At 38.3% G+C, this 63,088-nt stretch overlaps 1 protein-coding gene and 1 long non-coding RNA gene across 2 annotated transcripts; both read right to left on the reverse strand.

Moving 5' to 3' along the window:
* Window positions 1–7,193: 7,193 nt before the first annotated feature.
* On the reverse strand, window positions 7,194–17,413 carry LOC126707472 (uncharacterized). Its single transcript, XM_050407129.1, has 5 exons — window positions 16,889–17,413; window positions 15,837–16,652; window positions 9,411–9,628; window positions 9,253–9,312; window positions 7,194–7,921 (listed from the first exon to the last, which is right to left on the reverse strand). Exons 1-5 carry the CDS (start codon window positions 17,036–17,038, stop codon window positions 7,903–7,905), a joined length of 1,263 nt encoding a protein of 420 aa, XP_050263086.1. The 5' UTR covers window positions 17,039–17,413; the 3' UTR covers window positions 7,194–7,902.
* An 11,480-nt stretch (window positions 17,414–28,893) lies between these two features.
* LOC126707474 (uncharacterized) lies at window positions 28,894–29,872 on the reverse strand. The gene is made up of 2 exons (XR_007648966.1): window positions 29,675–29,872; window positions 28,894–29,104 (listed from the first exon to the last, which is right to left on the reverse strand). It is a non-coding gene; the product is annotated as an uncharacterized LOC126707474 (long non-coding RNA).
* Between the last annotated feature and the right edge of the window lie 33,216 nt (window positions 29,873–63,088).

Consider the following 63,088-nt stretch of genomic DNA (forward strand, 5'->3'; position numbering starts at 1 on the left):
TGAATGAGTTGTTATGTGCATTATTGTCACCTATATCCATTTTCAACCACCCCATCAACCAAAATATAGAAAAAAGAAGAGGAAGATGTGTCTTTAATTGTCCTTGAGAATTTGGCAGAGCAAATCCCAAAACACCCTTCTTAATTTACCAAATCAACCTGTAAATAAATTAAAAAGTGAGTTACTAATAATACGGTTTTGGTTGCTAGAAAAAAGAATCCTCAACAATTAACGAATAATAAATATTTCAAATTTCCATTCATTTTCCAAGGTTCTCAGTCACCTAAAAACAGCATAAATCCAAATTTCCAAAAAATAAAAAGAGAGTATTTTAATGCAATAAAAAAAAGGTAAAGAAGATATTAAAAATTGGAAACAGATTTAGTGAAGTTTTGAATGAAAAAAAAAAAGGAAAAGAAAATAGTTGAAAAATATGTGAAGGGAGTTTTTCATTTCAGTCCTATAAATTATCTATAAATGTACCATTCTGTTGAATCCTAGTGCTGACTTTTCGTTTAAATTTTTTTTCTATAACAACATAAACTTTTATTAAATTAAAGGAATTTTTTTTAATTGACATAGGATTTTCACTTTTAAAAAATCCATTCTTATTTATATATGTTTAACCAACAAATATTTTTTGAAAGTACATTTTTATGGATAAAAAACAAACTAAGTATTAAAACCCATCAAGAACAAATTTGAACCATTTTCACCCTATATAGAATCATAGATAGGAAAATTACCAATCCATTAAAGCTACAAAATTTGAAAACACAAATTCAAACTATACCTTGTCTGCTTGTCTTACTGTTTGTTTTCAAACTTGGGTTGCTTCAAAAGGTTCCTTTACACCTACAAACTCACAAAAGAAAAGAAAATGAAAATGAAAACCAAATAATTTATGGAGATCGAACATGCAACAAAACTACGAATTTAAATTGAATTCAATTGATGATAAATGAAATGAATAATCAAATCCAACAGAGTAAAATAGACAAAACAAACCTGAGAACCTCACAACTTTGTACTTTTTGAGAAACAAAGGAGCAGAGAAAATAGAAAAACTAATACTTGAATCTCACATGTGTTACCCAATTTTAGTTTTGATTGGTGAAAAATATTGGGAGTTATTGATTGCTTGAATTTTGAAATTTCAAAGAATTTTTTTGAAAGAGAGGTAACTACCATATACTTGTTTATTGGTAAGAAGTCAAGAGACAAATGAGGATTAGAAATCGACAATGTTTTTTTTGTGTGTATTGGAAGTTCTAATCTGTAGTAAAAGGGAATCCTTTTTTTTTTTTTTTTTGGGTAATTGAGAAAGTGGAAAATGTGGTTAGCAATTGTTGTGATAATTATATAAGTTTTCTGCTAATCAAAAAATAATTGTATAAGTTTATCTCTTAAAAAGTTTGAATTTAGTTTACAATTTTTTGAAAGAGGGAAAAAAATTGAATTTAATAATTGGATAAGTGGAAAAGGCAAATTAAAATTATTTTTTTAGGAGTAAAACAATAAAACATGATAAATTTAATCGGCTGTAAAAAGGGGGGAAAATTTTGGTTGGTAATTGAAAAGTGCAAAACATTGTTGACACTTGACATAATAAAATTATTTTTTAAGAGTAAAACATGGGATAATTCATATCCATTTTTCTATTTTAAAAATAAATAAATAAATGAATGTATAGTTGCTTTGAAGAAGTGGGTTAATGAAAGAGTGTTCCTATTTTGTAGGCAATATTTTAGTGCAAGTTAGACATGTATTTTTACCAGACTATCCTTTAATTTTGTCTCTACTTAAACTTAGAGGTGTAAGGGTATTTTGGAACAAAAAAAAAAATCAAGTCCAAACAGGGGAAGCCCAATAAATGAACGTATAGTTGCTTTGAAGAAGTGGGTTAGTGGAATAGTGTTCTTATTTTGTAGGCAATATTTTAGTGCAAGTTAGACATGTATTTTTACCAAACTATTCTTTAATTTTGTCTCTAGTTAAACTTAGGAGTGTAGGGGTATTTTGGGACAAAAAAAAATCCGGTCCAAACAAGGGAAATCCCTTAAATAGTAGTATAGATAAATGTTTATTCATAATAAAGCCGACTAGATGCAAAGACAGAGTGATAAAATTTACACTTGCATGGAAATTTAGGAAGTTGGAAATTGAAAGTGAGCGGTTCTATTTTTTTTAAGGCAGTTCTGTTCTGCTTTGTATTGTCGCCCTGGTCTTTGCGCTTCTAGCAATTCCTTTGTCATAATAAGCCTCCAAAAGGTGGTTTTAAACTTCTATTCATATTTATTGTAGAATTTAATACTCTTCTTTTTGCTAGGTGAATTTTATACTCCCTCCGTCCCACTTTGTTTGTCCTCTATTCCATTTTGGGATGTCCCAAAATATTGTCCTGTTTCTAATAATAAAAGTCATTAATTTACTAATATTCCTATTATTCCCCTATTAATTTACTAATTCAATTTTTTGATAAATTTATTTAAGGGTATTTTTGGAAACTTATACATCTTTAAAAGATAGACAAAACAATAAATGATGTTCCCTTAAAAAGTTTGACTTTTCAAACAGGACAAACAAAGTAGGACGGAGGGAGTACTATTCTAGGGGAAAATTATTAAATACTCTGGGAGAACCATAAATGTGTATTTCCCCCTGACATGAATTGTGGGTCCTATCATAAATTTAATTAGTAGGACCTATAATTATGTGGGAAAAGGGAGTACGTATTTATGGTACTCTACGAGTACTAAATAATTACCCCTATTCTACACTACTATATTAGGAAACTTATTAATTACTTATGTGGTGTACTGGTACATTACCATAAATTTAATTAGTTAAACTTATTTTTCATTTGTGATGAGAGTAATGCGAGAGTAACACATCACCTTTTTTTTTTCTTTTTCTTTTCCTTTTTAAAACAACATGTCACTGTATTTCAAGAGTGTTGAATAATTGACTCAACAATTTTTATAACTTTTGACATAATTTATTACGATTGGTGCAATAAAAAATTGTGTCAATAATACACTGAAGTGAAAGTAATGTTATTGTAAGCATTGTCAATATTTATAAATAAAGAGAAATATTAATAAATACCCTAAGAGTATTGGTTTAAGAACCATTTTTAGAAATATTTTATTGGAAATTGATAAATCAATTAATTTTTCTAACAACCTTTTATATATTCCATAAAAGTGGTGTTAAAGTTTTCCTAATTTGGTTTATTAACAATTGTCCTAAGAGCACAGTGTGGTGGGCCTTTTGTGATTTTGGGCTGGACTGCCTCCTGCTATAGTGGGCCCAAGTGTTCTAGATAAAAGAGTTGGGACCAATCCAGTTGCAACTCACCCTGGTCCGACTTGCGCACAAATTATGCCCCATTTGCCGAAACTTTTAGTCACATGCCCATGGTAGGAGAAGTTGCTACAAAAAAGTTTTGGCAGATAAATGCAATAAAACAATGATAAAAGAAATACGTTTCTTATTAGGCAAAATAAGTAAGAGATTAAAGCAGGGAAAAAGAACACATTATAGGTGAAGTTACAAAAACAAGAAAAGAAACAATAGCAATAAGTGGTAAAATCAAAGAAAGGAAAGGATCAGTCTACTGTGTTTAATTGTATTACGGGGCTAAGGCCAAGGAGGGAACAATTTCCTCAACGCAAATAACCTCACAAGATAATCTTGCCGTAGAAATTATCCACTTTGAGGGAATGGGCCTGAATGGCTTGTGTCCAAACGAGTTCTTTATCCTCAATAGAGGGTAGGCTTTTAGAGGGAGAGAAGGGATTAGACTATTGGTGCATGTCTGCCATTCTACACTCTCTGTTTCTTTTCTCTTTTCTCTCTGTTTCGTTACTTTGATTCTTTCCCAATCTTTTCTTTTTTCCTTAAGGCTTGCTCGTGTGGTGATGTGATGGTAGTGCTGTGATTCTCTTCTAGAGATTGCCATTGTTGTTATTATGATATTGTGCATGGCGAGGGCCTTTTATATATTGCCCGCCGTGACTGATTTTTTACCATTTTAGCCTTTAACTAATTTTATTTGGATTAGGGTGTTCCTCCCGATCACCCACTGGTTTGTCAGCTGTCCAACCACCACCACTTACTTGTACTAGCTGTGCCACTCCCCATTATCAGACAAAGAAAGCTATTTTGTTTGCTTGCTCACCGTGGCGTTCTCTCTTACTATCCCTTATGGCATGCACATAGTGGTTCCAACTCATCCTTCATTCTTTTGGGTGGGATGTCATCCCAATAGGATGTTACCTCCAAAAGAATATGAGCGAGAACCCCAGAATAGGCTTTCCCTACTCCTAACCGCCAAACCATGCCCTCTCTTACCTCTGACCCATGACCCACCACTCCTGTATTAGCTGGGTAAAGGTTGGTAGTGCCTGGGCCTTGCGCGTGCTCCACTTCCTATGTATGCCAAAAAGCTTGTCTATTGCTCCTATGTTTGCCATGGTTTGGAGGCTCATCTGTGCATTCTTCCGCTCATCCTTGACCTCTTATGGTGTGACCTGTTTTCTAATTTTCATTCTTTATTGGCTTGCTCCTTCAAGGGCTGGGCCTTGCTTGATTGTGGGTTTTCCCCCCTTTAGCCCATTCTTTGTTCCTTCCATAGTCTTGTTGTCATTCCTACCATACCACTCTGCCATTCCTGCCGTGGTGTTATTTAATCCACGCTTGCTGGGCCTTTTTGGGCCTGCTGCCTATTCTTCTCTCAATGACTCAATATGGTCATTGAATTTATACTCATGTTATTTTGGGCTTTTCTTGATCCATTACATTACTCGTGGGCTCTTTTGTCCCATTTCTTTCTTCTTGAGCATCCTTTGCCCATTTGCTTTCTCCTGGGCACCCTCGGCCCATTTTCTAATTCTACATACCCATGAGTTTTTACTAACTCTTTTGAGCTCCCCTAATCCAATTAGCTTATCCTTCATCCTTGGGGCTCATGAGCTTTCCATCAACCCCTTGCATTCTTACTTCATTACTTTGGGCCAGCTACGGCCCATTCTTACTTTTCTACATTGCATAATGCTCATGGGTTTACTACTTCTCTCTCTGGGCTCCTATAGGCCCATTTGCTTTCCTCAAGGCCCATTTATTTACTTTATGGGCCCATAATCTATTGTTCCTGCCATTCGGGTTTAATGGTTTTTCTAACGATTCACTAACTCTTCTCTGCCCATATTGTTGGGCTTCTTCCTACTATTGGGCCTCAAAAATGAGCATCAACACACAGCTAATGTGACTTATTTTTTAATAGAAAGATCATCTTAATTAAAACACAACAAAATGGATTTTTTTTTTTTTTTTTACTGCACAACAAAATGGATATTAATAGCTGTTGGCATGTGATTATGACGATAAGTATGTAACATAATCAAACTTGAAGATTGTCATTTGGTTAGAGGAAGCAAATAAGACCTTGCTCACTTTTATGGCAAACTATCACTGCTTGGCATCATCTTCTCAAGCTTTAGGTAAATAACAGTGTTGCCAACATGCCTGCGTAGTCAAAAAAAAAAAAAAAAAAAAATTCAACAAAGCTATCCAATTCATGTTAGCAGGTAACATGCAGCATTCATTATAAATAGTAAGAGAAAAATTCATTAATAAATATTTCTTCTCATGTTACTAAACCAAAAGTCTTTCGCATATTAGAAAAAGTTTTTTTTCCCCCTAAACATAATAATAAAAAATACATTGAACCCTGAATCTACACTGTTATTTACTTCTGGGAGTATTTATATTTTAAAGCAATGCTTCCTTGAAATGAATACATTTGCATTCTGAGGCCCTTTTTCTTTTCTTTCATTTCTAATCTTGTCAGACATGTTCTAATGCCTAGGCCCAATTTGCTGGATTTTCAAGAGATTTGTGTTGGATATATTTCAACAATTTACTTTTGTGATTAAACAAAAAGGAACAACATTCAGATCTAAATATAAGCAATAACACAAATAGATGTGATAGGCAAAAGCAATAAATAGATACTGTATATATAAGAAGAAATTTGCAAATAATTAAAAACTCATAGACCAAATGCATGAAGGATGAATGATACAAATCAAGTCTTGTGTTTGACACAATCTCTTTAAAGTAGATTTCGCCCCTCACATAATTTGTGATTCTTTGAGACTCACGAACGTCTACCTCCCAGGATAAAATGATCTACAGCAAGGAGAAGAAGCACATAAGGTCCGTGTTCTACGAACTAATCTATGTCTCTTTCTCTCTCTTTGACTCAAATGCTAATGCACAAAATGTTTTCTCTTTGGGAGAGTTTCTCAAAAATTGTTTTTAATGAATGATGGGCTATGAATATATACGTTACTGAACAGACACACTGTTTCAGAAATAACTACTGTATACAGATTTACTGACTCAAAAAATAAAATAATAAAAAATTAGTATTATTTGGACAAGAGGACTCAGTCCACACTTGCCTAAAGCCCAACCCATGGGCATATAAACTCATATTCTTTATCATTTCCTATGTGGAACTTAAGGATCCTCACCACTATAATATCATGTTCAAGTGAACACATTAGGAGTCAATTTCTTATTCACTCCATACTATTTTTCCAACAATTTCTTGGTACTATTTGTTTGTTCATGTATCCCAACTTCATTCTCTAGTGGATTATTGACCGCTTGGAGGGCGGCAGAGAGGTTTTACACCGAGGACTTCGGTTTCTACTTTGATAACACATCGCTATGTTGTCTTTGTGTTTGCATCTCTCTTCCCTTAATCTTTGCCATTTAATTTCTGCTGTGGTTGTGATTTTATTTGATTTAGATTGTTTTATCAATTCTGTTTTAGCTTATGTTCATGTTCCGCACATACATTGTTTGATAAGAAGCTTGAATTGGTATTTTGTAATTTGGGGGTCTAAATGTTCATAGGTGTTTTACACACTATTTGAACATTCTGAATAAAAAGTGCCCCCAGATGTGGAAGAAAACTCTACCTGGGAATAAATAAGGTGAATAAATATTCATCCATAAACAAAACAATATTGCTTCAAAATGTAAAAAATAAAAACTCCTGACAAACATAATTGAACCACTACATAAAGATAACTTCAAATTCATCTCAATGTAGCCCACATCATTTGGTATCCATGATGATTTTAAATAAACTCAGAAGTTCAATTCCTTCATCAGAGACTATATAATTACACAGAACATTTAAGCACATCCACTTCCACCTCCACCATTTTTTTGTTCAATTGGTCAATACAACAATGTGTTCAAATCTAATTTGGGAAACCTAATATAATGCCCCACTAAGAAATAGGAAAATAAAAACATACTTTGAGGGTACTATAAATAGAATTAAAAGCATGAATTTGGAATCATGGAAACACAAATGCCCAACAACACATCAAAAACTTCAAGACTACTATGACGATTCGATTCATCAGACATACAGCTTAAACCTGCTTAGGTGATACATTTATAAAATCAAGGATGCCCCTAAATGTGGAACAAAACTCAACATGGGGGAAAATAAGGTGGACAAATTAATACTCATCTATAAACAATTAGATATGGCTTCAGAAATTGTTTAAATGTAGAAATAGTAACCCTGCAAACATAAACTAACCACAAAATAAAGATAGCTTTTAATTCATGTTGCTAAGGTGGACAAATTAATATTCATCTACACAAGTATTTGCATCCTTGACAGTGTAACGGGGAGCTCTACCATACCCTGTCAGTGAAATCAAAGTCTACTTCAACATTTGTTTCTAGTTCCATAATCATGTTTCTTATACTCCTGTTGCAAGCCAATAATCAACCAGCTTATACTCCTCATCCTCCATCTCCTACTCCTACTCCTCCTCTTCTCCTTCTTCCTTTCCTTCTCAGCCTCTACCCTTTCTCTGTTGAGCTTCAGAGTACAAAAGAAAAACAATCATTTTGGTATAAGCTAAAAAAGTAGTCAAGAAAAAAAGCAGTATCAAGCTAATTCCTTGATTCCCATAATTTAGTAACTCCAAAGACGTAAGCTTTAGCAACATGTATTGACAATAGTTTCATAAATATTCCTTAATTTAAAAATAACAACATACGCTTCCTTTTCAAGACATGCATTCCCTCTTAAGCAATATTCATTATTCAGTTTTCTCCCTGTCACCTCAAATGATATTTCTGTCAACTAAATAGTTTCCAAAAACTCCTTAAGCATAAACAGCCCCTGATTTAGGACTAATTACTATTACTTCAAATTCAAGAAGATTAACTGTCCAACTTTCTGCCATTATTCATGCTATGAACAAAAAAGCTATTAAAGCAAAGAGTTCAAGGTAATATTTAAAATTGAGAATTCTATCTTTAATTGTTACATTATGCTACTACTCTTAAAGTTTTGTCGAATTAGGGCCGCTCACCCACATTTTACCAGTGAAATTTCCTATAAATGTCACCTAGATTCTCATCAATTATTGTTCTTTTTTCTGCTTACAACAAGTGGGGAAGGGGCATTTGAACCCAAGTTCTCCCATGGGAATGACCTGATAGTGTCATTGAACCACAAGGCTCTGGTCTCATTAATTATTCCATAAAGAATACATGCAATTACACACACAATATTATTATATTCTATCTTGCCACCTCCTTATGCAAGACAAAAGCCACATATAGCATCGCTTTGATATCAATGACATTCGAATTACCATTACAGAAAATTATGATGCAAAGCTTTTATGAGTGTAAATTCCCTGATTTAATAAGAATAGGTTTATCTCTACAACAATTTTTTCATTAGTACATTTTACTTGTAGCTATAACTAGAATGCTTATAAACCCATTACCTAAGCAACTAAATTTATATTTAATCGATCCAAGATCTCTAATTAAATTGCTGTTTCAATAAGCATCCTTAATATTATTATACCTTATGAGGACTCAAACCTTCACGATTTTCAATCTTTTGTGTCTACCATTTCACCACCAAGATATCTTGAAAGTAAATCCTATCCCATGAAGCACAAATTGAAATTTTTTCCTAAGTTTCCATGAAAATCATTAATAAAGGTCCCAAACAAACACCCTTTTACGACTTTAAAGCTTCAAAATTAGAACTATTAAGTAACGGCTGCAACTCCCGGCTAAAAAGGTAAAGTCCATTAAAGCAGTAGTTGAAGGCATCAGCAGCAAGCTGGGTTTTGGATCTTAGATAATATATACATATAGCCACCTAATAAATAACCTAAGAATCACCTTTCTTTCGTGATTGGTCTTTTCAACTCTTTTTCTGACACGTCTTGAAAATAAATGCTCCTGACGAAAACAAAAATTTCAGAAGTTAATGACAAAAGTGAGAATAAAAAATGTCGAATTGAGCAGTTTAAGTACTCTATGAATTTACAAATACTTACTTGTAGGCATAATTATCACCAAATGGTCCCTTCAAAAACAACAACTCAGAAATGCTACAGCGAAAAGGAATTTCGGCATTTGCATCTACTGCAAAAGCCCTGATAATGGCATCAACCATGCAAGAATAAACACCAGGAAATCTTTCTGTAATAATTGGTTCAAGTTCTGAATGCAGGGGTAGGGATTCCAGTTTGGGTTTCTCTGACTGTACTCTAATCTGTTTTTTTTTTTAAAAAAAAAAAAACCACATACAACGACAACAAATTCAAAAGAGGAACAAAAGTTTAATAATAACCTAGCTGATTCTACATATTTGGTAGAATGAGTTTGTATACTATCAGAGAATAGATGATAATAAGTGTAAAAAAAGCTTTATGCTGCTGCAGAAGAAAACCAAGAAGAAAGGAAGCAAGTCAAATATCTAACTTCTTGCAATACGACAATAGCTTTAGTTGTATAAATAAAAGCTACAAGTCATTTAGTGTTAGTATTAGTCAGTTAGTTATGTTATTAGCCACATGTCTATTTGTTAGTGTCTATTTTTGCAGTGAGTTAGAGAAGGAATCCACATAGTTTGGAGCTGAATTAGGGACTTAGAGGTAGTTAACCTAATTTATTTGTATAAATACTTTCCATGTACATGTTATTCATTATTGCAATACAAGATACTTTTTCATCAAACTTGAAGCTAATCCAAGAGTGTTCTTCAATGACATCAAGCTTCCCAAACCATCAACATTGATGAAAATCATCCATTTTTTCTGCATCATGGAAAAAATCCAAGTGCAATTTTAGTTTCACAACCTTTAGTTAGTGAAATCTATCCTGCTTGGGCAAAATCAATGCAAAGAGCATTGAGTGCTAAGAATAAGCTAAGGTTTATTGATGGTACTCTCACTTTGACTCCAACAACAGCGAAATCACCTTTGTTGGTTCAGGCATGGACTAGGTGTAACAACATGGTTGTTTCCTGGAATCTAAACTCAGTTTCTCCAAAGATCCTTGCAAGTGTGGTTTAGAGGGACACAGCTTTGGAGGTTTGGGTGGATGTGAAGGAAAGATTTTCTCAAGGGAATGGACCAAGAATTTTTCAATTGCAGAAATATTTGGCTGGAATTAATCAAGGGGAGCTCTCAATCACAGATCATTTCATTTAATTGAAGTTCTTGTGGGATGAGATTGATAACTATAGAGCCTTTACATGTTGCACATGTGGAAGATGTACTTGTGGAATCAATCAAAAATTGATTCAGCATCAACTCCAAGACTATGTTATACAATTCTTAATGGGGTTGAATGATACCTATAATCAAATTTGAAGCTAGATCCTACTAATGGAACCTCGTCCCTCCATTAATAAAGCCTACTTCTTGCTAATGGACCTCTTCCCTCCATTTATAAAGCTTACTCCTTGCTAATGGAACCTCCTCCCTCCATTAATAATGTTCTTAGTTACTATATGGGCCTTTGCTCCCACTATAGTATAGCGTATTGAGATCTATGGGTACAAAACTGAATGCTGACTCTGAATTTAATCACTAACCCTCTGCCAAGAAGAACACATATCCCTTTTTTCTTCTCTAATGCCATTGTGTAATATGATTCTTGAAAAAGGAAAATACATCATCATCTGGAAAGAAATGGGTTAATAATAGGCTATATGAATCTGCTTTTGATTGATTTGGTCTTTATTAGTTTAACAACTGTTTATTTGACATTGATTTGTGGGACTCAAAACTATAGATAAAGCCTCTCCAAGTCTCCACATACATGATTCCTTATAGTCCTTGCATAACATTATAGGAATACATAAAAAATAAAATAGTAGCCTCCAAGCCCAAGGTCAAATGAAGTTAATGTGCCAAGAAATGTTGGAAAAGTCGGTGACTGGTTCAATGTAAAATGCAAGGGAATGCACATATAATATTCATGAAACTGAATTTTTGTACACTTCATATTTAGGTTAGGACCATTACATTTATTGGGTTAAGTAGCTCATTCTTATTGGATTTTAAAGCCAGATATTACTAATGGAACCTCTTCCCTCCATTAATAAAGCTTTCTCCTTACTAATGAAACCTCTTCTATCCTGGTTTATACCTACTGCAAAAACCAGACAATTCTACCTCTATTCCATCATTGTCCAGCTTTCTTTCCAATCACAAGTTTTTCAATTCTATGAATTGTACTCTTGTTAATTTTGTTTCCAATTTGTCAAAACTATGGCATTTTAGACTAGGACATCCCGCAATCAAAAAAAGTGTGGTACATTTTTCATCTCAAACTTGTAACGACATTTGTTGCAATGTCTGTCCTTTAGCCAAACAAAAGAGATCACCTTTTCTTTTCAATAATAATGTTTGTTCTAATGCTTTTGACTTTATTCATATTAATATTTGGGGTCCTTATTACATTTCTATGAATTGTACTCTTGTTAATTTTGTTTCCAATTTGTCAAAACTATGGCATTTTAGACTAGGACATCCCTCAATCAAAAAAAGTGTGGTACATTTTTCATCTCAAACTTGTAATGACATTTGTTGCAATGTTTGTCCTTTAGCCAAACAAAAGAGATCACCTTTTCTTTTCAATAATAATGTTTGTTCTAATGCTTTTGACTTTATTCATGTTAATATTTGGGGTCCTTATTACATTTCTACTCATGAGGGCTTAAAATATTTTTTGTCCATAGTTGATGATGCAACTAGGTCCACTTGGGTCTTCTTCTTGATGAAATCTAAATCAGAAACTATGCCTTTTCTCATCTTTTTCTTTACCATGATACATACTCAATTTGGAGTCAAAATCAAAGCTATCAAGTCTGATAATGGACCAGGATTTTGTATGATTAATTTTTATAACACTCATGGTATCATACACCAAAAGACCTATGTTTATACTCCACAACAGAATTCTGTAGTGGAAAGAAAACAACAGCATATACTTTCAATCACTAGACATCTTAGACTCCAATCTAACATCCCTCTCAAATATTGAGGTGACTGCACACTCACTACAATTCATCTTATTAATAGGTTACCATCTCTTTTACAAGACAAAACTCATTTTGAACTCCTTTTTCTTAAGCCTCCTTGTAGCCATTTAAGAACCTTTGGTTGTTTGTGCTATGCTTCAACTCTCCAAGTTCACACACCAAAATTTGATCCTAGGGCAAGGGTTTGTGTTTTCTTAGGCTATCCTCATAATGTCAAGGGCTACAAACTACTAGACTTACATTCTAGACAGATTTTTATGTCTAGAGATGTGGTTTTCCAAGAACTCAAGTTTCCCTTCTTGTCCACTACTTGTGCTCCTCAACCTATCTTAGTTACTACTTCACCTTCACCTTCACCTTCCACTATGTTAAAGTTGAAGAAGACAAGCAACGACATGATAACATGTCATTTAGACAAAAGATAAAAGACCTTCAGAAGAACAACTATGTTTTATGATAATAAAGAAGCATGAAACAGGGTCGTTTCATTAAATGAAGACAGAACAAATTTAGCACAAAACGGCGGCGTCCTATTAAAAGAAGATTGGGTTTGTTATTGAGAACGACGACGTTTCTAGCTAATGCATTAAGTCTTCTTGCACATGATAAATGTAAATAAGTCATTGTGTTGTGACATTTGTCATTTGGCAAAGCAAAAACATTTAGGGTATGTTTGGTAACTGTTTTTTCTCCTTATTTTCTGTTTCCAAAAACAATTTTCTATTTTGAGACTAAAAAACTTGTTTGACAACTCAAAATGGACAAAAAACAAAAACTATTCTCAAAACTCAGTTTGTGAAGGAAACTGAAAACATGCAAAAGACTGTTTTCAATTTTTAATTTTCAAAAGTCAATGAAAACACACATTTAATTTAATGAATATGTCTCATTTAATGAGTTAGTATTATAATTCAAATCTTAGTAACAACATATTTTAGTATTTTCTTTTTTTTTTTCAAAAAACTATCTTTTTAATTTCAACTAACCAAACATGTTTTTATTTTAAAAATATAAGAAAATTGTTTTTTCATTATATTCCCAAAAACAAGTTTTTGAAAATAGAAAACAAAAACAGTTACCAATCATAACCTTACCTTTTCAATCTAGTACTCATATTTCTATTGCTCCTTTTGATCTTTTGCATAGTGATCTATGGGGTCCCTTTTGTGTTCCTACTCTTGAAGGTTACAAAATTTTTTTACTATAGTTGATGATTTTTCAAGATGTACTTGGGTTTATTTGTTCAAAGCTAAATCTGAAACTCAATCACTATTTGAGCAATTTTCACATGGTCAATATTCAATTCAATTCCAAAATCAAGTGTATAAGAACCGACAATGGAATTGAATTCGTTATGCAAGATTTTTTTAAATCAAAAGGGATTTTACATCAATTACCTTGTGTGGAAACACCTCAATAAAACTCTATTGCTGAAAGCATCAGCATATACTTAATGTAGCAAGAATTTGAGGTTTCAGTCTTCCCCTTCCTTTACATTTCTAGGGGAATTTGTGTTTTGCTTCTACACTAACACATCAAAGGCACAAATTTGCACACCGAGCCCAAAAATGTATTTTTCCAAGTTACCTTTCTGGTATCAAAGTTTTAGATTTGAGTACAAATATCATGTTTGTGAGTAGAAACATCATTTTTGATGAACACGTATTTCCTTTTGCAACTGTTCCTTCTACAGTTGATCTGAATTTTGATCCTTTTGTCTTTCCCACTTCTATACCTAATACCTATTCCCTACATATGGAGTCTTTACTTTCTACAAATTCAGCTAATCCACCATCAAAGGTCTTGCCTTCTAATCCTTCACTTGGCTCTAATCCTCCAATTCCTAATGTCCCTGAAGTTTTTCCCTCTGTTGAACCTCCATGTCCACCTGCTCCTCAATCTTTACCTCCTACCAGAACATCTTCTAGAATTAGACATCATCCTTACCTTAAGGACTATTCTTGTCTCTCAATTTTCACTTCATTCAACCCTTAATCTGGTAAACCCTGTGACATCTCCGATTCTCTTTCTTACACTAAACTCAATCCAGCCTATCACTCTTTCCTTACAGCTACTTCTTCCCATAGTCCTGAACCCACCTTTCACCAAGATGTGAAACATCTTGAGTGGAGAGCTTCTATGGACAAAGAAATTGTAGCCTTAGAGCAAAATCACACATGGACTTTGACTACTTTACCTCATGGTCATGTTCCTATTGGTGTAAATGAGTTGATGGGATTAAGTGCAATTCAAATGGCATCATTGAGATATACAAAGCCGGGCTAGTTGCTAAAGGTTATAGTATACTCAGAGGGAAGACCTTGACTATTCAAAAACTCTCCAGTTGCAAAATCAGTTTCAGTTAGGGTGGTTTTGGCCATTGCTGCCATGAAAGGTTGCCATTTACACCAATTGGATGTTAGCAATACGTTCCTCCATGGAGATTTGAATGAAGAGGTTTACATGAGCTTGCCTCCTGGATTTCATAGCGAGGGGGAGCCTTCTTTGGTATGCAAGTTGAACAAAAGCTTATATGGGCTGAAGCAAGCTTCAAGGCAATGGTTTGCAAAATTCAGTGCTACCATTTTGGAGCTTGCTTTAGGCAGTCTAAAAGGGATTACTCTCTTTTTACTAAAACTAATGGCACATCATTTACTGTATTGCTAGTGCATGTGGATGACATCTTGCTTACAAGTAATGATCCCATTGCAATTAGAGAATTGAAGCAACTACTTGATACCAAATTTGGTCTCAAAGATTAGGGATCATCGAACTATTTTTTTAGGACTAGAGGTTATTAGAAATGAAAAGGGAATTAGTTTAAATCAAAGAAAGTATGCTTTGGAAATATTGGAAGATACTGGTCTAATGGGTTGTAAACCTGCTAAAACGCCTATGGAACAAAATCTGAGGATTTCCAAAGATGAAGGGAAGGTACTTTCAGACCCTACTCAATATAGAAGGTTAATAGGGAGATTGATGTATCTGACCTTGTCAAGGCCTGACATTACATATTCAGTGCATAGACTAAGTCGATACCTTGCTAAACCAAGAGAACCTCACTTATTGGCAACTTAAAGAATTGTTCAATATATCAAAGGTTCACTTGGGTAGAGCATTTTCTTTTTCAGTAGTTCTGATCCAGTGAAGCAAGTCAAATATCTAACTTGTAATACGACAGTAACAGCTACAATTAGTTTAGTCTGTGTTAGTAACTTAGTAATAGTCAGTCAGTTATATTATTAGCCATGTGTCTGTTATTAGTGGCTGTTTTTGCAATTTAGAGAAGGAATCCGCATTGTTTAGAGCTGAATTAGGGACTTAATTAGAGGTGGTTAAGCCTAATTGATTTGTATAAATTCTTTCTATGTTCAAATACATTATTCATCATTGCAATACAAGATAGTTTTTCACCAAACTTTATACATACCTCAGCTCCCAATGTTTCCTTACGGGGATCACCATCTTCAAATTTAGCCATTTCAGCTTCAATAGCAGTGTTATGATCATAAATATTGTCCTTCTCCTGATTGAAGGCAGCCTTTTTTGCATTGTTGATTGCCAGTATAGCTCCATGATAGTGTGAATGTAAATGCCTAAGGTATACTGGCAAATCACTGGCATTCTTAAAAGGACGTCCTTCAAAGCTATATACGTGTCCCAGCATTGACTCAGGAGTTTCATTCTCAACCTTTCTCCACCAATTTGAATACCCATATTTCTGAACTTGAAATCCGAAGGATTTATAGAAATGGGTTTTGTCCTGTATCCGCATATCCACAAGTGCGTGGATGAGTTTGTACTTGTCCCAATCGTTGTAGATAATAGGATGAAACAGTTGGAACATGTAAAACTTCTTTACCACTGGACGTTGAAGAAACAGCTCAGAGAAACCGAGGGTGAAGTATTTTGATATATCATGTGGTTTCAGACACTTCTTTACCACAGAAGCCATCATGTACCTGTAATGAACTAAATCCCTCGTTCTCCCAAGATTATCCTCACAGTCCTTAGACATTTTAAAGGGATGATAAACCATCAGATTCTCACGCCGAATACGTAAACGGTTGAGTAAATCCCCTGAAAAAAAACCCATTTCAAAATGGCCATATAATAATTTTGCAACTTCCCCAAACAATCTTCTGAAATAAGGTCCAAATTGTAGAACTTCGTTACTACTCGGATTGAACTCCCAAAAAATTTTCTCAGAATCAGTCGGAAGATGATTAAGAAAGTATTTAAATGTCTGTAACGTAAGACAATATGAAAAATAAATAAATATACACATGCATATAAATATTATAGCAAATTATTAACAAAAAAAATACCATACACTCGAACTTCAAAACAGGCTCTTAGAATTAGTCGGAAGATGATTAAGAAAATATTTAAATGTCTGTAACATAAGACAATATGAAAATAAATAAATATACACATGCATATAAAATATTATAGCAAATCATTAACAAAAAATAAAAATACCATAGACTCAGGATGTGGTGGATCCTCTAAGCATTCTGGGGGCAGTGATGGATACGGATTAGGCTCAACACTTCGAAAGGCTTCTATCACGATCTCTTCAGCAATTTTTGGATAGTAGTCGACTTTGGAAAATGCACATAGAGAGTCCATTTAAGGTTTCCAAACTTTCTTTCTAGCCAAAAAGTACCATTTTTTCTATTTTTGAAACAAGCCACTCTCTTACACCAATCAGTTAGTGCACTAAGATGCTCCACTTCCTTTCTAGCCAAAAAGTTTCCTCTTTTTTGTCTCTTAAAGATTCCACTCTCTTACACCAAAATTTTGAAATATTGTTGACTCGTTAAGAAATGAACAATAGTAGTCGACTTTGGAAAATGCATATAGAAAGGCCATTTGAGGTTTCCAAACTTTCTTTATAGCCAAAAAGTCCCCTTTTTCTGTCTTTGAAAGAACCCACTCTCTTACACCAATCAGTTAGAGGGTGTTTAGATTGCGGGTTTTCATCACTCAATACTCAGTAATGTGCTCCACCACACTTTTTCTCTTTTTCTTGTTCACTTTTTACCTTCCAACATACTGAAGTCTGATGCTTTCTTATTCTTTCTTCTTTCTTCTTTCCCTTTTTTCTCTTTTCTTTCTTTTCTTCTTCATGCTAGGTTTTTGCTCTTTTTAGTTTCTTCTCTTTTTTCTTTTTCTCTTTTCTTTCTTTCTTTCTTCTTTACTCTGGTTTCTTCTCCTCCCACGGTTAGACCACACATGTGCTCCACCACTCTTTTTCTCTTTCTCTTGTTGATGCTTTCTTCTTTCTCTTTTCTTTCTTTCTTTCCTTCCTTCTTCACCGTTGGGTTTTCTGTTTTTTTTGGGTCCGGTTAAGGGCACACATTAACCTTTCATTTTGGGAAAGTTTTTATGGAAAATTGATAAAGCTGTCAAAACAGTTAATTACTTTTTCGTTTTTTTTATAAAAAAAAAATTTTAAATGATTTATTAATGTATATCCTAAGAGCACACGTTAGTTAATACCTTTTTTTTATATATATATATATAGAGTAATCTTCACGCTGGGTTTTCTCATTATTTTTTTTTTAATATAGATAGAGTGACGAGAATTGAGAACAAATTTTAAGAATTTCCAAATCAAGGAAATTGACATGTCAGGCATTTTCGTAAATATTTGGTGAAGTGTAGGACACACGATCGGGACACACAAGTGCTCCACCACACTTTATCTCTTTTTCTTGTGCACTTTTTATCTTCCAACGTACTGTCTTATGCTTTCTTCTTCTTTCTTCTTTCCTTTTTTACTCTTGTCTTTCTTTCTTTCTTTTCTTCTTCACGAAGGGTTTTTTTCCTCTTTTCTTTCTTTCTCTCTTTTCTTTTTCATGAAGGGTTTTTTTCCTCTTTTCTTTCTTTCTTTCTTTTCTTTTTTCTTCACGAAGGGTTTTTTCTCTTAGTTTCTTTTCTTTTTTCTTTTTTTCTTTTCTTCTTTATTTCTTTCTCATTTCTCTTTTTCTGGTTCACCTTTTATCTTCCAACGTACTGAAGTCTAATGCTTTTTTCTTCTTTCTTCTTTCCTTTTTTTCTCTTTTCTTTCTTTCTTTCTTTCCTTCTTCACGAAGGGTTTTGGCTCTTAGTTTTTTCTTTTTTTCTTTTTTTCTTTACTTCTTTCTCATTTCTCTTTTTCTGGATCACTTTTTATCTTCCAACGTACTGAAGTCTGATGCTTTTCTCTTCTTTCTTCTTTCCTTTTTTCTCTTTTCTTTCTTTCTTTCTTTTCTTCTTCACACTGGGTTTTTGCTCTTCTTGTTCACTTTATCTTCCAACGTACTGAAGTAGTTCCCTTTTTCTGTCTCTACACTTACCGAGATTAGAACTTGGGCTGAGATGGGTTTAAAGCTAACCAATAGGCTACGCTGGAGTGTTGAAGTTGTGATATCCCAATTTGATTGATTGTATGATTTGTGTGGGTATGTGATGAGTCCCACATTGGGTATTTACTAGATAGATCTGAGTTTTATTAACAACTAAAAGGAGCATCAATTGTGACTAGTTCTTTTGAGATATAGCGCAGATGTGGCTAGCGCTTTTTCCTTGGATAGTTACATATGGTATCAGAGCCGGCCCAGTAATCCCATGTGGGCTCAGAGGTACTACCCCACAAAGTGGGACCTAACAAGAACATTAGGATTTAAGTAGAGGAGATTGTGATACCCCAATTTGATTGATTGTATGAGTGGCTAGCGCTTTTTTCTTGGGTCGTTACAGAAGCTCTAAGTGGAAACTCAATGTACTTTAAGTAAACTTAACAAAATTCCATACCTCTGAATTAAATAAACTTTCAATATTACCTTTATTTTTTATTATAACTAATATTCATAATATTTTATTATTTTATATATTTTAATTAGCCATCTCTAAAATGGAGTATAAAATATATTCATACTTTTATACTTCAAAAATTAATTATAACTTTTAATGTATTTTTTTCATGCTTTATTATTTTTTTTATTAACTTTCTTATTTTAAATATGCTTGAAAATCAATTAATTTCCCTCATATATATATATATATATATATATAAGTCAATTATGCTAATTTTATAAATTTAATATCTATATTTATATTTAATTAATTAATAAAGTAATTATGACAACGTCGCGGTTCGATTTTGGTCGAATCTCGGTCCGACCTAAAAAACTTAAACCTCTCCCCTTACTAGTTCTGTGAACAATCCGGGTCTTAAAACCATGCTTATTACTAAAAAAACTCCTAATATATTTGTTGAGTAATTTTTAATGCTACGTCCACAACATTTTTACAATAAATCTTAAGTGGTAGGCTGTTAAAGACTTACAAATAGTTATTGTGGGCAAGAAAGTAATTCCAGTGGTGGATTCAAATTAAAAACTTGTAACAACATGCCACTTAGGATTTATTTCAAAAGTGCTGTGAAAATGTTATGGATGTAGCACTTCTCAAATATAAAACCATGACTATTTACACAACTTTCTCATAATTTGTACACGTGACGACTTGTGAGTGGTAAAATTATGAACCTATCATTTTTTTCTCATCATTTATAACTTTTCATGTAGGTAAATTGTGACCAGAATTGTGAAAATTGTTATGATAGTATATTAAGTAGTATTTGTGCCCAATCTATATCTATATACATCTAAAAGCTGAAACATAACATCTATTATTGTTACGCTCCTGTTGAGCCACATCAATGGCCACACCATCCATCCATTTTCAACATTTTCTCTCTTATTTTTAATTCTTTTTTTCCCTTATTAACCTCCCAACTTATTGTTATACTTTTTCTAACTTTCCCCCTCCCTTTTACCTTTTCATCTCTCCACTACTATCTACTTTAATATCACTTTTCCTCTATCCCTTTATCTTCCTTTATTTTTTGTTTTTCTTATTCCCCTCCTCTTACTATAAAGGCAGAAATCACATTTTCATCCCTACATTTTCAGGCGATTATCACTTTGGTCCCTAGATTTTATTTTTACCGCTTTTAGTCTCTATCCTAAAAAACACTTCCCGTTTTGGTCCCTATCGTTACATCAGAGACGGAAAATGCACACGTGGCAAATGGCAGAATTAAAAAATATTAAAAATATTTTATTTTATTTAAAATAAAATAAATTTTAAGTTATCATTTAATTATTTAAATAATAATTGTTCTTCATGTTTTTCCCCCAAGAACATGGTTGCCCAGAAAATAAATTCAAGATTTTCTTCTCTTTTATTTCATTTTCTTAGCATCCAAACAAGTAAAAACATATACAAAACCATGATCAAACTCAAATACTTTAACACAATCAACTAACAAAACCCAAAACACTTAATCAAGATAATAATAATAATAAAACAAACAAAACCCAAAACACGGTCAGATCAAAAACAAAATACCAAAACTCAAAGCCAATCCTCATCAATAAAATACACCAAAACACAATTTTGAGCTAGTCAGATCAAACCACAGTGACCATCTGGGTTTAGAGAGAGAGAAGATCAAATCTCAGAGGATGAAAGACTGAAAAGGAAAATGTTGTCCATTTTCCACATTTTACAAATTCTGTGCTTCTTTTCTTTTCAATTTGAGGATTAGAATTTTGGAATCTCTCTTTGAATTCACAAAAAGGGTTTGGTCTCAGTAATGTCTTCTTCACAGTCATCACCAGGCTACTACAACACACTTCCCTCCACATCCACAACCACCGCCAACGCAGCCGCCACCGCCGCACACTTCGTCTTCACCACGTGCTGTCCATGGCGCGAGCTCGTCCAACCATTCTCCTCCTTCACGCTCCCTTACACACTCGGCGAAGCCACCGCCCGCATCAAGCGCAACCTTGATCACTTCCGCATGAACTACACGTTCATCACACTCCTCATCCTTTTCCTCAACCTCCTCTGGCACTCGATCTCCATGATCGTCTTCCTCGCCATCTTCGTCACCCGGTCTTTCCTCTATTTCCTCCACGACCATCCACTCCTCCTCTTCCACATCACTGTCGATGACCGCATCGTCTTGGCCTTGCTCTCCATCATCACCATCGTCACTCTAGTCCTCACCGATGTTTGGCTCAATGTCCTCGTTTCGCTAACTCTGGGTTGATAATAATATGTGGGATTACTTAACTCTGAATTTGTATTTAAATCTGGGTTGGTTTTTTTTTTTTTTTTTTTTCTCTCTCTCTTTTGAGAAACATCTGAGTTGGTGTTTTTGTTGTTCTTGTTCAAGATACATTTAGATTTTGATTCATGCGGTTTTTTATTTTTAATTATGTTTTTAGTTTTTTTATTTAGTTAAAATTGATAAATTAGTTTTTTTTTTCTCTTTTGAGAAACATCTGAGTTGGTATTTTTGTTGTTCTTGTTCAAGATACACTTAGATCTTAATTCATGTGATTTTTTATTTTTAATTATGTTTTTAGTATTTTTATTTAGTTAAAATTGATAAATTAGTTTTATTTTTTAATTTAGATGCTGATGTAGCATTTTTTAATGCCAAATAACATTTTTTTTATTATTTTAATGGTCACGTTAGCTTTTAGTGTACCAACAGTGTACTCCGTTTGCCTTGTGTGTATTTTCCATCTCTAATGTTATGGCAGAGACCAAAATGAGAAGTATTTTTCAAGATAGAGACTAAAAAATGTAAAAATAAAATCTAATGAATAAAATAGGAATAGTTTGAAAATGTATATGACGAAAATGTGATTTCCGCCTCCTATAAATCTACAACATTTGATACACCACACCATAGTTGTCAGTATCGTACGATACGCGATACGTATCGTACGATACGTATCGAATCGTGTGTAAAAAGTTCTATATCATATCGGCGTATCGTAAGTGCTCATAAATCGTACGATACAATGTGTGTACTACAACATTTGATACACCACACCATAGTTGTCAGTATCGTACGATATGCGATATGTATCGTACGATACGTATCGAATTGTGTGTAAAAAGTTCTGTATCGTATCGGCGTATCGTAAGTGCTCATGAATCGTACGATACAATGTGTGTATCGTATGAATCGTATCGTATCGTAAAATTATACGTATCGTACGATACATAGACAAATGCTTTAAAATGAGATTTTTTGTTAAAATTTGTACTTTTATTTGAATCTAACAAGTTGTTAGACTTGTTTTTAACACAAAATTATTAGTTTACTTAATTTTGCTTACTAAAATAACATATTGATAAGTTTTTTTCCCCTCTCTCCTTCAATTGGACTATACAATATACACGTACCTTTCACTTTAATATTTAAAAATTTATTGAAAATTTTTTTTTTTTGTCGTTATTGTTATAAATCCAAGAAACTAGAATGCCAAAAAAATTTATAGAAATAGAAAGAACAAGAAGAGATAGTAAATGTTAATGACGAATGACGATGAAGAAAATTTTAATGAAGAAATAAATTTGCAAAATTATAAATATGATGGTAGCATGGACTTAGACGGAGTTGATTAGGCAATTTGATGAATATGATGAAAATAAATTATTAATTTTGAGTCATTTGTAATATATTATCACTTTTGAATTTAAGTAATTTTAATGTGTATGTTATCAACACATGCTAGTTTGATTTATTTAGTTAGTTTGTTAGATATTATTACATAAGTGATGAATAAATTAGTCATTAGTTGAATATATTTAAAATTTATAATGAATATATAATTTATATATGTATATTTATAATTTTTTATAAATTTTATTAAGTATTTGTGTATCTTACGATACACGATACGATACGATACGATACACAATACAAAAAAATTAAAAATCGATTCACGATACGATTCACGGTTTGACAACTATGCACCACACAACAAAAAACCAGTCACATAATATATTCTATATGCCAGACACATTAATACTCTTTATTCTATTTTTATTCATCATATCTCTCTCCTCTCTCATTAAATTCAACTCTCTTTTCTCTCTCTTCTCACAGATACCTTTCTTCTCTATCTTCCTTCTTCTATATTCTCACGAACAACTACTCTGCTCTCTCTCCGATGGTGTTGTTTATGGTGACCGTGGATGGTAGTGGTGGCTGAGGTTGTGGCGGTGACGGTGGCGGCGGATCGTGGTGGCTAACCTCCATCTTTTCGTTGTTCATCCAAATACTTGCCTCAAACTCATTTTCGCACCGATTAAACTCCAATCTCTTCATTTTTGGATGATTTTTGGTGGTGCTTGGTGGTGGTGGTGGTGGTGGTGAGCTATCGGTGTTAGCGGTGGGTTGTGGGTCTATTCAGATTTGATTGCTGGGCTGTGGGTGGTGACTGTAGATTGGCTTTGATGGGTTGATTTGTGTTTGACCTATTGGATTTAACTGATTTGAGTTTTGAGAGGAAGAAAAACTAACCCTCACCCTAACCCTTTCAATCTCTCTAATCTAAACTCTTAGCCATCTCTTTTGTTTTGTCTCAATGGAGTCTCTTTTGCCTTTTCAATCGAAACCCAATACTAGGGTGGGTCAGTCTGTCGTTTTGGTTTGTAAATCGAAACCAAATCCTATAGAGGCGGAGGCTGAGTGGGAGGTGGAGGAGGAGCTGCTGAAAAGTTGGGGGAAGGTAGATGTTGTTGATGGTGAGTTTGACGTCGCTTTCTGTACAACAAGCGAGTTGGATGAAGCAATGGTTTTTACAATCAAGATCCCAGACCCCGAAGCCTGTCCACCTCTTCCATACTTTATTGATCAACGTCCACGTCCACCTCCTCCTCCTCCTTCTATACTGAACCATATTAAGGGAGTGAAGAAAAAGAAAATCACCACCACCAACAACAGCAGCAGCTGCAGCTCTAGCTTCACCCCAAAGAAGATCAGTCCGGTTTCCAAAGTCGCCGAAGACGGGCCGCCGGGGCCTTACCCCTCTTGCTACTACGCTGTGTTAGACGGCCATCTTTATTCTGTTGGTGGCCTTGACCCTGATTTCTCAGCTTCAACTATCACAGATGTCTACGAAAATTACACACTCTCACCTGACAACCCTCTCAACATAGTCAGCTCTATCCCCACTACCGACGTCTGGATGCTCAACCTTAAATGTCCTGGCAAGGGTTGGGAACGTGCTCCATCCATGAAATATCGTAGACAAAACCCTCAGACCATTGTTGTTGATGGTAAGCTATATGTTTTTGGCGGTTTGGGTTGGTTGCAACCCAAAGATACTTTCTCTGGCTGGATGGAGGTTTATGACCCCAAACTGCGTACCTGGGAAACCTTGCCTAATCCCCCAACCTATAGCAAGATCGATATGGATGTCATTTTCGCACACTCGAATTTTAAAGGCAAGGATCAGATCATAATAAATGGGCCGCCAGTACTTGAAGAAGGAGATTCTAATGCGAAGGGTTATTACATTGCTTATGATGTGATATCTCGTTCTTGGAATCATATGTTTAACGAGGCTCACCTTTCATGGGCAGAAGAAGTTCAATGTAAAAGAGCTCAAGTTGTTTCTACTACTCTTTATTGGACTACCCTCCTAACCGAGTACACTGATATGATATTTATCTACGGATATAATAAGTATTCGAGAGGGTGGACTCGGAGAAAGGTCAATATTAGATCGATTTTAATTGAGGGTGAAGATTTCCTTCCAACCGGTCCTGGTTTTCTCCACTTAGCTGATTTTAAATTCTGCCTTCTGTTGTTTTCCTACCGCAGACCTCATTATTATCTTAATTGTCTCATATTTGACCTCCATGGTGAAGCGACTGATACATCCATTCTTTCCGTTCAGAAATACTTGTTGGATTCCTATTTACAATTTCTAGACTGCATGATTGTGTAGGTTTTCTCTTTTCTCTTTATATCCCTTTCATCTCTTATGCCCTGCACACACGCCCATATATTATTCTTCACATTTTTTATAATTAATCTTTGTACTAGTGGTAAAACACACAGCAATGGTCCATCCCGTTCTACATTTCGAATTAGGGAGTTCTGTTTTTCTTAGGATTGAGTATACAGGTATTCTTTATTCAATGTTCTTATGTGTTTTTTTTTTTTTTTTTTTTGGTAAAAGGGAGAAAAAAAAAAAAAAAAAAAAAAAAAAAAAAAAACTACACAAGCAAAAGATCAGCAGGACAGCGCCTACTTAAATAAAGCCCAGACAGGTCATGGTTGAGAGCAGGGAGTAACTCCACAGGAGGATGATCAAAAATGCAGAAATTCATTTTGTTTCACACCCTTTCTTGCGAGGCAGTCAACGCAGCTATTAGCTTCACGGTAGCAGTGGCTGAATTAAATCCACGGGATCTGAGATGCCAGTTGCTTGCAGTCGTCCATAAGGGGGAAATGATGGGATTTGTCTGATTGGGATTTTTAAGAACCTCTACTATGGTTTTTGCATCCAGCTCTACTTCAATGGCTTGGAAGTTTTTGTTCACACAGATGGTTAGACCATCCCTTAATGCCCATTAACTCCACTTCGAAGCCCAAAGTAACACCAATCCTTCTTGAATAACCTACCACCCAATTACCGGACTCATATCTGATCACACCTCCTCCACCAGCTAATCCCAGGTTGCCTAAGGACCCATCCGTGTTCTTGGCTTCTGCCATCTAATATTCTTCATTGTAATACTGCTGGCTTTTTCAATATTCTTATGCATGCACTTCATAAAAAAGATGACATTGTCATTTTTTTTTTTTTTTTTTTGTCTTTTGTCTTGCATAAGGAGGTGGCAAGACAGAATATAATAATAATATTGTGTGCGTAATTGTATGTATTCTTTATGGAGTAATTAATGAGACCAGAGTCTTGTAGTTCAATGACCCTATCAGATCATTCCCATGGGAGAAGTTGGGTTCAAGTGCCCCCTCCCCACTTCTTGTAAGCAGAAAAAATAACAATAATTGATGAGAATTTAGGTGACATCTTATAGGAAATTTCACTAGTAAAACGTGGGTGAGCGGCCCTAATTAGACAAAACTTTAAGAGTAGCAGCATAATGTAACAATTAAAGATAGAATTTTCAATTTTAAATATTACCATGAACTCTATGCTTTTATAGCTTTTTTGTTCATAGCATGAATAATGGCAGAAAGTTGTACAGTTGATCTTCTTGAATTGAAGTAATAGTAACTAGTCCTAAATCAAGAGACAGTTATGCTAAAGGAGTTTTTGGAAACTATTTAGTCGAATGCAGAAATATCATTCAGAGGTGACAGGAAGAAAATTGAATGATGAATATTGTTTAAGAGGGACAGCATGTTCAAAAAGGAAGCATATGTTGTTATTTTTAAATTAAGGAATATTTATGAAACTGTTGACAATACATGCACTATAAATACTAGCGTTTAACCCACACAACGCGCGGGATCATTTATGAGTTAGAAAAAAATTAACTTAATATATTATACTTAATATGATGGTAAAATATGAAAAGGGGTGGATGGTTAGTTGTTCAAATAATGATGCTAATGTGCAGGTATTCTTCTAAAAGACAGACATAACCTGGCATCAACACATGATTTAGAAAAAATGTTAATTGAAATCTCATTAGTTATAACTTATTGGTTCAAGGTTTTTTTAAAGGTTGTGGGTTCGAGAGAATATAGTTATTGAACACAAAGATTTGCATGATCAATAAAGATTTTCCTCTTCATCTTGTATTAAAAGTTGTCCTAACAACATTTATTTGAAACTTAATCTCTTCCCATGGTATCTCTATCACATAGGATTAAAAATTCTTAAGTTAGCTAGCGTTCATTATTCCTAAAACTGGTCCAATATTTTCCAATAGCTTCACTCTCATTCATCGCAACCCAAACTTTGGTGGTATTTACAGAGGAGCCTAACAAATTACATTGAAATAAAATAGACATGCCTTTTCACAATTACTTGGAGCCAAACAAATTAACCTTTAATGCAATATAATCACAATCATTTAAGGCCCTAGTGCCAAAATAAGCACTTGGCCCCAGTAAAGTAGGCACCAATATTTGAGATGCTCATGTTGTTCATGAGGCCTTGTTACTCTTAAGAATATATTCGCCTTAATTATTTTCTTTGTATTACTCTTAAAATATATAGGCCTTGATGAATTTTCTTTATTTTAGAAAGCCAGAATTATTAGTAGAAAATATGAAAAATGGTAAAAATTTCCTGAGTTGAGATTTAATTTAGTAAAAATGTCACTATTTTAGTGAAGCACCGTTCTAAATCCTGTCCCCTCAACCAAAATGCTCAATTAGTCACAAAAAGTGAGTGCCTTATTAGAGTTGCCTCACCACAAGGGTCTTAAAGGAGCCTTTTATCCATTCTCACTCGAGCGTCTAAGCAAGTGCCAGCCTCACCTGTGACTCCTAGACTTTTTTCCTTATTTACGTAGTAACCTTTTTGAACACTACAATAGATTCATAGGCAGATCTTGGAGCTCAGAGCTCAGGCTTCAACATGGTCAGAAAATAAAATTTAAACCAATTCCAGGCTTTAATTGTATTTGATGAGCACAGTGATCTATGAACTTCTCTGCTTGTCCTGTAAATTCAAGGCACCTTACCAATTTCTAAGCAACATATTTTTGCAACAAAGAAATTGAGAACTTGAAGCACAGAGATGTCTTTGCGTCTGCCAAAAATAATCACTACATTCCTAAATGGTCCCTTTAGAAGTAGTAACCCGTTACTATTGAGAAAAGGGAAAATAATCAAAATCAAAACCTGTCTGCAATGTACCATCTATAATTAATTGCAGCAGCAAAACAATTAATTTACTGTCCTTGCTGTTGACTAAAGATTAGCAATCAAGCAAGTTGGCCTAAACATATGCGACGGTTTCTCTAATCCTAGACTCTGTGATGCAACAAATATTTTCCCCTAATCTCTCTCCCAGGCTGACATGTAAAAGCTCCAAAAGAGTCGAATAAATGTGTGTTGAGACTACCAACCAAATCTGCCACTCTTAAGAAAATTAGAAAGTAAAATAAATACTTAAATAAATGCGTCACATTTTTAATTTTTTATGCCATGCTAAACTCATATTCACCACCAACACCACTGCAATTTTTTTGCATAGGTGTGGCCGTGCAGCATAAAATCTTGTACCTTGAAAAATTACAAAATCCAGTACTAAATCTCCATATCATACCATGTCCCTTTTTTTTTTTTTTTTTTTTTGCATTCTATTAGAAGTAGAGAGAGACTCAACATATCATGTCATGAGCAGAAGAATTGCACAATAAAAAATACGAATAATTTTTTCCTTTAACCTTACAAATAATAATAAAAATTTTGATTAATCAAATGTCTTATACTATCTACAAAGAAAAAAAAAAAAAAAAAAAAAAAAAAAAAAAAAAAAAAAAAAAAAAGAAGATGACTCATTTCACATCTCTTGTAAATTCCAAATGCTTATTAAGCCTGCATGGTTTCAATATAGAAATCCAAATGTTCAAAGGTTCTACACATTCATTTTGTCACATTTTTAACCAATGGTACTAACAAAAACAGAAAATACCAGACATAGAATTTCATAAATTTAAAAGATCACAAAAATAATACATATAGAATTTCATAGACTTGAAAGTGTGTGTTATCCTTCGGATTAATACATATAGGTTGAAACAAAGACACATTTTTAACCCCAACCAACATTTCTTGTGATTTGTGACAACTGTGTAACTACCACCTACCATTTGTCAATATTTATCTATAAGTTGATTTGGCTGAATATACAAAACCATAATATTAGTTAGAATGCCACAAATATGTAATATTAGACCAACAAAGATGAAATGGTTTATAGGAAATTAGCACTATGATTTAAGTCATTGGTGTTTCAGATACAATCTGATAGTAAAAACATAAAGTAAATTTAGAACAAACAATCAATAGAAATCTACCAAGAAAGCCACTAAATATGTATTTCTTTTTTAGTGAATAACTAAAATATAATATAGGTTCTACTAATGATAAAATTCCCTGTAATCCTTAATATCATTTGCTTGAGTAATATCAAGACACATAAAATACTTCCAAGACTTATAAATGTGATTCAAACTCAGGATGATTTTTGCAATTTCTATGAAAGACATGAAATTTGTGACCTAGGAATAAAATCATATATCCAATCACTGCACAAAAATAAAACTAGCAACGTCATCTTCATCTAACACATATTAGGTAACTTTAATACAATGCTTTATTATGTTAATAATGAAAATCTATACAATGCTAACAAAAGAATTATAAAAAAGATAAAGATAAAGATAGAGATAATTTAGTAGAAAACAAACCCGAAAGAGATAGGACTTAAAGCAATATCACAGTCAGAGTAAATCTTTTCCTTTCACTTGCGGCTCAATTGACCTGAAATTTCATGTAATCAAATAGCTAAACATAGTGATAAGTTACTGAATTACATGCCCTTTCTAAGGATAACGCCATCATTGCCCAATGTTTTCATTAATCTTTGACCTATATCATAGTCAGAGTTAGTCCACCCCCTCTAATTTCATAGTGATTATAAAATTAAGAAAACAATTATAACATATGAAGAACATTACTAATTACATAAAAACAAAAGGAAAATATAAAACAAACTGATACAAACCCAGAGGAGAAAGAAGGCAATGATTTGAAATATTATTGACCATGGCCAATGTAGATAGTGAACTCTTTAGGTGGTCAAGTAATGTAAGTACTATAGGGAGAATTATACACATCATTTATTAAACTTAAAACTATGAACAACCATTTTTTTTTTTAGAAGAAAAAAAAATTGACTAAAGTATACAAAACATTCATACAACCAAAATCAGCATATGTATCTGCAAAATTAACCAATCACGTTAATCAATACTAATCCAACTACAAATCAACCAAATTTAATTCATATTATGCAAGTTATGTATCTGTTAGTGATTTCAATCAACTTTTTTATTTAATTCCCAAACCAAACAAAATTATAGTGCGAGAGTTGTTCTCCCATTAAAGCAAACGATATTTATTGGAGTGAAACAATCTATTTGTTAAATTTGAGAGAAATTTCATTTAGAGTCTATTTCTTTACAATGTAAAACCAAGACTAAAATTCATCTGTTTTTGTAATTTCTATAATCTATAAAAATATAACAAAAGCAGATGTATAAAATTGAGAAGGCTTATTGTAGAAAGACAAACATTTTGAGAGAGAAACAAAAAACCACAACAAAAACAAATCTAACTCAAACATGTAAATCAAAACTAATACAACTAAAATAACCAAAGAAAAGTCATAATTTAAACAAAATGACAGAGTAAGAAGGTTTTTTATAATTTCAATAACACAATGTCTAACAATGTGTTGGAAGGTGTATAGCAATCAGTTGGTTAACAAATTATTTATTTACTTTTCAAAAACGCAGTAATTAATCCAAAAAACCATAATTTCACTAAGAAAAAAATTATAAATTACTATACACTCTAAACTTTCAGATTTAAAACATCCAAGTATTAAAATCAAGGGCAAAATCCCTAATGTTACCAAAACTTAAAACCAAAAATAATAATTTCAGACCAAATCATCCATAGAAAGAGAGAATAAACCCATCATTACACACTCTAAACTTTCAGACTTATAACCATCCAAGTTGAAATTTGGCTATTAAAATCAAAGGCAAAATCCCTTATGTTACTAGTACTTGAAACCGGAAATACAATTCGGTATGGAGAAAATTTTGAAATACATATACATTGAACTAAAAACATATACATATTGGAGATTTAATATGCTAATTCGAAAAGGAAAAGCAATGGCAAAAAGTTTCAGAAAACCAAAACAGTATTTGAAGAAGAAAAGAGTACGCTAACCTTTAGAAAAATTTTGTTACAGAGGAGAGATGAGGCAGAGCAGTAGATCAGACGGCAATGGCCGGCCGTACGAAACTCCACTAGATCACAAACTCTTTTTTAGTTTCTCCTTCCCTTTCTCTGCATCGCAATATCACTAGTTTTTTTAAAAAATAAAAAAATAACCAACCATTAAAATTTAAGTAGGATTCAAAAAGCAGAAACATAACAAAAAACTGCCAAACAAAATACAACAATCAAACAAACATAACTCAAGAAATTGTAAAAATAAATCAGAAATTAAAAGGGAAAAGGTAGCCTTTTCAAAACCCTAGAAACGGTAATTGAATAGAAAACAAAAAAAGGGGAAAAAAAACCTGCCTACCTTCTACTAAACCCGTATATTTTTGAAAACCCTAGAAACGGTAATTGAATAGAAAACAAAAAAGGGGGAAAAATGCCTACCTTCTGAATTGTCTGTTGTTGAAGAGAAGGGACGGGATAGCTTCTAAATCGCCTGTTGTTGCAAAGGAAGAACAAAGATTTTCAGTTTTCACTGTTGCAGAGAACGAACAGAGGTTTTCAGTTTTCACTTCTTCTTTTTTGCTTCCTTTTGGATTTTCTTTGTTCGTCTGTTTGATGGGTTGGAGCACGCTTGTCCGATCTGTGTGTATATGGAGTTGCAGCGAAGAATCGCAAGTTAGAGTGTTTGAATTTTGATCGGGAAATACGGTTTGGGTTTTTGGGATTGCGTTTTTTTTTTCTTTGATAAGCGGCTTGGTGTTTTTATAAAAGAGTCTCTCCAAACGTTTAATGAAAGTGAACCTCCTCAAACGCACCGTACCGCATTTTAAAGAATAAGTTGTAAACGTGGCAGCAGTTTAAAGTAGGGATGGCAACGGGTCGGGTTCGGGCCGGGTTTTTCCATACCCGGACCCGACCCGTTTACTAAACGGATTTTTTTTCGAGGCCCAGACCCGCCGCCGCCGAGCCCCGCGGGCCCCATTTAGGCCAACCAGATTTGGGCCCAACCCAAAAAAAAAAAAAAAAAAATGAAAAGAAGAAGAAGAGAATTGAAGCCTAAACAGAGGCTAACAAAAATCTAATCACACTTTCCTCTTTTTTCCTCCTGAAAATGCAATCTATCAAAACTAAATATTCCTCTTTTTTCTCACACTTAATCGGTAACCAAACAGAGCCAGAAAATCACGATTAACAAACCCAAAATCACAAACACAAAAATCCCAAAATCACAAACACAGAAATCATTGAATATACATGTTTAAATAAAAATAATTACAACATTTTCTCAGCTATTTTCTTGCCACCCAAACGGATCCAAGATCTAACAAACCAACCCATTTTCTCAGCTTCTTTTCTCGGTCGAATTGCAGAGACAGTACAGCAGTTCAACACATATTCTTCAACGACAAGTTGTTTGGGGGTTTGGTGGCTTCGAATTCGCTGAAAAACAGTGGGGGTTTCAATCAGAGGGTGAAGGAAATGTTGAGTACGAAATGTCCATCGCTAGTGTACGGGTTTTCTGGGCTTGGTTGGGGCTGTCGTGGTGAGAAGAAAGGAGAGTGAGTGAGGCTTGGTTGTGGCTGTGGTGGTCAGAGGAGAGGAGAGTGAGTGAGTGAGAATGGGAGAGGAAAGTGATGGAGGCGTGTGTGTGAGAGAGCTGAGAGATGAAGAGGGAGAGGCAGAGCTGAAATGAGGAGAAGAATAGAAAAATCTAGGGTTTTCAACTATATATATATATATATATGTGAGGGTAATTTAGTAATTATATATATATATATAACCGGGTCTTATCCGAGTCGGGTTTCGGGTTTTTTGATAAAACCTGGACCCGACCCGGACCCGCTTCGGGTTTTTTTTTTTAACCCATACCCGACCCTATTCTTTATCGGACCGGGTAAAATCCGGCCCATTAGGGTCGGACCGGGCCGGGTATTTGCGGGTCGGATCTAAATTGCCATCCCTAGTTTAAAGGGGCCTTTTTTTCCCAACATGGCACCACCTCCTTGATGTTTCTGTTATTATATATAGTATTAGATTAGATTAAATTAGTCGCTAACCCGTGCAATGCACAGGATAATTTTTATAATTTGGCTCAAAGCATATTACAATTTTTTTTAACCCATAATAGTACAGAATGTTAAACCAAGAGCAAAATGGGGGAAAATATAAAGAGAATACAAATTGACTAAAAAATGGATGAGAATCTTAACAAATTTAAGTTAAGAATAAGCAGTTGCCAATGTAAATCCTTCAATATAAGAACTTTTATGGCCTTGCAATTAATGCCCAAAAACCAAGTCTTGTCTGGTTGAAAATAGCTACGGAATAAATAAATAAAAAAAACTAGTCGCAAACCCGTGCTATGCACAAGAACCTACTTGTTTGTGTGATAGACTAAAATAATTATATAAAATTTAAAATTGATTATGAAACTATACTATTTCATGCATTTCTCCTGTTTCACTTCAATTTTTATTACGATTTGATAAAGAAGTCATTGTTTGAACATGCAATATCTTGTGAGAAATCTACCAATTGGTTTCAGATATTAAAATTTTCGAAATGCCAAAAAATATTAAAGAATAAGAAGATTCACTACCTAGAAAATTTTGAAACAATATAAATATATATATATATATATATATATATATATGTTTATGACTACACAATAAAGAAATACAAGAGAAAAATAGGTTATCTTTAAAAGAATATATAATTCATGGTATAACCGTTGAAATCTGCTAAACATGTTCAGATATTGCAATAACTAATGCAAAAATGTAGATATTAAAACTTTCAAAATGCCAACAAATAAAATTAAAGAATCAAATGATTCAGAGCATATAAATTATTGAAACAATATAAATACGTATATATATATATATATATATCTGATAGAAAATTATATTATTTAAAAAAATTAAATGATAGAATTAGAGTCCCAAATAAATTTATGAGTTTGAATAGCACCAAGACATAATGGTATGTATGAGTGTGGCATAAGGTGATATATATATATATATATATATATATATATTGTGGGGCCCGGCCCAAAATAATGGGCTAGTTAAATACAGGCCCATCCGAGAAGCATCGTATCCGAGGAGAAGTCATAGCCAAAACATTATTCAAGCCCAACTGCGGTAAAATAAACCTGTCCGAGGAGTAACACCTCCTCGGACACCACGAAGTCAAGATCAAAAAGCTCGCCCCAACCACTGCAGCTCATCCTCCGAGTATATAAAAAAGAATAAAACCCAAAATATCTCATGAAAAGCTGCTACCACCACATTAAATGTGCCACAACCACTCTCTTGGCCGCATTAATGAGGAAAAGACCCTTGAACAGTACTACCTTGGCCACTACAACTCACAAAGGAGTGATAAAGGTGTCTGATAGGACAGGTTCTTAAGTGGGGGCTTAGATGATCAACAAGTGTAAGGTTCAGATAAGAATGAGAGAGCTATATAATGTAAAGGAGTCCCTCAAAGAAGGGGACGAAAAAAACTGTATTCAGCATTCAGGAAATAGAACTCTCTGTGGAGTATCCATTCTGGTGTTTTTATACTTGCAACAACATTCTCCATACCTTAGGCCGACTAGATTCACTGAGGCTAAGTTCTTTGACCCATCCTCTACAAGTATTTATTGTGTGTTGCGCCTTGGGCCAGGGCTTGATCAAAAGGGTTTGGGCCAGGAAAATCGTGCAACTACAATTGGCGCCGTCTGTGGGAAGAACTACAGCATCAGCTAGCACAACGGTCGAAGTATGGCAGAACTAGGCCCACACCAGGAGAATCCTCACCAGGCAAACTCCCAACAGACACAACCCGCCGAGTCCTAGAGGCAAAATAACCCCACCAACCCAGGCGGCAGGGGGAATTGTGAGGGAAGTGTGCATACTATCCGGACGAGCCAGAGTCACACTCAGACAGGCAGTCACGTGTCCCAGAGGCGAAATAGTCATCAGGCCATGCAGCGGGAGATAGATGACCTGAAAAGGGAGTTACGACGTGTGCGGCGAAAACGATCCCCCTCTGACTCAGACGAGTCTTCTAATACGGAGGATGCGAGTTACCGACGGAGGACAAGGACCCCCCCAAGTGAAACCTTTTCCTACGAAAGGGAACCACGCCCTGTACGGAAATATGAGAACCCATCCAGCAAGAGTTTAGGGAACGATGTTATGAAGAAGGTGCTGGACCAGGTTTCGAGATCACCCTTCACGTATAGAATTAAAGGGGCTAAGCTACCCCGACGCTTCAACCAACTGGCGTTCGCCATTTATAATGGCCGAGCAGACCCGGTAGAGCATGTGAGCCAGTTTAACCAGAAAATGGCAATCTACTCCCAAAATGAAGCCCTAATGTGCAAAATCTTCCCATCCAGCTTGGGATCAATGGCAATGAGGTGGTTTAACAGCTTGAAGACAAATTCCATAGGCTCCTACAAACAGCTCACTCAGGCCTTCTGCTCCCGTTTTATCATAAACACCAAAGTTCCTCGACCCCTTAGTTCATTATTGTCCTTATCCATGCACGAAGGAGAAACCCTGAAAGCATACTCGGATAGATATTGGGAGGTGTATAACGACTTAGATGACAACCATGATGATGTTGCTATCAGCACGTTCAAAAGCGGCCTCCCCACCGAGCATGGCTTAAGGAAATCCCTCACTGGTAAACCAGTTGCCGACGTTCATCAGCTGATGGATAGGATCGACAAGTACAAAAGGGTGGAGGAAGATCAGCTGCAAGGAAGGGGAAAGGAAAAGGTCATTCCCCCCAAAGCAAATGACTTTAGGTCGGAACGGTATAACCCTAGCCAGCCGAGGAGAGATTTCTCGCGACAGGCTGGACAGAGCCACCCACAAACAGTGAATGCCGTGTTCAGGGAGCCAGTACAACAGGTGCTGGAGAAAGTAAGAAACAAGCCCTACTTTAGATAGCCGGGAAAGATAGCCGGAAACCCTTCTAAACGTAACCAGGACCTATACTGTCACTACCATCAGGACCATGGTCATACCACTGAGGACTGCAGGAACCTATGGAATCACCTAGATCAGTTGGTCCGAGAAGGGAAGTTACGTCACCTTCTGCACCCCTCGAGCGGACATCCCGGTCAAGCAATGCCAGAGTCTCGAAAGGATGTGTCCTTAAGACCCCCTACTGGAACAATACATGTCATCCTCGCTGCACCAGGAAGAACTGGGCCACCCATCCCCAGGGTACTGGCTGTAGATCGGCTCTACTCCGAGGACAGGCATAGGGAACCCAAAAGATCGAAAAAGCAAAGCTCTTTGATATTGGGATTCTCGGACGAGGATAAGAGGGGAACTATTCAACCTCACGACAACGCCTTGGTGATTACGTTAAGAATTGGAGGCTTCGATGTGAGAAGGGTGTTAGTAGACTCAGGAAGTGCGGTAGATATAATGTACCCTGATCTATACAAGGGGCTGAACCTGAAGCCGGAAGATTTGGCAGCTTATGATTCCCCCCTTCTCAGCTTCGAAGGGAGGATTGTTACACCGAAAGGGCAGATCCGGCTACCCGTGCAGACTAGGTCAGAGGTGGTGGAGGTAAATTTCATCGTGGTCGACGCTTACTCCCCCTACACCGCAATAGTTGCCAGGCCGTGAATCCACACCCTAGGAGCCGTATCCTCCACACTCCACCAAAAAGTAAAATACCCATCCAGAGGGCAAGTAGAAGAAATCCGAGGAGATCAGGGCGTAGCCCGAAAGTGTATGGTTGCCGCCATCCTACATCGGCCCGTTGCCGAGTCCTCGACCCCACGGAGCTCATAGCAACCAGCCTCCTCGGCCGGGCAAGGGGATGGGCTAGCCGAGGAGATTAGGTGTGAAAGTTTAGATAAGATCGCTGTCAACAACAACCTGGACAAGTTTTTTCAGGTCGGCTCTGAGTTGCCTGCTCAAGAAAAAGAGGAACTGGTCAGATTTCTCAAAGGAAATGTCGACATGTTTGCGTGGGACGCCTACGACGCCCCGGGGGTTGATCCTAGTCTTATTTGTCACCACCTGAACGCCAACCCGTCTTCCACTCCGAAGAAGCAGCCACCCCGACGCCCTTCAAAGGAACACGCTAGTGCCGTGAGAGACGAGGTGGCAAAACTGAAAAAAGAAGGGGCTATTAAAGAGGTCTTTTACCCCGAATGGTTGGCAAACACGGTGGTGGTAAAGAAGAAGACGGGTAAGTGGAGAGTCTGCGTGGACTTCACGAACCTGAACAAGGCGTGCCCAAAGGACCCATTCCCCCTGCCCCAAATAGATAGGTTGGTGGATGCAACCGTGGGTCATCCTCGGATGAGCTTCCTGGACACCTTCCAGGGCTATCATCAGATCCCCCTTGCGCCAGAAGATCAGGAGAAGACGGCTTTCATGACGCCCATCGGAAATTATCACTATAAGGTGATGCCGTTTGGGCTAAAGAACGCAGGTTCAACCTACCAAAGGATGATGACCCGGATGTTCGAACCACAGCTGGGCAAGATCATTGAGGTTTACATAGACGATATGGTTGTGAAGAGTAAAAGGGTGTCCGAGCACGTGAAAGACCTCGAAGAAATCTTCACTATCTTAAGAGAACACCGGTTGCGGTTGAACGCTTCCAAATGTTCATTCGGGGTTGGGTCGGGGAGATTTCTAGGGTACATGGTAACCCATAGGGGAATAGAAGTGAGCCCCGATCAAATCAAAGCAATAAACAGCTTACAGGCTCCTCGGAACCCGAAGGATGTGCAGAAACTCACTGGTATGATTGCAGCATTAAACTGGTTCATATTGCGGTCAGCGGATCGATGCCGACCATTTTACCTCCTGATAAATAAGTGGAAAGGGTTTGAGTGGTCGGAGGAGTGCGTTCGGGCTTTCCAGCAGCTTAAGGAATATCTGTCACGACCCCCCATCATGTCCAGCCCTGAGGCAGACGAGGTGTTGTTTGCGTACATCGTTGTAGCTCCCCATGCTGTAAGCTTGGTACTGATACGGGATGATAATGGGGTGCAGCGACCAGTATACTATGTGAGCAAATCATTACACAAGGCCGAGGTGCGATACCTACCTCTAGAAAAGGCAATTCTTGCGGTAGTACATGCCACCTGGAAGCTCCCTCATTACTTTCAGGCGCATACGGTCATCGTTCTCACCCAGCTTCCCCTCCGAGCAGTGCTTCGAAACGCTGACTACACAGGAAGGATCGCCATGTGGAGTGCGCTTTTAGGAGCCTTTGATATTAAATATATGCCCAGATCCTCCATCAAAGATCAGGTCCTCGCAGACCTGGTAGCAGAGTTCGCTGAACCCTCTATAGAAACAATAACCGAGAAGAAAGACACGGATGGAAAACCGGTTGGTGTAATTTCAGCAGGGAAGACCTTACATTGGAAGGTCTACGTGGATGGCGCGGCCAACCAGAGAGGATCTGGAGTTGGGATAGTTTTAATATCACCAGACGGTGCCGCCATTGAAAAATCGATGAGGCTTGGATTTTCGGCTATGAACAATGAAGCCGAATACGAAGCCTTGCTTCAAGGGATGACAATGGTTCAAAGATTGGGCGGAAAAGTAATAGAAGCATTCTCGGACTCCAGGTTGGTCGTCGGACAAGTAATGGGTGAGCTGGAAGCCAGAGATGCTAGGATGCAAGAGTATCTAGGACAAGTCAAACGCCTGCAGACGAATTTTGAGTCATTCAATCTGACGCACGTTTTCAAAAGTGCGAACACTCATGCAGACTCGCTGGCCACCCTTGCCACGTCCTCGGCGCATAATCTGCAACGAATGATCCTCGTAGAAGATCTAATCAGGGCGAGTCCCACCAGCAGAAACCCGGCTCGAGTCCATCAGATTAGACAGAGTCCCAGCTGGATGGACCCCATAAAGAACTTCCTCCAAGACGATATCTTACCGGAAGAAAAACTAGAGGCCGATAAGATACGTAGAAATGCTCCTCGGTTCTAGCTATCAGAGGACCACAAACTATATCGGCGTTCCCACTCTGGACCGTACCTACTCTGCGTACATCCAGAAGAGTCTGAGTCTCTACTTAAAGAGTTACATGAGGGAATTTGTGGAAGTCACACCGGAGGGAGGTCGTTGGCGCATAGGGCACTCACCCAAGGATACTGGTGGCCAAACATGCAAAGAGAGGCCCAAGAATACGCTAAGAAGTGCGATCGGTGCCAAAGATTTGCCCCGAATATTCACCAACCCAGAGGGGTTCTCAACCCACTCTCTAGCCCATGGCCGTTCGCACAATGGGGTCTTGATATTGTCGGACCTTTCCCCAAAGCTGTGGGGAACAAGCGATACATAATAGTCGGAACCGATTACTTAACTAAATGGGTGGAAGCTGAACCTTTGGCCAACATTAGGGACGTGGATGCCCAGAAATTCATCTGGAAGAACATTATCACCCGCTTCGGAACTCCACGTACACTCATTTCCGACAATGGTCTTCAGTTCGACAGTAAGAGCTTTAGGGAGTATTGCCGCGAGTTTGGGATCATTAATCGATATTCCACCCCCGCATACCCCCAAGGAAATGGGCAAGTCGAGGCCGTGAACAAGGTCATAGTGAACGGACTGAAGAAAAGACTGGATGAGGCAAAGGGAAGATGGGTAGAAGAGCTCCTGCACGTTTTATGGACCTATCGGACAACTCTGCAGCGTTCAACCGGTGATACCCCCTTTTCGATGACTTATGGGGCTGAGGCCGTGCTCCCAATCGAGAACAACTTCCACACACTGAGGTCTAGCTCGTTTACCCCAAACGGTAACGACGAATTATTGGGAAGAAGTCTAGACTTAGCCGAGGAAAGAAAGGAAAAAGCCACAATTCATATGGCCTATTATCACTACAAGCTGAGACAAGGGTATGATGCCAATGTTAAGCTGCGACCACTGGGTCCAGGTGATCTCGTGATGAGAAAGATTCTTGGTAGCGCGAAAAACCCCTCTTGGGGCAAGTTGGGGCCCAACTGGGAAGGACCATACCGTGTCACATCCGTAGCCGGGATAGGCGCTTATTACCAAGAAGATCTGGATGAAAAAACCGTACCTCGACCATGGAATGTAAATAACCTCAGAAGATATTGTTATTAATGAAAATGGCTTCGCCCATGTTTTGTTTCGTGATTATCCTCTGCCTGCCAATCTGTCTACGACTATTCATAGTTTTAAACAGAACCTAAGTCCTGCATGGCTCCTCGGACCACAGACTTAGGGGAAATTATTACTCATGACAATTTATACAAGTTTTAAACAGAACCTAAGTCCTGCATGTATCCTCAGACCACAGACTTAGGGGAAATTATTACTTATCGCGACTATTCATAGTTTTAAACAGAACCTAAGTCCTGCATGGCTCCTCGGACCACAGACTTAGGGGAAATTATTACTCATGACAATTTATACAAGTTTTAAACAGAACCTAAGTCCTGCATGGATCCTCAGACCACAGACTTAGGGGAAATTATTACTTATCGCGACTATTCATAGTTTTAAACAGAACCTAAGTCCTGCATGGCTCCTCGGACCACAGACTTAGGGGAAATTATTACTCATGACAATTTATACAAGTTTTAAACAGAACCTAAGTCCTGCATGGATCCTCAGACCACAGACTTAGGGGAAATTATTACTTATCGCGACTATTCATAGTTTTAAACAGAACCTAAGTACTGCATGGCTCCTCGGACCACAGACTTAGGGGAAATTATTACTCATGACAATTTATACAAGTTTTAAACAGAACCTAAGTCCTGCATGGATCCTCAGACCACAGACTTAGGGGAAATTATTACTTATCGCGACTATTCATAGTTTTAAACAGAACCTAAGTCCTGCATGGCTCCTCGGACCACAGACTTAGGGGAAATTATTACTCATGGCAATTTATACAAATTTTAAATAGAACCTAAGTCCTGCATGGATCCTCAGACCACAGACTTAGGGGAAATTATTACTTATGGCGACTATTCATAGTTTTAAACAGAACCTAAGTCCTGCATGGCTCCTCGGACCACAGACTTAGGGGAAATTATTACTCATGACAATTTATTCATAGTTTTAAACAGAACCTAAGTCCTGCATGGCTCCTCGGACCACAGACTTAGGGGAAATTATTACTCATGACAATTTATACAAGTTTTAAACAGAACCGAAGTCCTGCATGGATCCTCAGACCACAGACTTAGGGGAAATTATTACTTATCGCGACTATTCATAGTTTTAAACAGAACCTAAGTCCTGCATGGCTCCTTGGACCACAGACTTAGGGGAAATTATTACTCATGACAATTTATACAAGTTTTAAACAGAACCTAAGTCCTGCATGGATCCTCAGACCACAGACTTAGGGGAAATTATTACTTATCGCGACTATTCATAGTTTTAAACAGAACCTAAGTCCTGCATGGCTCCTCGGACCACAGACTTAGGGGAAATTATTACTCATGACAATTTATACAAGTTTTAAACAGAACCTAAGTCCTGCCTGGATCCTCGGACCACAGACTTAGGGGAAATTATTACTTACAGCGACTATTCATAGTTTTAAACAGAACCTAAGTCCTGCATGGCTCCTCGGACCACAGACTTAGGGAAAATTATTACTCACGACAATTTGGGAAACTATTACCTAGGGGAAATCATTTTAAGGCGTGCGCGCAGTCTAGCACCGTTACGATCTTCATTCAAATTTGCTACAAGACATCCTCTCCACCTTGACCGTTTATATCGTTATCAGCGTTAAATAAAGGGATAGTGCTAACCTAAATCCATGAAAATGAAAGAAACTTTCTATATTAATATTCCGAGATCAATACAAAAAGAGAGGTCCTTACAAAAGAGTGCAAAAGCAGGACGACTCTCGTTCAAAAAAAAAGAAATAATAATAATATAGGAAGGAAATATAAAAGTTAAAAAGCCTAAAATCTAAGCCTTGGCAGGAGGGTCTTCTTTCTGCTCTGGCTGAGGAAGAGGAGCCTCGATGGTAGGGTCCGCAGCCGGATCCTTCGAGCTGTCAGGCATGGGGACGGCATCTGGCACCGTCAAATCCTGCTCAGAAGCTGCTTGGACGCCGTCAGGATTCTCTCGGATCTCCTGAGGGTAGAAGACGTTCTCAGGCAGTCTTAACACCGAGTCTGTAGGAACTCCTGCAGCATCAAGGGCCTGAGCCCATGAGATGCTGCAGTAATCCCTGCACACCTCGGGGATCTCCTCGGATAGCCTGGCGTCCGTTTCTTGGACCCCAAGCTGGCGAGCAGCATTCATTTCAGCCTCCGTAGCCTCTCGGATCAGCTGAGCCTCCTCTTTGACCCGCCGCAGCTCACCCTCGACTTTTTGCAGAGCAGTCTTGAGATCCAGCACTGCCTGCTTCTCGGTGGCGAGGTTGATCTGGGTCGAATATAGCTCTTTGCGCTGGTCCTCCGCCTGGGTCTCGGCACTCTTCAGACCAGCCTCAACACTTTTGCGCCGTTTCTCCGACTCCTTGAACTTCTCGGTAAGTTCAAGGTGATCGTGCTTGAGGGACCCCAAGGCTTTCTCCATCTCCATCCGAGACTGAGCCTCAGCCTCAGCCCGACTTCGATTATCACGACAAAATTCCTCTGCCACAAATACCTGCTGAGTAATCTGCAAACGAAACAAAATCAGTTCAGAATTTAACAAGGTTAAATAAATTAATAAAACAGTAAAAGTATTACTTACCATCGCAAGATCCCTTTTAAGGGATAGGAAAATCTCGGGCTGAGAGAATTGCCTATAGGCCTCCATATCCCGAGGAAGCAGTAGGGGTTACTCTAAGGCATCAGCCACGTACCCTGCTCGACCCCGGTTGTACTCTCAGATCGACGAGTTATAGGGGATAGCAACCCCATCCAACTCCAACTTAGGGCTCCACGTACGCGGGGTAGCGCGCACCTCAGCACGGTTCTCCTCATCCCTGCTCTCAGAGGAGTTTGCCCTCTTACTCCTCTGTCCCTTGGTAGCCTTTTGCTGCTTAGTAGGCCGGGTAACCAGCTCACCCTCCTCAGGGATGTCAGCCTACCTCTTCCTTTTCAGATCGGAGATAGCCTTGAGGCCAGGATCAGTAGGGACCTGAGGGGCGATTGGAGGTGGGTCCTGGGTTTGCGCTTTGGCAGGCGCCTTCGAGGACAGACCCTTGCCTCGGCTGGACATCAACTCTCTTAGAGACTTTCCCATATCACCTCCTTCTCCGTCCGAGGAGTCTTCCGAGCAGGTTATAATAATTGGACCACCGGCCACGGAGTTGCGGTCCTGCTCTCCTTCAGGATCAGAAAGCTCAACCACAGGGTCTTGCTGAACTTCCTCCTCGAAATAAAACTCGTTTATTTCTTCCTCAAGGGAAAGACGAGATGATTCAGTTTGCCCCTCAACTGGAACAGCAACACCAGGCTCTTCTGGCGGAGGTAGTTGCTCTGCTATACGGGGATGCCGAACGCCGGGTAGTACGACTGGGGGAAGATCACGTTGAGCTAGGAACCCGGTCTTGGATACGTCAATCCTAGCCAACCTCAGACTGCCAGCCCTTATGGCGTGACCAATAGCTTGGAAAGAGTGGCTTAGAGGTTGATAGCCCAGAACCAGATGAGCCGCACGTAGCTGTCCGTCCTCAGCAACGTAAATCTCCGACCTCAGAAGGTAGTTCAGCGCCGGCACAATCACGAAGTTTAGCCGGGGAGCGACGTGAACTTTATCTGCAAACATCCAAGAAAAGTGGGGTTAGTACATGAAATTCTCCAAGTATAAGGAAAGCAAGAAAAACAACCCCCCAATGCTAAACCCTTTCCCCAAAAGGATTGGCCCTAAAGACGCCGCACCTGGGATTCCTACCGTGGTCGGACAATGAATACCATCGAACCACTCCCCCGAAGCAATAAGAAAACCATTCTTCACGGTCTTATTGGATACTGGAAGGCAAGAGATCAATCTAACAACCTCGGATCGGGATTTAAGATAACACCCTCCACTCTCGAGGTGGTGACACTCATACAGATAAGCCACGTCGTGCCAAGTAAGGCCTAGATTCATCCGCTCGTCTAAGACATCTACACAGCCTAGTATCTTGAACATATTTGGGGCACACTGATGCGGCGTCAACCTATGGTTGAACAGGTACTCCCTTGTGATCCTACGTATGGGTAGTGTCATCCCTCCCTCTATGAAAGCAATCATGGGAATAACAACTTCTCCCTCGCCTCTATCTGTCAATACTCCTTCAAGAGGATAGTACTGCAGCCCCACACCCAGGGGAATGTGGTATTTTGCCCTAAAGGCCTCCATAGCGGTCGGAGTATTTACTAATTTTTCGAATCTACCCATCTGAGCTGTACTAGAAGAATGAAAATAAAGACCAAGGGAAAAACAAAGTCCAAGGAGGAAGTCGAACCGACAAAGTGAACGGAACTTACAGGTATCTTCTCAAATGACCAATGAGGAAATCTGAAAGCTCTTCTATGGAGGATGCCTCGCAGAAATGACTATGAAGATCTGAAGGAAGGATGTGCTCAAGGATTTCTGGGCGCTGGAGTTCTCTGGAGGTCTCTGTTCCGATGTGCGGATAAAAAAAGAAAAAGGGAGCCTGTCTGACGTCTTATATAGCCAGGACGAGAGAGAAAAGATCGACCTCGCCTAAAAAGTCGAGAAGTAATGATGGCCGTTCGATCCACGTTTCACCGTTGGATGAAGGGGACAAGAAACCTCCGGAAGTAAATGGCCGCGCCTCGTAAATTGTAGCGCGTCCAAAAGTAACTGCCCGCACGCGCGCCCCAAGTCTTCCTTACTTCAATCCTCTCACCGACATCAAAACCCCGCTTTTCTCCTCGGAAGGAGATAAAAACCGGAGTTTTGAGGGGCTATTGTGGGGCCCGGCCCAAAATAATGGGCTAGTTAAATACAGGCCCATCCGAGAAGCATCGTATCCGAGGAGAAGTCATAACCAAAACATTATTCAAGCCCAACTGCGGTAAAATAAACCTGTCCGAGGAGTAACACCTCCTCGGACACCACGAAGTCAAGATCAAAAAGCTCGCCCCAACCACTGCAGCTCATCCTCCGAGTATATAAAAAAGAATAAAACCCAAAATATCTCATGGAAAGCTGCTACCACCACATTAAATGTGCCACAACCACTCTCTTGGCCGCATTAATGAGGAAAAGACCCTTGAACAGTACTACCTTGGTCACTGCAACTCACAAAGGAGTGATAAAGGTGTCTGATAGGACAGGTGCTCAAGTGGGGGCTTAGATGATCAACAAGTGTAAGGTTCAGATAAGAATGAGAGAGCTATATAATGTAAGGGAGTCCCTCAAAGAAGGGGAGGGAAAAAACTGTATTCAGCATTCAGGAAATAGAACTCTCTGTGGAGTATCCATTCTGGTGTTTTTATACTTGCAACAACATTCTCCATACCTTAGGCCGACTAGGTTCACTGAGGCTAAGTTCTTTGACCCATCCTCTACAAGTATTTATTGTGTGTTGCGCCTTGGGCCAGGGCTTGATCAAAAGGGTTTGGGCCAGGAAAATCGTGCAACTACAATTGGCGCCGTCTGTGGGAAGAACTACAGCATCAGCTAGCACAACGGTCGAAGTATGGCAGAACTAGGCCCACACCAGGAGAATCCTCACCAGGCAAACTCCCAACAGACACAACCCGCCGAGTCCTAGAGGCAAAATAACCCCACCAACCCAGGCGGCAGGGGGAATCGTGAGGGAAGTGTGCATACTATCCGGACGAGCCAGAGTCACACTCAGACAGGCAGTCACGTGTCCCAGAGGCGAAATAGTCATCAGGCCATGCAGCGGGAGATAGATGACCTGAAAAGGGAGTTACAACGTGTGCGGCGAAAACAATCCCCCTCTGACTCAGACGAGTCTTCTAATGCGGAGGATACGAGTTACCGACGGAGGACAAGGACCCCCCCAAGTGAAACCTTTTCCTACGAAAGGGAACCACGCCCTGTACGGAAATATGAGAACCTATCCAGCAAGGGTTCAGGGAACGATGTTATGAAGAAGGCGCTGGACCAGGTTTCAAGATCACCCTTCACGTATAGAATTGAAGGGGCTAAGCTACCTCGATGCTTCAACCAACTGGCGTTCGCCATCTATAACGGCCGAGCAGACCCGGTAGAGCATGTGAGCCAATTTAACCAGAAAATGGCAATCTACTCGCAAAATGAAGCCCTAATGTGTAAAATCTTCCCATCCAGCTTGGGATCAATGGCGATGAGGTGGTTTAACAGCCTGAAGACAAATTCCATAGGCTCCTAGAAGCAGCTCACTCAGGCTTTCTGCTCCCGTTTTATCACAAACACCAGAGTCCCTCGACCCCTTAGTTCATTATTGTCCTTATCCATGCACAAAGGAGAAACCCTGAAAGTATACTCGGATAGATATTGGGAGGTGTATAACGACTTAGATGACAACCATGATGATGTTGCTATCAGCACGTTCAAAAGCGGCCTCCCCGTCGAGCATGGCTTGAGGAAATCCCTCACTGGTAAACCAGTTGCCGACGTTCATCAGCTGATGGATAGGATCGACAAGTACAAAAGGGTGGAGGAAGATCAGCTGCAAGGAATGGGAAAGGAAAAGGTCATTCCCCCCAAAGCAAATGACTTTAGGTCGGAACAGTATAACCCTAGCCAGCCGAGGAGAGATTTCTCGCGACAGGCTGGACAGAGCCACCCACAAACAGTGAATGCCGTGTTCAGGGAGCCAGTACAACAGGTGCTGGAGAAAGTAAGGAACGAGCCCTATTTTAGATGGCCAGGAAAGATGGCCGGGGACCCTTCCAAACGTAACCAGGACCTATACTGTCACTACCATCAGGACCATGGGCATACCACTGAGGATTGCAGGAATCTATGGAATCACCTAGATCAGTTGGTCCGAGAAGGGAAGTTACGTCACCTTCTGCACCCCTCGAGCGGACATCCCGGTCAAGCAATACCAGAGTCTCGAAAGGATGTGTCCTTAAGACCCCCTACTGGAACGATACATGTCATCCTCGCTGCACCAGGAAGAACTGGGCCACCCATCCCCAAGGTACTGGCTGTTGATCGGCTCCACTCCGAGGACAGGCATAGGGAACCCAAAAGATCGAAAAAGCGAAGCTCTTTGATACTAGGATTCTCGGACGAGGATAAGAGGGGAACTATTCAACCTCACGACGATGCCTTGGTGGTTACGTTAAGAATTGGAGGCTTCGATGTGAGAAGGGTGTTAGTGGACTCAGGAAGTGCGGTAGAGATAATGTACCCTGATCTATACAAGGGGCTGAACCTGAAGCCGGAAGATTTGGCAGCTTATGATTCCCCCCTTCTCAGCTTCGAAGGGAGGATTGTTTCACCAAAAGGGCAGATCCGGCTACCCGTGCAGACTGGGTCGGAGGTGGTGGAGGTAAATTTTATCGTGGTCGACGCTTACTCCCCCTACACCGCAATAGTTGCCAGGCCATGGATCCACGCCCTAGAAGCCGTATCCTCCACACTCCACCAAAAAGTAAAATACCCATCCAGAGGACAAGTAGAAGAGATCTGAGGAGATCAGGCCGTAGCCAGGAAGTGTATGGTTGCCGCCATCTTACATCGGCCCGTTGCCGAGTCCTCGGCCCCACAGAGCTCATAGCAACCAGCCTCCTCGGCCGGGCAAGGGGACGAGCTAGCCGAGGAGATAAGGTGTGAAAGTTTAGATAAGATCGCTGTCAACAACGACCCGGACAAGTTTTTTTAGGTCGGCTCTGAGTTGCCTTCTCAAGAAAAAGAGGAACTGGTCAGATTTCTCAGAGGAAATGTCGACGTGTTTGCATGGGACGCCTACGACGCCCCGGGAGTTGATCCTAACCTTATTTGTCACCACCTGAACGCCAACCCCTCTTCCACTCCAAAGAAGCAGCCACCCCGACGCCCTTCAAAGGAACATGCTAGTGCCGTAAGAGACAAGGTGGCAAAACTGAAAAAAGCAAGGGCTATTAAAGAGATCTTTTACCCCGAATGGTTGGCAAACATGGTGGTGGTAAGGAAGAAGACAGGGAAGTGGAGGGTCTGCGTGGACTTCACGGACCTGAACAAGGCGTGCCCAAAGGACCCATTCCCCCTACCCCGAATCGACAGGTTGGTGGATGCAACCGTGGGTCACCCTCAGATGAGCTTCCTGGACGCCTTCCAGGGCTATCATCAGATCCCCCTTGCGCCAGAAGACCAGGAGAAGACGGCTTTCATGACGCCCATCGGAAATTATCACTATAAGGTGATGCCGTTTGGGCTGAAGAACGCAGGCTCAACCTACCAAAGGATGATGACCCGGATGTTCGAACCACAGCTGGGCAAGATCATTGAGGTTTACATAGACGAGACTTTTAGGGTACATGGTAACCCACAGGGGAATAGAAGTGAGCCCCGATCAAATCAAAGCAATAAACAGCCTACAGGCTCCTCGGAACCCGAAGGAAGTGCAGAAGCTCACTGGTATGATTGCAGCATTAAACCGGTTCATATCGCGGTCAGCAGATCGATGCCGACCTTTTTACCTCCTGATAAATAAGTGGAAAGGGTTTGTATGGTTGGAAGATTGTGTTCGGGCTTTCCAGCAGCTTAAGGAATATCTGTCACGACCCCCCATCATGTCCAGCCCTGAGGCAGACGAGGTGTTGTTTGCGTACATCGCTGTAGCTCCCCATGCCGTAAGCTTGGTACTGATACGGGATGATAATGGGGTGCAGTGACCGGTGTACTATGTGAGCAAATCATTACATGAGGCCGAGGTGCGATACCTACCTCTAGAAAAGGCAATTCTGGCGGTAGTACATGCCACCCGGAAGCTCCCTCATTACTTTCAGGCGCATATGGTCATCGTTCTAACTCAGCTTCCCCTTCGAGCAGTGCTTCGAAGCGCTGACTACACAGGAAGGATCGCCATGTGGAGTGCGCTTTTGGGAGCCTTTGATATTAAATATATACCCAGATCCTCCATCAAAGGTCAGGTCCTCGCAGACCTGGTAGCGGAGTTTGCTGAACCCTCTATAGAAACAATAACCGAGAAGAAAGACATGGATGGAAAATCGGTTGGCGTAATTTCAGCAGGGGGGACCTTGCATTGGAAGGTCTACGTGGATGGCGCGGCCAACCAGAGAGGATCTGGAGTTGGGATAGTTTTAATATCACCAGACGGTGCCACCATTGAAAAATCGCTGAGGCTCAGATTTTCGGCTACGAACAATGAAGCCGAATACGAGGCCTTACTTCAAGGGATGACAATGGTTCAAAGATTGGGCGGAAGAGTAATAGAAGCATTCTCGGACTCCAGGTTGGTCGTCGGACAAGTGATGGGTGAGCTGGAAGCCAAAGATGCTAGGATGCAAGAGTATCTAGGACAAGTCAAACGCCTGCAGACGAGTTTTGAGTCATTCAATCTGACGCACGTTTCTAGAAGTGTAAACACTCATGCAGACTCGCTGGCCACTCTTGCCACGTCCTCGGCGCATAATCTGCCACGAATGATCCTTGTAGAAGATCTAGTCAGGGCGAGTCCCATCAGCAGAAACCCGGCCCAAGTCCATCAGATCAGACAAAGTCCCAGCTGGATGGACCCCATAAAGAAATTCCACCAAGACGATATCTTACCGGAAGAAAAACTAGAGGCCGAGAAGATACGTAGAAATGCTCCTCGGTTATGGCTATCAGACGACCACAAACTATATCGACGCTCCTACTCTGCGTACGTCCAGAAGAATCCGAGTCCCTACTTGAAGAGTTACACGAGGGAATTTGTGGAAGTCACACCGGAGGAAGGTCGTTGGCGCACCGGGCACTCACCCAAGGATACTGGTGGCCGAACATGCAAAGAGAGGCCCAAGAATACGCTAAGAAGTGCGATCAGTGCCAAAGATTTGCCCCAAATATTCACCAACCCAGAGGGGTTCTCAACCCACTCTCTAGCCAATGGCCGTTCGCATAATGGGGTCTTGATATTGTCGGACCTTTCCCCAAAGCTGCGGGGAACAAGCGATACATAATAGTCGGAACCGATTACTTCACTAAATGGGTGGAAGCTGAACCTTTGGCCAACATTAGGGACGTGGATGCCCAGAAATTCATCTGGAAGAACATTATCACCCGCTTCGGAACTCCACGTACACTCATTTCCAACAATGGTCTTCAGTTCGACAGTAAGAGCTTTAGGGAGTATTGCCACGAGTTTGGGATCATTAACCGATATTCCACCCCTGCATACCCCCAAGGAAATGGGCAAGTCGAGGCCGTGAACAAGGTCATAGTGAACGGACTGAAGAAAAGACTGGATGAGGCAAAGGGGAGATGGGTAGAAGAGCTCCCGCACGTCTTATGGACCTATCGGACAACGCCGCGACGTTCAACCAGTGAGACCCCCTTTTCGATGACTTATGGGGCTGAGGCCATGCTCCCAATCGAGAACAACTTCCCCACACTAAGGTCTAACTTGTTTACCCCAAACGGTAACGACGAGTTATTGGGAAAAAGTCTAGACCTAGCCGAGGAAAAAAGAGAAAAAGCCACGATTCATATGGCCTATTATCACCAGAAGCTAAGACAAGGGTATGATGCCAATGTTAAGCTGCGACCTCTAGGTCCAGGTGATCTCGTGATGAGAAAGATTCTCGGCAGCGCAAAAAACCCCTCTTGGGGCAAGTTGGGGCCCAATTGGGAAGGACCATACCGTGTCACATCCGTGGCCGGGATAGGCACTTACTACCTAGAAGATCTGGATGAAAAAACCGTACCTCGACCATGGAATGTAAATAACCTCAGATGATATTGTTATTAATGAAAATGGCTTCGCCCATGTTTTGTTTCGTGATTATCCTCTGCCTGCTGATCTATCTACGACTATTCATAGTTTTAAACAGAACCTAAGTCCTGCATGGATCCTCGGACCACAGACTTAGGGGAAATTATTACTCATGACAATTTATACAAGTTTTAAACAGAACCTAAGTCCTGCATGGATCCTCGGACCACAGACTTAGGGGAAATTATTACTTATGGCGACTATTCATAGTTTTAAACAGAACCTAAATCCTGCATGGATACTCGGACCACAGACTTAGGGGAAATTATTACTCATGACAATTTATACAAGTTTTAAATAGAACCTAAGTCCTGCATGGATCCTCGGACCACAGACTTAGGGGAAATTATTACTTATGGCGACTATTCATAGTTTTAAACAGAACCTAAGTCCTGCATGGATCCTCGGACCACAGACTTAGGGGAAATTATTACTCATGACAATTTATACAAGTTTTAAACAGAACCTAAGTCCTGCATGGATCCTCAGACCACAAACTTAGGGGAAATTATTACTCATGACAATTTATACAAGTTTTAAACAGAACCTAAGTCCTGCATGGATCCTCGGACCACAGACTTAGGGGAAATTATTACTTATGGCGACTATTCATAGTTTTAAACAGAACCTAAGTCCTACATGGATCCTCGGACCACAGACTTAGGGGAAATTATTACTCATGACAATTTGGAAAACTATTACCTAAGGGAAATCATTTTAAGGCGTGCGCGCAGTCTAGCACCATTGCAACCCTCATTCAAATTCGCTACATGACATCCTCTTCACCTTGACCGTTTATATCGTTGTTAGCGTTAAATAAAGGGATGGTGCTAGCATAAATCCAAAAAAACGAAGGAAACATTCTATATTAATATTCCGAGATCAATACAAAAAGAGAGGTCCTTACAAAAGAGCGCAAAAGCAGGACGACTCTCGTTCAAAAAATAATAATAATAAAGAGAGGAAGGAAATATAAAAATTAAAAAGCCTAAAAGCTAAGCCTTGGCAGGAGGATCTTCTTTCTGCTCTGGCTGAGGAGGAGGAACCTCGATGGTAGGGTCCACAGCCGGATCCTTTGATTTGTCAGGCATGGGGACGGCATCAGGCATCGTCAAATCCTGCTCAGAAGCTGCTTGGACGCCGTCAGGATTCTCTCGGATCTCCTGAGGGTAGAAAACGTTCTCAGGTAGTCTTAGCTCCGAATCCGCAGGAACTCTTGCAGCATCAAGGGCCTAAGCCCATGAGATGCTACAGTAGTCCCTGCACACCTCGGGGATCTCCTCGGATAGCCTGGCCTCCGTTTCTTGGACCCTGAGCTGGCGAGCAGCATTCTTTTTAGCCTCCGTAGCCTCTCGGATCAGCTGAGCCTCCTCTTTGACCCGCCGCAGCTCACCCTCGACTTTTTGCAGAGCAATCTTGAGATCCAGCACTGCCTGCTTCTCGGTGGCGAGGTTGATCTGGGTCGAATATAGCTCTTTGCGCTGGTCCTCCGCCTGGTTCTCGGCACTTTTCAAACCAGCCTCAGCACTTTTGCGCCGTTTCTCCGACTCCTTGAACTTCTCTGTGAGTTCAAGGTGATCGTGCTTGAAGGACCCCAAGGCTTTCTCCATCTCCGTCCGAGACTGAGCCTTAGCCTCAACCCGACTGCGATTATCACGACAAAATTCCTCAGCCACAAATACCTGCTGAGTAATCTGCGAACGAAACAAGATCGGTTCAGAATTTAACAGGGTTAAATAAATTAATAAAACAGTAAAAGGATTACTTACCATCGCAAGATCCCTTTTGAGGGATAGGAAAATCTCGGGCTAAGAGAACCGCCTATAGGCCTCCATATCCCGAGGAAGCAGTAGGGGTTGCTCTAAGGCATCAGCCACGTACCCTGCTCGGCCCCGATTGTACTCTCGAATCGACGAGTTGTAGGGGATGGCAACCCCATCTAACTCCAACTTAGGGCTCCATGTACGCGGAGTAGCGCGTACCTCAGCACGGTTCTCCTCGTCCCTGCTCTCCGAGGAGTTTGCCCTCTTACTCCTCTGTCTTTTTGTAGCCTTTTGCTGCTTAGCAAGTCGGGAAACCAGTTCACCCTCCTCAGGAATGTCAGCCTGCCTCTTCTTTTTTAGGTCGGGGATAGCCTTGAGGCCAGGATCAGTAGGGACCTGAGGGGCGATTGGAGGAGGGTCCTGGGTTTGTGCCTTGGCAGGCGCCTTTGAGGACTGACCCTTTCCTCGGCTGGACATCAACTCTCGCAGAGACTTTCCCATATCACCTCCTTCTCCGTCCGAGGAGTCGTCCGAGCAGGTTATTATGATTGGACCACCAGCCACGGAATTGCGGTCCTGCTCTCCTTCAGGATCAAAAAGCTCAACCACGGGGTCTTGCTGAACTTCCTCCTCAAAATAAAACTCGTCTATTTCTTCCTCAGGGGAAAGATGAGATGATTCAGTTTGCCCCTCAACTGGAACAGCAACACCAGGCTCGTCTGGCGGAGGTAGTTGCTCTGCTAGATAGGGATGTCGAACGTCGGGTAGTACGACTGGTGGAAGATCACGTTGAGCTAGGAACCCGGTCTTGGACACGTCAATCCTAGCCAACGTCGGATTGCCAGCCCTTATGGCGTGACCAATAGCTTGGAAAGAGCGGCTTAGAGGTTGATAGCCCAGAACTAGATGAACCGCACGTAACTATCCGTCCTCAGTAACGTAAATTTCCGACCTCAGAAGGTAGTTCAGCGCCGGCACATTCACGAAGTTTAGCCGAGGAGCGACGTGAACTTTATCTGCAAACATCCAAGAGAAGTGGGATTAGTTCATGAAATTCTCCAAGTGTAAAGAAAGCAAGAAAAATAACCCCCCAATACTAAACCCTTTTCCCCAAAAGGATTGGCCCTAAAGACGCCGCACCTAGGATTCCTGCCCGAGTCGGACAATGAATACCATCGAACCACTCCCCCGAAGCAATAAGGAAATCATTCTTCACAGTCTTATTGGATACTGGAAGGCAAGAGATCAATCTAACAACCTCGGATCGGGATTTAAGATAATACCCTCCGCTCTCGAGGCGGTGACACTCGTACAGATAAACCACGTCGTGCCAAGTAAGGCCTAGATTCATCCGCTCGTTTAAGACATCTACACAGCCTAGTATCTTGAACATATTTGGGGCACACTGATGCGGCGTCAACCTATGGTTGAACAGGTATTCCCTTGTAATCCTACGCATGGGAAGTGTCATCCCTCCCTCTATGAAAGCAATCATGGGGATAACAACTTCTCCCTCGCCTCTATCTGTCAATACTCCTTCAAGAGGACAGTACTGCAGCCCCACCCCCGGGGGAATGTGGTATTTTGCCCTAAAGGCCTCCATAGCGACCGGAGTATTTACTAATTTTTCGAATCTACCCATCTGAGCTGTACTGGAAGAATGAAAATAAAGACCGAGGGGAAAAACAAAGTCCGAGGAAGAAATCGAAGCGACAAAGCAAACGGAACTTACAGGTATCTTCTCAAATGACCGATGAGGTGATCGGAAAGCTCTTCTATGGAGGGTGCTTCGCAGAAATGACTATGAAGATCTGAAGAAAGGATGTGCTCAAGGATTTCTGGGCGCTGGAGTTCTCTGGAGGTCTCTATTCTGATGTGCGGATAAAAAAAGAAAAAGGGAGCCTGTCTGACGTCTTATATAGCCGGGAGGAGAGAGAAAAGATCGACCTTGCCTAAAAAGTCGAGAAATAATGATGGCCGTTCGATTCACATCTCACCGATGGATGAAGGGGACAAAAAGCCTCCGGAAGTAAATGGCCGCGCCTCGTAAATTGTAGCACGTCCAAAGTAACTGCCCGCACGCACGCCCCAAGCCTTCCTTACTTCCATCCTCTCACTGACATCAAAACCCCGCTTTTCTCCTCGAAAGGAGATAAAAACCGGAGTTTTGAGGGGCTATTGTGGGGCCCGGCCCAAAATAATGGGCTAGTTAAATACAAGCCCGTCCGAGAAGCATCGTGTCCGAGGAGAAGTCATAGCCAAAACATTATTCAAGCCCAACTGCGGTAAAAGAAACATGTCCGAGGAGTAATACTTCCTCGGACACCACGAAGTCCAGACCAAAAAGCTTGCCCCAACCACTGCAGTTCATCCTCCAAGCATATAAAAAAGAATAAAACCCAAAATATCTCATGGAAAGCTACTACCACCACATTAAATGTGTCACAACCACCCTCTTGGCCGCATTAATGAAGAAAAGACCCCTGAACAGTACTACCTTGGCCACTGCAACTCACAAGGGAGTGATAAAGGTGTCTGATAAGACAGGTGCTCAAGTGGGGGCTTAGATGATCAACAAGTGTAAGATTCAGATAAGAATGAGAGAGCTATATAATGTAATGGAGTCCCTCAAAGAAGGGACGGAAAAAATGTATTCAGTGGAGTATCCATTCTGGTGTTTTTATTCCTGCAACAACATTTTCCATACCTCAAGCCGACTAAGCTCACTGAGGCTAAGTTCTTTGACCCATCCTCTACAAGTATTTATTGTGTGTTGCGCCTTGGGCCAGGGCCTGCTCAATAGGGTTTGGGCCAGGAAAATCGTGCAACTACAGTAGGGTTCAAGAAGTTTGGTTGTAGGGTTTTTAAAAAATTAGTTAACTTTGTTTTTGGGTTTATTGCAATAAAGCAGATACTTATCCTTTTATTGCAGATTTTTTTTAAAAAAAATAATAATAATCTTTAGATTAAACTCAGCTTAAAATATCAGATTTTATCCGAAAAAAGAAAAAGATATTTTGATATATATTTAATTTTTTGTTGTTATCTAATATATAATAGCAACAAATAAATTAACGCATAATCAAAAGATTTTGAAATAAAAAAATTATATTCTATAACGTAGGGTTCAAGAAGTTTGGTTGTAGGGTTTTTAAAAAATTAGTTAACTTTGTTTTTGGGTTTATTGCAATAAAGCAGATACTTATCCTTTTATTGCAGATTTTTTAAAAAAAAAATAATAATCTTTAGATTAAACTCAGCTTAAAATATCAGATTTTATCCAAAAAAAGAAAAAGATATTTTGATATATATTTAATTTTTTGTTGTTATCTAATATATAATAGCAAAAAAATAAATTAACGCATAATCAAAAGATTTTGAAATAAAAAAATTATATTATATAACGTAGGGTTCAAGAAGTTTGGTTGTAGGGTTTTTAAAAAATTAGTTAACTTTGTTTTTGGGTTTATTGCAATAAAGCAGATACTTATTCTTTTATTGCAGATTTTTAAAAAAAAAATAATAATCTTTAGATTAAACTCAGCCTAAAATATCAGATTTTATCCAAAAAAAGAAAAAGATATTTTGATATATATTTAATTTTTTGTTGTTATCTAATATATAATAGCAAAAAATAAATTAACGCATAATCAAAAGATTTTGAAATAAAAAAATTATATTCTATAACGTAGGGTTCAAGGAGTTTGGTTGTAGGGTTTTTAAAAAATTAGTTAACTTTGTTTTTGGGTTTATTGCAATAAAGCAGATACTTATCCTTTTATTGCAGATTTTTAAAAAATAATAATAATAATCTTTAGATTAAACTCAGCTTAAAATATCAGATTTTATCCAAAAAAAAGAAAAAGATATTTTGATATATATTTAATTTTTTGTTGTTATCTAATATATAATAGCAAAAAATAAATTAACGCAAAATCAAAAGATTTTGAAATAAAAAAATTATATTATATAACGTAGGGTTCAAGAAGTTTGGTTGTAGGGTTTTTAAAAAATTAGTTAACTTTGTTTTTGGGTTTATTGCAATAAAGCAGATACTTATCCTTTTATTGCAGATTTTTAAAAAAAAAATAGTAATAATCTTTAGATTAAACTCAGCTTAAAATATCAGATTTTATCCAAAAAAAGAAAAAGATATTTTGATATATATTTAATTTTTTGTTGTTATCTAATATATAATAGCAAAAAATAAATTAACGCATAATCAAAAGATTTTGAAATAAAAAAATTATATTCTATAACGTAGGGTTCAAGAAGTTTGGTTGTAGGGTTTTTAAAAAATTAGTTAACTTTGTTTTTGGGTTTATTGCAATAAAGCAGATACTTATCCTTTTATTGCAGATTTAAAAAAATAATAATAATAATCTTTAGATTAAACTCAGCTTAAAATATCATATTTTATCCAAAAAAAGAAAAAGATATTTTGATATATATTTAATTTTTTGTTGTTATCTAATATATAATAGCAAAAAATAAATTAACGCATAATCAAAAGATTTTGAAATAAAAAAATTATATTCTATAACGTAGGGTTCAAGAAGTTTGGTTGTAGGGTTTTTAAAAAATTAGTTAACTTTGTTTTTAGGTTTATTGCAATAAAGCAGATACTTATCCTTTTATTGCAAATTTTTAAAAAAAATAATAATAATAATCTTTAGATTAAACTCAGCTTAAAATATCAGATTTTATCCAAAAAAAGAAAAAGAAAAAAAGAAGATAAGTATCGGGTTTTGGAGAGTAAAATAGTGTTTTTAATTTTATTTTTTATTTTTTAAATAATGTGTTGTGCTGACGTGAAAAATTATGGTGCCAACAGAGGCTTCGGTTTTATATATATATATATATATTAAAAAGGGGGGCTCTCTCCTTTTCTTCCAACCTCAAAAGTGTCAAGCAAGGATCATAGAATGGATTATGGGCAATAATAAAAGTCCGCAACACAAATCTGGGTAAAAGAAACCACTTGCAACATTTAACATTCTGTGAGGCAAAAGATATGACAATCCAACTACAAATTTGAGTTAAAAAATTAATTGCAAGTAATATAGAAAAGCATGATTCCAATTTCCAAGCCAAAATTTGGATTCTAAAACAATAATAGGTTCAGGAACAAAATATGATCCAGCCTAGATTTTCAACAAAGATGAAAAAATTGATGTGTAACCCCAAAGTCTTAGGGCATAGAATTTAACTTAAGCAATCTATATATTAAACTCTAGGAGTTTAAACTTTCTTTTTCAGTTTTAGATGTCTTTGTGATTCTCATTAAAAAAAAAAAAAAAAAAAAAGCTTTAAATGTAAATAATCACCCTTTCATCCACATGTTTAATATAAACACAGGCTAGGGAAAAAAACCATAACAAAAAAAAAAAAAAAAAAAAAAAAAAAAAAAAAGAGAATCCTATAGAGTTGAGAACAATTACATCTCAGCGAAGAAGCAATTAACAATAAAATTACTAAATTTCTAAACTTTGTTTTATCAACATAGTACAACTTTTTCATTATAAAAAAAATAAATAAATAAATAAATAAACATAGTACAACTTAAAATGATGAACCATAGAACAATGGAGAACTTTGTTCCGATTTTTTTTTTTTAATAGTAGAAAAAGGAACAAAACGGAATAGTAGAAGAATTAAAACCTTCTAGGTTGTGTTCCTTGCAATCCTCCAAAACCAAAGGAAACCCATCAAACAAACAAAAAAATGAAAAAAAATCAAGCAATAGGGAACCAAACGAAATAAAAGAAAAATCCATATGGAAAAAAGAGAGGAAAAAATAGGGATGTACAGAGATTCAATGGTGGAGTTTACAAACAAATAGAGAGACAAACGGATATAATTTGGGAAAACAAATTTGAAAAGAATTGGGAGAATTACCTGACATGATAAACCAATCAAAATCTCATCCTGATTATATGGGTTAGTTGACAATTGAAGATTTGGGTGATTTTCTAAGGAGGTCATATGGTGAGAATTGGAGATTATGGTGTGTTGGAGAGGGTGGATCTATAGTGTTTGCCATGAGAAAGAGAAAAACTTACTGGTTGGGGGAGCAAAGCCACATGCAGAAGAGGAGTGGGGGGAACAACAGAGAGAGATATTAGTTGTAATTCCACCATCATTGATTTACCTCTTAACCGATATAAAATCAGAATTTTTGTCTTTTTATTTATGTATTAATATATTTTTTGGCTTGTGGCAGATCCAAGCTTCTTTTTAACTGAAATGCTCCACACTAATCTCAAAAAGATTTAAGTACAAAAGCTGCTGCTCTTGGCTTAAAAACTAAACTTTTAAATTACATTAACACTTATCTAAAAATAAGTAGGTTGCTGAATTAAATAAATTCTACTCAGTTCAAAACACACCAGCAATTTTTATAGTGAGGCTAAACTGTCTGCTATACAAAAGCTAATTGGAAATTATGTTTCAAACAAAACATATGTATGCATATTTATGTTACCAATATCAACATGTAATACAAAGTTTAAAGAAAATCAAACCAACCCATCAACAAAAAAGTAAATAATCACTATGTTACAATTTATAATCCAACCTAGATTGATTCTGATGCCAAAACCCATATCCCCAAACCACATAAGCAGCTTGCCCTTCCCCCTTTTACTATTTCAATGCTGTAGTAAAATTTGAAATATTGAAAGGAACCAAAATTGAGGGAGAACCTATATTAGGGTTTCGAGTATTGATAAAAACCAATTCTAAATCAAAACAAAATCTGAACCAATTTCTTAAAGCAAAACCAAACAAAATAGCCGAACCTAAATCCTATTAAACACCCAAAATTAATATAAAAGATTTTACCTGACCTATATTAGGGTTTCGAGTATTGATAAAAACCAATTCTAAATCAAAACAAAATCTGAACCAATTTCTTAAATCAAAACCAAACAAAATAGCCGAACCTAAATCCTATTAAACACCCAAAATTAATATAAAAGATTTTACCTATAGTCGTTCCAGCAGTCTGATGTTAGGTTGGTTGTGAGGCGAAGTGTTTGTGGCTTAGTTGAATTCGCTTACCGTCACAGGGGAAGAGAGAAAGATCTGCGTCTAGCTTTTCCGTTTTTGGGTTCCTGCGTATGGGTCTTGCAGTGTTTGTTGGCTGAGTTTGCGTTTGAAGGAGAGACAGGGACTAAAATATAGGTTTTATCGGGTGTGTTTTGGGGAGTAATAGTTATTGGGTGGGTTAGAAATAGTTACCATGTTTAGGGTTTTATTTTTTTTTAATGTTTTATTTTTTTAATAGTTTTATTTTTTTTAAATAATGCTGATGTGGAAAAATGTGGAAGCTTCAAAAGATTTTACCTGTAGCCATTCCAGCAGTCTGATGTTAGGTTGGTTGTGAGGCGAAGTGTTTGTGGCTTAGTTGAATTCGCTTACCGTCACAGGGGAAGAGAGAAAGATCTGCGTCTAGCTTTTCCGTTTTTGGGTTCCTGTGTATGGATCTTGCAGTGTTTGTTGGCTAAGTTTGCGTTTGAAGGAGAGACAGGGACTGAAATATAGGTTTTATCGAGTGTGTTTTGGGGAGTAATAGTTATTGGGTGGGTTAGAAATAGTTACCGTGTTTAGGGTTTTATTTTTTTTTAATGTTTTTTTTTTTAATAGTTTTATTTTTTTTAAATAATGCTGATGTGGAAATTGTTTTATTTTTTTAATAGTTTTATTTTTTTTTAAATAATGTTGATGTGGGAAAATGTGGAAGCTTCAAAAGTTTCGGTTTTATATATATATATATATATATATATATATATATATAGATTAGATTTGTGGATCTAGTCTTTTTTTCTCCTGAGATTAATTTAAGGTGAGTGCTCATTCTACGTTGGCTGTCCCCAAAAAAACATAAACTGGATTGGAAACTTGGAATTGGCACTGTGCGATGTGCTTTAATTGAAGAATATAATGTGATTTGTATACAGCTAAAATTCTTTGGTTCTCAGTTTCAAAAAAAAAAAAAAAAAAATTCTTTGGTTCTCACAACAATGGTAAGTTGAGGTTTGAGCTTTTTCATTGTAGCAGAGGATTCTTGCATTCTTATTGCCTTATTGTAGCTTAACTGGCAAGCCAGTTGCAAGCTAATGCAAGGTATAATTTTATCTGTTATAATTTATAAATGACACCTTAATTTCAATTCTTTGTGCTTTCAAGTTTGTAGCAGTTGTTAACTAAATGGAATCAGGTGGTCAATGTAACATCGGTTGTTGTAGCTTACTTGCCGCTACCAGCACCTTTGTTTTTTTTTTTTTTTTTTAAATGGTCATTAAATATGATTTAGGCTTGGTTATTTTGGTTGGATTGGCTCTCTGCCATCAATATACGCAAACCATCATGGTTTATGGAAAAATAGGCTAGTGCTTTTGAGGTGTTATTGTAGGGAAATAACCTGAATTCCCAACTTGTGAGAAACCAAAAAATAGAGAAAATACACGCCAAAGAAAAACAATTACACGCACAAGACAATATTTACATGGTTCGGCAATTTGCCTGTATTCACAGAGTTGCAAGGATTTCACTATTATCAGGAAAAAGTACAAAGTGCGGCTACAATATTTCTTCTTCTCAAAAACACGTAACCCCACAATAAAACCCTAATCACAAAATTGGTTTCTATATCCTGCGCACAGGATTCATAATGGGCCAAAAACGGGCCAAAAATTTTTCCCGGGGGTATATAGCCAACATATGTCTTGCTCCCTTATGATTTGTTTGAACGAGAGCAAGAAGATGATGGGAGAGAGAGAAAGAGGAAGAAAAAGATGATGACATGAAAAGCGGAGAGTTAATGCTATATTTTTCCTTTAATAAGAAGAGTTAATGCTTTTAAATCACTAATTTTTAGAGACCAATAATGACTTGAGCATGAGTGTTTTTTCACAGTTAAATCTAATAAAAATCAATGGTCAGAAAAATGTGCCACTCTTGCTAAGTTTTTTTTTTCTTTTTTTCTTTTTTTTTGAGAAATCTGACAGGGAGTTTTATTATGAAAAGTGAAAACAGAAAACTTCTGTCTTTCGTTACAAGAAGAGAGACATCAACTGGGATATCCTCTAACCAATACTGAGGTGCATACAAAAATTTAGCATTTTTTTTGCTAACTTGTCAGTAACTGAATTGCCAATCCTGCATACATGATTAAAAGCAACAGTTCTCAGACTTGAAGCAGCGACCCGCGAATCTTCGATGAGGTGACCAAAATGGGCGAGACAAACCCCATTTGAAATTAGAGACTTAATAATAATCTAAGCATCGCCCTCGAAAACCACGTCTTGGAGACCTATTTCAAATGCAAAGGCTATAGCTCTTCGACAGGCAAGAGCTGCCAGTGCCTGCCCTTCACTGTCCCGAATAATGACTCTGATACCTGCTGCTGAGATGTCCTTAAACAAAGCCCCGACAAAATTTGCCTTATAACAAGAAGGCAGAGGGGGATACCACTGTTTGGCCGAGCTACAGATTTGGGGGAGTGCTGAGAATCCGTAACAGCAAAGAACTCAAGTAGGCTAGACATGGCAGTGGAATAAACCTGGGAGTATGGCAGTGAAGCTTGCTGCAACCGGGTAGGATTTTTCTTATGCCATATGCTCCAACCAATTATGGGGAAACACTCAGCAAGGTTTGGCTCTCCAATCTTCAGAATACCCATGAATAAGTCACTGAACGTTGCAAATTGGTCTAGAAGGCGAGACCAACAAAATTTACCCTCCCACCATATTTCCTTGACCATCTAACATCCCCAAATGGCATGCACTGTATCTTCCAGCTCCGAGTTGCAAATATCACTAGTGGCATTTTTGGTGATGTGTCTCCTAATAAAATGCTTGACTTTGGCCGGGACCTTCAGACCCCAGATATTGTTCCAAAACACCGAATGGGCTGCTGGATTAGACGTACCTGGTTGCAGGGAAACCTCTTTAGCCAAAAGCAATTTATAGGCACAGCTAGTCGTGTAATTTCCTTGGGTTGTTCCTTGCCATATTAGCTTATCTGGGATGCATCTGTTACTTAGGGGCAAACTCAGAATAGACTTTGCTTCGTGAGGTTGGAATTCAACAGAAATCCTGTCCTCCAACCAACGTGGACCTTCCTCATCCATAAGAGCACAGACTCGGGCATTGAGTGGCAGGCTTTTCTGAGGGGATATGACCTTACCCTCTGGTAACCATGAATCACCCCGAA

Source organism: Quercus robur, chromosome 11 (genome assembly GCF_932294415.1).
Source record: "Quercus robur chromosome 11, dhQueRobu3.1, whole genome shotgun sequence".
NCBI classification, from domain to species: Eukaryota; Viridiplantae; Streptophyta; class Magnoliopsida; order Fagales; family Fagaceae; genus Quercus; species Quercus robur.

Bases quoted from the DNA above. Each gene is read 5' to 3' on its own strand.
- LOC126707472 (XM_050407129.1), bottom strand. From the start codon at position 17,038: ATGGACTCTCTATGTGCATTTTCCAAAGTCGACTACTATCCAAAAATT. The intron at 16,653-16,888 runs GTATTTTTATTT...CTTACGTTACAG, and splicing joins CACCACATCCTGAGTCTATG to ACATTTAAATACTTTCTTAA. The intron at 9,313-9,410 runs GTAAGTATTTGT...TGTTTTCGTCAG, and splicing joins GGTGATAATTATGCCTACAA to GAGCATTTATTTTCAAGACG.